This window comes from Anopheles cruzii, chromosome 2 (assembly GCF_943734635.1).
Source record: "Anopheles cruzii chromosome 2, idAnoCruzAS_RS32_06, whole genome shotgun sequence".
Taxonomy (NCBI): Eukaryota; Metazoa; Arthropoda; class Insecta; order Diptera; family Culicidae; genus Anopheles; species Anopheles cruzii.
The window spans coordinates 29,079,567-29,151,418 of NC_069144.1; the positions used below are offsets into that span (position 1 = coordinate 29,079,567).

At 50.1% G+C, this 71,852-nt stretch overlaps 3 protein-coding genes across 3 annotated transcripts; 1 reads left to right on the forward strand and 2 right to left on the reverse strand.

Moving 5' to 3' along the window:
- Nucleotides 1-7,631: 7,631 nt before the first annotated feature.
- Nucleotides 7,632-7,966, reverse strand: LOC128277525 (eclosion hormone-like). The gene is made up of 2 exons (XM_053015997.1): nt 7,876-7,966; nt 7,632-7,816 (listed from the first exon to the last, which is right to left on the reverse strand). The coding sequence occupies exons 1-2, from the start codon at nt 7,964-7,966 to the stop codon at nt 7,632-7,634; spliced, it is 276 nt and encodes a 91-aa protein (XP_052871957.1).
- Nucleotides 7,967-10,194: 2,228 nt separating this feature from the next.
- On the reverse strand, nt 10,195-10,557 carry LOC128278809 (eclosion hormone-like). Its single transcript, XM_053017537.1, has 2 exons — nt 10,476-10,557; nt 10,195-10,400 (listed from the first exon to the last, which is right to left on the reverse strand). Exons 1-2 carry the CDS (start codon nt 10,555-10,557, stop codon nt 10,195-10,197), a joined length of 288 nt encoding a protein of 95 aa, XP_052873497.1.
- Nucleotides 10,558-18,476: 7,919 nt separating this feature from the next.
- On the forward strand, nt 18,477-44,576 carry LOC128278215 (knirps-related protein-like). The gene is made up of 3 exons (XM_053016892.1): nt 18,477-18,652; nt 39,305-39,382; nt 42,927-44,576. Exons 2-3 carry the CDS (start codon nt 39,305-39,307, stop codon nt 44,574-44,576), a joined length of 1,728 nt encoding a protein of 575 aa, XP_052872852.1. The 5' UTR covers nt 18,477-18,652.
- The last annotated feature ends 27,276 nt before the right edge of the window (nt 44,577-71,852 follow it).

A 71,852-nucleotide genomic window follows, 5' to 3' on the forward strand; every position in this document is an offset into this window, starting at 1 on the left:
CTCATGTAACGGAACAAATACTAGTCAGAAAGAGCAACATCTGGTGAATAGCGCGGGGGGGTTAATAGTTCCCATCCGACATTTTCGAGATAGGTTTTGACCGGTTTTGCGATGTGGGATCGAGTTTTGCCTTTTGAAAAATCAGCTTATCATGTCTTTTATTCCATTTCCGTCGTTTCATGGCCAAAGCTTTACTTCAAATGGATTAATTGTGTTTTATGGGATTGTCCTTCAACAATTTAATAAGGTTTTAAAAGCTCAAAGTATACCACACCTTTCATATCCCACCATATGCACAGCATAACCTTTGCGCAAGGAATATTTTGCTTTAGTTGCGGTGGCCCTGGTTCACCAAGCTGTATGCAGGGTTTTTTGCGTTTAGGATTCTTGTAATAACTCCCCTTTTCATAACCAGTGACGATTCGGTACAAGAACCCCTTTTGCTGCCGTGCAAGCAGTAATGAAAAAGTACTCCCCGCAAAACTACTCTACAAGGAACAAAACTTGACATGTTCAAATGCTTATAAAAGGTGTTGTTTGCACTTTAGCAAAAAAACATATACTGCGTTAGATGCGTAATGACAGTAGCTGTCAAACACATATTTCATTTCAAAAATATTCGTTATACTTAGTGAGCAGTGCCATGTATTGTAAACCGCACGAATTAACACCTAGACCTAATACAATAAGGAAAATCACCAAATAATGAATAATACGACGGTGTTAGTTAATGTGGTACTCAAACATCGGACTTCTTTTTGAATCCAGCGTTGCTCAAATGGCTTAAAGCTATGTTATGGCCCATCTTAGGTTTCTGCGCGATGTTACGACTACCACCATGCCGATCAACTTCGAATATTTCTGTGATTTTATCGACATTTTCGATACCTGTACGAGGTGGATCTTTAACCTAATCTTTGACTTGTTGACTTCCATTGTTTACACCCTGTAACTCACAACTGAAAAAAAACATTGAAAGCCTTTTTTTGAATGTGAAGTGTAAGCTTGAAAATTTTAAAAGCAAACTGTATAATCGATACTTTACGAGATATCGAACGCTAAAGCTATCTACCGAGAAAATAAGGGATTTCTTGTAAGCCAACCTAATATTTCAAATTTATATCTCATTCTTACTACAATCCTGGGTAGTGATTCATGTACCAGACACTTCAAATGATCCAATTTTTATCAGACTATTTTCGTGGAATTTTGATTGGTTTAAATCTCTATTTAAGGTCTAGTAACCAACGAGATCATAGGATAAAACTATTGGATAACCTAGAAAGTGTTCAAGAAGCATTACTTTGCAGACGTTTGTTGCAAAATGCCAGTAAGTGAGCTCGTTCGATGAGCATTCGCGGTAGCGTCCAATAAACGACAAGCTTAGTTTCTTTCAAAAATAAGAAATAAACATGTCATGGTTGAACTGTCAATTGGGAAATGGGCTACACAAAGAAGGATATCAATCACTCAACACGATCAGTTGACCTTATGAAGAACACAATTCAATTCCTCGACTGCCCAGGTCGAACAAACTGCTCATAAATAGGAACCAAGATGACGGTGACGGTGATGCGCAAAACGGGTGCTGCGCGATGTGTGGTGGGCCATCTGAAGGATGATCCGACGTTGAGCAACTGCCGTTAAACCATCGATCTCCACCAAACATTTCTCAAACACCAAGCCAGGCCAGGCATGGCCGGGGGAGGACAAAACGAAATGTTTCGACCGGACAACCACACTTATTAGCATTTAAATAAAATACTCTTTTTGACACTTGGACGATAATTACATTATCGGAGGTTTTCGGAGGCTCTGAATGGTTCTTGCATACAGCATCTCTGTTTCTGGTCACACCGCCGCTGCCACCGTGTATGGACCGATGGTCGCTCACTCGGTCGCTCGGGATGGACTGTGTTCAATATTAACTGGATGCCTGCCGGCCGTTCGGTGGCCTTTCGGTGAACGGATATGTTCGAAAGTGGAAGGTCATTACGCGGTCCCGCGGTGCTTAAAGATTCCGTGTCGAAGGTGTGGATCCACCAGACCAGGAAAGAAGACGTGGGACTCGGATCGAACGCCCGGAATGGAAGGTGGATCGTGAGAAACACAAACAAAATCTGAGTTACTGATTCGTTAAAGTTGACACAGAAGTGACACGCATTCGTGCATTCTGTGTTGATACTGTATCGCCAGAGCGAATTTCATCAATTAACACATCGAAATTATAAATCGCTTGGGCGCCAATATAGTGATAATGATGGCTTCCAAGTCCATTTTTGGCGTAGCGCCAAAGGCCAGGCAATTGAATTTCAATAATCGACACGACATTCGGCTGTTTTTCAGTTCATATTCATATAAACACTGTGATCGTCGAACGGATTATCTAACTTTACTTTACAGATTTTTCTCTGCTCTTCGCTCGCTTGTCGCGCCATGAACCGCGTCGGCAGTAATTAATTGTACCGGAAAAAGACCAGACCAGCTAGACACCGTGTCTCCGCCTGAAGTGAGCGTCTAGTTTCGTTGGTCCGGTTTTCCTTCCCAGCGAAAGCAGCAGATTCCATCGCCTGGCAGGCGTTCCACGGACGCTTCAAAAGCCACCAGCCACGGACGACGTTCAATCTGGGGGCCTCGCAAACGCGCTAGAGGAACTAGTTACGGGCCAGATTTCTAGATGCGTATCGTACGGTACGAGACATCTCCATAGTAAACACATTTATTTAATAAATCCACTGAAAAGCTCATCCGCAGCATTTGCTCGAGATGAAAAATCTAACAGCTTGAAGTGCCTGGCCGTCCTTTCGTATCGGAACCCGGGCTTGCCGGGCCCAAGATCTTGATGGAATGATGCTGCCCGGCCGGACCAAGCCCTCGCTGTGCGGCGTGGCACATCCTCATTTTTCGATAAGGTTAATATAGCGCGATTAATTTGTGTTTTATCGTTCTCGAACGTGCTGGCGTTGGTGGAAAAATCATGTTTTCCATTATTTACCGATACAGACAAACCGCTTTCGACCGAGTGATGTGAAACCGGGTGCCCGGGCACAACCCACGAGGTTTTCGACCCGATTACGGCAACAAACCGACACGGCGATCTTGCCCCGGTAGGGGGATCGATCGACGCCTTGCACCAAGGCAACCCGAACGAGAAGAAGAATTAATTACACCTTCTAAGTGATTACGCGTGTGGGTGTCGCGTCGGGCTCTCGGGTTCGTTGGCTGTCTGGCAGCAGAAGGCAGAGTCTGGCGGATCCTGGGGCTGGAATTTTCGAACACTGATGCCCGAACGCCTGGGAAACCGCGACCACGCTACGAACGCCAGCCATCCGCCAGTGACAGTGCGGCCGCGCCGCATCCCGGCGGCCCAGTGATAGTGTAAAACTTCTGTACCACCCTCCTCGGGTGGCCTCTGGTTTCTTGATAGAGCAATTGATGCTTCGTCCTCGCGTCCTCAACTTTCTTCGGCTCCGCTCGGCTGCTATATGTTTCTATTTACCTCGTACCCTTCGCGTCCAAGCCCAGCTTTCCCCAGCGCTTGGCCGTCACCGGGACGTGTTTCGAATTTCCAAACAAGATTTAATCTGTCAGGCTAGTTTAATCGCTGGAATCGGTGGGAAAATCAGTGCTGTTGGCATGTGATAATTGTACGGTCGGCCGGTCGGTCGGCCGGTGTCTTAGCGGAAACGAAGCACGCCACTGGAAACGCTGATCGGGAGCCATCTTCTGTAATCCAATAAAGCCGTCGACTGATGGAGCTCTTCCGCTGCGCGAAAAGAACAGGGAAATACCACCGTTTATCAATCATCGATCGGAGTGGGCACTGGAGGAAGCACTGCGCCAGTCCTGGAACTTGAAGGGGGGCCAAAATGAAAAATTCCAATTTATTCAACCGATTTTTATTCTTGATTTACTTTCCCATAGGACATAGGCTGAAAAGTCGTGAGCCTAACACACGAATGGCGCTAGTCTTATTGCATTGCGAAGATGTTAAAATTACATGATACTCATAAGTTAGTGGAGTTATTATACTAAGAGTCACACCACTTTTGATATTTTCCGAACAATCGATCAAAAAAAAATTACGTGTTTTAATTTTACACCGTTTCTTGACGGGAAGAAATATCGTTCAAGGATAGTAATAACTGGGAAAAGTGTTATAACAAGAACAAGAAACTTCTTTCCGTCCGTTTGATCTGAGTCGCGGGATTTTCTCACCTTCTGTGGTGGTTTCTTTGCATCCATCATCTTGCATCCTTCCACTCTTTCACTCTGTTACACGTAATCTCTCCTCTCTATCGTAAACTTTTTAGTATTAAGATTCCGTGTCTAGCCTGACGGCGAACACTGGTTGTTAATAAATTAAATTAATGTACAGAACGTGTTAATGATTCTGAGCAGTGTTTGGCCATGTTTAAACGTAACAAATCAACATTTTTGCGTCGATATGTGACAATGGATGAAACATGGATTCATCACTTCACTACGGAATCAAAACGACCGCCATCTGAGTGGAGAGCAACTGGTAAAACTCGTCCAAAGCGGCCGAATGCTCATCAATCGGCTGGAAAGATTATAACCTCGTTATTTTGGGATGTGCGTAGTGAAATATTGATCGACTATCTTGAGAAGAAAAATACCATCAACACTTTCCAACAGTTACTGTTAGAAAGTGTTTACCCTTCAGGGCCACAATTACTTCAAGAGAAATAAATTTGTTTTTGATTTTTAGAAAATCTCAGTTTTCTAACAGGAACGTTCGACTTTGCCCCGAATAACACCGATCACTTCGAAATTGATGGTATGTCCGAGCCTTGCGGGACTAAAAATTTACTATATTCTCTCACCGGTTTCGGTCGCAAAAGCCCCGTATTCCGATCCTGCCGAGCTTTTAACTCCTCGAATTCACGTAAACATCGCCGACAGGTAAACATCGACCTGTCACTTCGGCACGTTACCTGTTGCGTTACGCGTATCTTACTCTAACTACCGAACGTTACGAACAACGTTTATTTCGTAACGGTTACCATATTCTCCAGCTATGGCTCCCAGTGACTACTAAATCTTCGCAGACCTAAAAAATATCCTCATCGGTAAGAAATTCGAATAAAGAGGTTGTCGCTGAAACTGAGGTATATTTTGAGGCAAACGATAAATTGTTCTACAAAAGGTTGTACTGAATTGTGTGGCTCTTGGTGAAGATTCGTTTTGATGGATAAAGCTAATTTTGAACAACAACTAAACCGCGTTTACATTCTTAGACTCGGGACTTTTCAGCCCATGTGGCACATCAGACTCAGGCCCATTTAAATTAAATCTATATGTTGATACACTTGGTTTGGAAAGAAACAACGATCAGTCCTTTGATCTCAACACGCTGAGCCGGTCGACCGGGATCACTTGACTCGCTTTCTGCCCAGCGCTTAACACCCTTTTTTCCAACACAAATATTGAACCGCGAGAGCTTCTGGGCACGGTCCAAACGTCCAGTGCGTGAGCAATTAAATCCGGTCCCTAAGCCGCCATGTTGACCCACACGGCCACGAACCCTCCGAACCTCAAACAGACCACAGGTTCCGCACCGCTTGCAAAGGCGTTCCGACACCGTTAATTAGAGTATGCGCGACGACCAAACGACGATTCTAATGAGAACGGGTAATTAGAATGTTCCGAAATGGTCAAGCCGTGGCCGTGGTGGATCCAGGCCCCGGTCTACGCCACGTTTTTTAACAAGCTCCCCCCCGAGTGATCCGAGGAACGGTGCCGTAAGGAACACTGGCTGGCTCTCAAGCTCTGGCTGGACACTCCACGACGCCGGGAAGTGTTTTCGGGATCGGGAGCGGCGAAATCTTTTACCGTAAAAAAAACCCTGGCCCACTCTGCCGCCGCCACCACCGCCCTACAACACTTTGCGTCAACGACCCATTAGTTGATGAATGATAATTTGAAAGCATACAAATTGGTTTACGAGAATACAAATGCGCTGCCCATTGAAACTTCAATATTGAACTTGTTTGGCTCCGTTCCCGCGCTCGCGCCCGGGGACTTGCCGGACGCCCAGGGCCGGCAGGGCCGTGTTGTGTTTGTTGACTCCCTTTTTCTTCAATTATTGCATTTGGAGGGCCCCCCGAAAAAGAGGAAATGATTAACACACTTCCCATTAATCACGTCCTACCCCGTCCGAAACCCGCGCGTTCGCGGGTGTGCGCGGGCGCGGGGCAAACCCCCGATACAGATCGATACCTTCGCGCCTTAAATACATCATCGTGTAAAAAGGGGCAGCGGGCAAAAAAAAAAGGAAAGGTGTAAATGGCAACAGAATCGGGAACAAATATTGATTTTCTTGGCCATGGCCATTCAGTGTGTGTCTCATTCAGTCCTCGACAATTGTACCCTTTTTTCCGCGCCGGGCTAATATGTATTAAAAATCGGGCACCGTTAGAGCTGCGATTTGCGTCACGGCCTCGGCGAACGTGGGAACATGAACCCGCGAGCGATCGGGCGATTATGTCGCGGTGAACTACCGAGGCTTAGTGGGTGAAATCTTCCTTTTCTCGAAGTCCTCGAATCGGGGCCCTTTTTCGGGGGTCTGAATTAGAGTGAAGTCAACAGGGGTGCCCATGACCTCTGGCCGGCCGCAAGACCGGCAGCAGTCGGTAGGCGAGCGCGTTCGTAGACCTGACCCTTGAGGTCCTGCGCAGCACAAACACGCCAGAGCGCGCCCTGAAGTACTCCAATTTCCATACAGTATATTTGACCACACAAACGGTGAAGTGGACCATATGCTCACCGGCGATCAAATCGCACTCGTCTGCCCGCGCTACGGCTACTACACATATATACATATCACCACCTAAAAGCTTATGAGGTTTTTCGGGGGGGGAGAACAAAAACCTCAACTCCACCGAAACCGTGTTTGTTGACTGACTGACTGACTTGAAAGCATAAAAACTCTACTTCAAACACCCGCGCGGAACTGCGGTGGCGGCGGCGGCGGCTGCGACGGCGGAACCTCACGGACCCCTGACGACTTGAGGCGAAACCTCGAGCCCTCGAGCAATCACAACAGACGCAAACACTTGATCCAGTGTGGAGGCAGAGCCAGAGCTACGCTGCCTGCTGTCTCTCGGCTCGGCGGGCCGAATCCATTCAGCGCCTTCCGGAGGATCACCCCACTCGATGTCAGACAATTGCAACGTAATGGTAGCACTTTATAGCGCGTTTTAAATCAAGCACCTCTCGCTGCCCGGGAACCTCTCTCGCTGGCAACACTGGTCCGCGGTAGGAATTGTTATGATTACACCCGATCGAGGGCTCGTAGAGCTGCTCTTTCAATTGCCTCGCGTAAACAGACAGAGTTTAGAAGACCGGACCCCGGCCGGTCCAGAATCATCATCCCGAGAGCTGGTTGCCATATGGTTCGGCCGCGCTACCGACGCCGCCTTCTGAGAGTTCTTTCGTTTTTCACACCCCCCAAAAACCGCTCCACATGGCGTTCGTCAAAGGGCAAGTTTATTTGGTATGCGCGCTGGAAGCTGCCGTGCGCTTCGCTTGTGGAAAACGGCTAAAGCTAAAGCTCCTCGTCATCGAACTCCCGTCATCGTTCGGTCGGGGACGTCGCTCCTAGCCGACTAGCGCATCTTGTTCAGAAACGGAGCGATCGAGCCGAGGTCCTCGCAGTCCGGTATGGTTTTGCCCTTGAACTGAACGCACGCTTCCGCGCAAAGGTGACCCTCGAAGAACGCTCCGTACATCTTCTTGCACTGGGCGCAGTTGGTGATGCATATGCCGATGATGTCATACCCTCCCATTAGCTCTGTAACGTGCGTTCAAGTGAGGCGAAAACAACGGGGAGACAGTGAAACGGACACTTACCGAGCTGCGGGTTCGCTTCGACGGTGGCTCTGCCGGTGAGCGACAGGAACACCACACAAACGCTGATGAAACAGAGCTTGGTCCAGAACATTCTCTCTATCGTCCGAGGGTCAATTGGCGCAGGCTGGCGATACTAGAGCTTGTGTCGCTAATGCAACTGGTGCTTTTCACTGTCTCCATTTCCCGGGCTGACCGCCGCTTTTATACCGAACGCTGGGAGCCCAGGCCGGATCTGAACATCCCTCAACATCCTGCGTCCGGTCGGGAACTGTCCGGTCGATGCGGAGATAATTCGATTGCTACAATTAGCCCTTCACTCCGACAAGAAGGTTCACATTGCGCACCATTGCGTGTGGCACCAAGACGTCTGATTGTCGCCCCCGGGAGCGGAAGGTTCCGGGTTGCTGGGTTGGCTGCTCGAAGAACTCGAAGAAGGAGCGAACCTCGCAATCGATACCGGACCCCGTCAATGTTTGGACATCATTTGAATAATGCGGGCTTTCGGTCCGGCGTCGGGTTTTCACGATTTTTGGAGCGCACCCGGCTGGTACTCGAGATAATCTTCATCACCAAAAACCACGCACGGGAAGTACGCGCCAGACAAACTGGCAGCATAAATATTTGGATGCGCACGCTAACAAAACAGAAGCGCAGGCGGGTTCCTCGAATCCGTACAAATTGTAACAGTCAACAGTAAAACGGCAGCGCGGCTCTGTCTTGGGCGCAAATAAGGTTGTCGTTTTGTCGAAAATCATCGGTCCCAAAGAGGTCCGCCCCGGTGAGCCACAAGATTGGGTGGCGGACTGGCGGTCGGTTGTCGTCGTCGTCCGAGTTGCGCGCGGTGGCAGAAATTCCAGTGGTTTCGGAATTTTGAGATGAATTATTAATGATCTCCAAACCGCCTACTGTTAGGGGATTTGTTTGCTTAAATTTTCGTTTCGTTCCGCAGCAGTCCGCGCCAGACACGCCGCTCGGGACAATGCGGCTGCTGTGTGCATGTTTTCTTCGGACGAAGGTGCCAGTTTTGGAGCTTTTATGGGGCCTCCCCTTCTTGGGGCCACAGAGAGCCAATAACGGTGTTTACGGTGTATGACAGTGAGCAAACGCAGTCGAGTGGTCCGGGGTGGTCCGGATGCCCGTTTTCGGTCTTACGGCGGTCGGCAGAAAAAAAACTGTGCCAGGATTGGAGAAGTGAGGCGAAATTTCCTAGACTTCGAAGACAATATCCATAGGCGCTGGTGGCCGTATCGAAAGTGCATGTACGAAGAGGGGATAACGAACGTATTGTAAGATTTGAGGTTCCATCAATCTGAGAATTGTCCGCTTTGTTCGAATTTACATCCGAGTTTCGAGTGAACACCTTCAATTATTAAGGCCTTGCAGGTAAACCACTCTTTGAGCAATCGGCCTCCATGGGCGACGTATGGGGAGATTTTTTCTAGAGCCTTAGGTGACTATGGGAAGTCCGGATTCTGCTCCACAAACATTTACGGCAAACAATCGAAAGACAGGATTAGCGTCAAAATGTTTGAGATAGGTTTCCCTTGAGTTAGATGCAACGCTAGGAACGTTTCTGTAACGGTGTACGTGGTCTGTTAAAAAAAAATCGCGACATTGGAATTTCCGCAGTCTACGTATATCCGGTTTCCGATGTTGCTACATGTTAGTGACTTATGGAGAAAAATTCGGCCTTTTTGAGTAATCGGTCAATTTTTGACAGCTGTTTTACTTGGACGTGTTTTGGCTCTTCGTCCATTTTTGTTTACTCCAAAAAATTGATGGCAAAGAATCTTTATCAAATTTTGTGTGAAAAACGAAATTAAGAGCTCGGATGCTCCTAAAACTCCAAAAACCACCTAAAACAAGCTCCGAAAACATAGGGAAACCGTTAAACAGATCGCTTCTGACAACAAATGATCAATTTGAACCGTGCATCGATCGAAATACGTCCGAATCCCGATTTTTTTGGAACATTTGAGATATTTAGAACAGTCAAAATCTGAAGAACACTCATTCCGAAGAAAAAATGTGAACGCTTCGAACAGATATTGAAAGCAATTGGATAGTTTAGATGTAATGGCCACAGGAAATTGGATCAGGCTTATTGAAAAGAACGAACGTAATCTTAATGCACGGTAACACGAAGCAATGCCAACATTTACTCCTACTTCTCTGAAAAGTACGCTTTAAGCGATCCCCCAAAATCGAACGAAATATGCTATTGTGAACTTGTAAATCCTTGCAGATAAAATAAATTTCATTTTTATGGTTGCATTTTGTTTCGATATTTTATTAAACTACATTCTCAACCCCACCGGCTCAAAACAATAAATTCTGCGCCTCGAGAGTGTTCAGAAACGGTGCTATGGAGGCTAGGTCCTCACAGTCCGGCACGTTGCTGCCGCGGTCCTTAATGCACGACTCGGCACAGCGCTGTCCCTCGAAGTACGCTCCGTACAGCTTCTTACACTGGGCGCAATTCTTCACGCAAATCCCAAACATCTCGTAGCCGCTGACGAGCATATCTGAAAAGACAAACCGGAAGCGACAAATTTGACAAGTTTTGTTTCACGCACGCACACACACACACTCTCGTGTACCCAGCTGAGGATTTGCTTCAACGAAGATGCCGCAAGGGATGCCGATCAGACAGGCGACCAAAGCAAAGTTGGCTGCGAACATGTTTCTCCCGTGTTGGCGTGAGCCTTTAGAGCCTTTGAGTGATGCCTTTCGGGCGGATGCATTCTTTTATACTATCGAAGAAGTTACAGAGCAGCTACATGGTCTACTTTCCTGTGGCTTACTCCCCGCAGACAGGTAATTGGCGGTCTTATTAGATTTGTCTGCGTTCCAGTTTCGATGGTCGGCGATGGTCAGTGTTGAAGCCGAGCTGCTTATCCGTGGGTCGTGCATGGTCACTTCGCTTTATTGACTGTCTCATCAATGACCTACCGTAGCACAAATTTGATGTCCTTACTGTCCTTAACACCAAAAGGAGCTGAGCTTACAATTTTCAGTATGTGACCCGAATTTAATTCTCATTAATAAGTGATTTGAACTGATCCTTTCTCTATGCTGTCTCATACAAATTGGCTTAATATTAATACCCACAAATGTAGTGTCCGAATGAACCCTTCCATGACTCGTAATCCCAATATCGAAACCGAATCAGTAGAGCAGAGCGCGGGCGTGCAATCAAATCAATTCCGGTCGGATCCGAATGGAACCGCCGTGCCGGCCCCCCTTTAAGTCACCCCTTTAAAGGGTTGAACCGCCCGCCGGTTCCGCCTCTCCTTTTCGCCGCCACGTAGAATCGAGTAGTAGAAAGTTTTTCCCGTACGCCTCCTCGCGTCATAGCACCAGGCCACCGCCTGCGCGATTCCCGCCGAGGTGGACGTGTTATGCTGTATGTGAGAGAGGTCAAAAGTTTAGCTATCGCGCGCGCGCGCGCGTCGCTGCGGAATGTTTGAAATGAATTTCCAATTCGATTTAGTTCTCCACCGGGCGGGGTATCCCACCACCCACCACCTCCACGAACAAACTGTTACCGGCCCAGAGTACCAACATGTAATAACCGTATATAATGTTCCTTGGTCTTCCTTGATCGCTCACACAGGCTCACAGTGGCCTATGACTCGGTTTTGTCCGCCCGCCGTGTTGATCGCTGCCCAGCTGCCATCGCCCAGCGCCAACGCTATCCAAATCCATCCCGAACCCGTTGCTGCTGCTCCAAACACATGGGCGTCGATGTAACACACCCTCTCCGCGGTCGCGCGGTCGTGATCACTTGTTCGCATGTTGCCAGCTTCTCCGTCTCCTGCACACACACACTCTGCTGGTGCTGCTCTGGAGCGAGTGGCTGAACTTGAACTTCGCGAGGCTTCACCCGCCCCGCCGGGGGTTGTGGAGGTCTCCCCGAGCATCATCAGAAGTTCAGCGTTCAGCCAGAAGGGAGCCGGGTTATAAATAATACGGTAAAGGGGGATTCTGTGTTTATGCTCCGAGTGCGCCCTTCGGACGTGTGACGCTCTCTGAATCGGACAGTCACACAGAGAGAGAGAGAGGGCAGGAATCGTAACAAATCTTTGTTGAATTTTGTGGGAACTGTCGGGCGGAAGATTAACTAGTGCGATGTTCCGGCCGGGGCCGGCCGGCCTTGCTGCGACCCCGAAAGCGAGAACCCCGGGACCTTCCCCCCGAGGGCCAGGCACGGCAGGCACTTACGGTGAACGAGATCTTCATGCCAAATCCACATATCCCCCCCCCATATCCCTCCCCCCTGCTCTCTTCATATCGTGCGCTTGGGTTCCATTACGATTACATTGGAGCCGCACACTTGGAGCATATGCATCAATATTTGTCAACTCCGGACCGGTCGAGGCCAATTTTGTCACCCGCAGATTAACAGATCGAAACACTTGATCGAATTTCAATTAATCTGCAAACACGGCCACCGGTCACGGTAAATATGTTTTTAATAACCAGGCTCTCGAGCCTTCGAGCTTCGTTCGTTGTTATTCTAGCACTCTACAGCGTCGTCGTCGTCGTCGTCGGATCGTCGACCAAACATTCCAAGCGCTGATCCGGGAGTTGGGTTGCGCTTCTTCGCAGCATCCAAAAAACGGATGACCTCTGGTGGTCCGTTCAGAGTGTTGCATGTCGAAATGTGTGGCGCACAGATAATGAATATTTGACAGAAAGAATACTTTAATTTAAAGGAGTTGTCGACTGACTAACTGCTTGGGCCCCAATACTTAGCCTAAGCGTGGTGACCTCGCCCGGCTACAGCATATTCCAGAAGCTACCTACGCGACCGATGCGATCTTCGAGTCATAGGACTCGCAGCAATACGCTCCGGTTCGGGGTTTGCCCGCCCAGAAAAAGGTAATACCATTTGCCGTGCTGTGTGAGTTGCTGTATTCTTGATTGGCAACATGTCTTTTTTTTATTTCCAACTCCATCCGTCGTCCGTAAAAAAGTTGTACCTTTTTTACGGCCGGCTGGCGACACTCGCCGCTTGGGTTGGGTTCGGATGAGGTTTCGTTCGTTTTCACCGCCATTTGCCGCCCGCTAGTTTTACGATTTGCAAATATTGGATCGAACTGTAACTGTTTTTATTTCCCATTTTTTTATGCGTCGCCGTCGGTTGGTTGTAAAAAACGGCTCTGTTTGGTTTGGTAAAAAATCGCGAGCACATGCGCACGGCGCATTTACAACCCTGCCCTGCCCTGCGTATATTGCCCATCTTTATACAACTCTGCCAAAAAAGAAAGATCCACCTAATGAATAACCCAATGAGCAAAAAACCGAACGATAAAACACACAGATAAATTGGTAAAACAATCCGAAAATCCCAGTGACACGCCTTCCCAGGTCGGCTTCAGCGCTCTCCTGGGGGTTACCTGTGCGATAGGATGCGACTGCTCAACTGATCTACTGCCTGTCTGCCCGGTTTTTGGCGAACGGAGAATGAAAACTGCGTCTACCCGGTTAAAGTGTACTTCGGTTCCTGTTTTCCTGCCGGGCGCGCTTAGAGAAAGGAGAATGAACTTCACCAACCAGGAGTGGTAGCTACCATACTTTTTACTCAATACCGTTCCGGGTCCGGGTAGTTCTACGCAGCCATATTCGTCCTTTCGGGTTCGGTCTTCGAAGGCATCGTGGAGGTATAACCATCCATCGGCAGCGCTGTCGGTGGCCCCGTTTTGTAGGAGGAGAAGAATTATGTTCTAATTATATGTCTTATTGTAATCCTGCTCCCGGTTGGGTAAGGGACCGCCTGCGGGAAAACACCAACGACGCGGAAACGTTCTGATGTGCCGCAGGATTATTCGAATTTTGCCTACACCACCGCATTTCATTAACTATCGGCTGTTTTCAACGCGCTTACAGCATATCAGCACGTGATTTGCATGATTTTTTACTTGCCTATAATTCAGTGCACATTAGGTCAGAGAAGTTTCGTAGAAAAGGAACTTATTTCTTATCTAGCAATTCTTCAATGGAAAAACATCTTGCTCGCTATCCTGTATATCGGTACGCTTATTAGGTATTTAATATTTGCAATCTCAATTCATTTTTCTGTTGCTGCTGAACGATAAAATAGATGGTAAATCAATAATACGCCGTAATATCCAAAACCTCTATTCTATTCTTATTATAAGTCAGGAGCAACAAAACAAAGCACCGTATTTTGTCCTGTATTAGTCACAACCTGATCAATTTTACCCTTTTCAAACTTCAAACCTATCCAGTAGCTCCTTTATTCATCATAGTAGCCATCAAACTCCTTTTCAAAATCAGTGGTATCGATAGGTAATGGATTACCGAAGGTTTCGCACACATCTTCAACGTGTGGATCATCACATCGTTTATAAATTGAGTCATCCTAAGTTCCATCTAGTTTATTCTAAATTCTTAGCTTTGCAAATGGCTTACCAATTGATACTGTCCCAAGCATGAAGGACTCATTCACACACTTGCCTTTCATTAGTCCGTTTGATTCGCCGAGTTAATGTCAAAAATGCATTGAGGCAGTCGTTATCCACTTACTCCATTCGAATTCTTCATTTGGAACTATCTATTTGAATGATTTGTTGACGCTCCAGTCCAGTTATTGAATTTGCGATTTAAGTGCTCCTTTAAGTGATGACTACTAAATGGGACTTCAAGTCTACCGCAACTTGCTTGATAGCGTTTATCAGGTGTCTAAATGGATTCTTTCTTGTAAGAGCCTCCTGGTCTTTTTGACCAAATAGCCCAATTTTAAAAAGGACAAGTTATCTTCTTGTTTCAGTGCCTATGTTGGAGAGTAAATCCTAAGAGCTATTCCACACCGAGTAGCTATCGCATCCACAGTACGTCTGGCACATCTTGACACTCGCTGGTCAAATATACAAATCGTCAACGCATCATCGCACCTAAATCCGTTTGATCACAACCAATGCCAACCGATGGACACGGTAATGATGAGAGCCATAAAGTAATAAAATGCAAACAAAAAAATGGTAGCCGATCGTAGTAATCGCTGCCCAGCAGCAGCTACTTGACCCGCCCGAGCCTCTCCGAGCCGTGCCGAGTCGAATCGCAACGAACCTTTGCCCATTGTTTCGGACCGCGGGCCCTTTCGCCGGTGATCTACTTCTGCAGCCGACGGCTGGCCGGGTGATGAGCCGGGAGCCCATAAATTATGCGGGCAGCCAGTTCTGGTGACCCGCTGGCGAACGATTCTAGTTCATACTTAACACCGTGTTTCGGCAGGCGTACTGCTGCTGCTGCTCCGTCCCCTGGCCCGGCCCTGCTGTGCTGCTCCGGGACCTCAACAGAAGCGCGGAGTTTGGCTTTGGAAATTTATGGTAACCCTTCCGCGCCAGGGGTTTTCTTTCCTGTTTTGCCGGCGAATGCTAGTGCTCACACACAGGCACACAGACAGCGATAGATCCTTCTCTCCGAAACCGAACCGAACCACTCGGTCCAATTCGTGACGCCGAGGTTCTCTCCAGACTCGGTGGCGGAGATGAAGGCAAAAAGGATTATCTGTTTATTGCCCGCTGTTTCTAAGTCACACTGCGGTCAGGGGACCTCACTACCGGAGGCAAGTACCGGGCAACCCTTTCAACCCTTTCCCCGGGTGCCGCCGTTTGGGTGCCGTCTTCGAGCTCGCGAAGGACGATCCCAAAGGACACGGCCGAGAAAAGAGTTAATCCATTATTACCGCATGCTGTTAAGACAAATACGAATAATGGGATACGGAAAAATTATAACAGCTATGAATTATGTATATTTGTTTAGAAGTCACCGGACGATTGCATACGGTTTCCGTTGGTCCCCCGGCCCCGGGTTTCGGTGGTGTGCCCGTTCTTTTTTTCCGGAAACCAGCCAGCCAGCCAGCAGCGAGGTAGAAGAAGTTCCTGCTGTGATGACCGTTTCTCCCGGGGTGCCCGGGAAGGATCCCGACCGATTAGAAGCTTTGCACCACTCGGCCTTCCTCGGCACAGATCTTTGTTCATTCCGCTTTGGTCTCGAGACACTTTTTACAGTTCTAACCGAAGGTTGTTGCGGTTTGGTCTGGAAACAACTCAATCTCAGAGCTGCAGCCGTAGCTCTGAAGTTGGAAATGAAGAATTGGGACTGGCAGCTCTTTGGAAGTGCCAGAGTTATCAGCGATATGAGGAACATTCCAAGCCGATCCCAACATCACGTAGCTCGCACTGGAGGCATATTTATTCTGTCCGCCCGATACTTTCACTCTTCGGAATCATTCTTCCCTCAAACGAGCCTCCAGCTTTCGTTGTTGGACTTGCGGCCTAACTAAACGTCCGGCCAACCGGCCGGACAAGTAGTTGGCAAATAGATATTAATTCGAAAGCATTTTTTCTGTTTTCTCTTCCGAAAACCGCTCCGACAGGTAACAGAAATTGGGTGCATCTTCCCTTTTTACCTTGTTGTGTTGAGCGTGTTCGCGTCTCGCAGCGTGTTTGTTTGCATTTCGGCCTTCCTGTCGCTCCGTAGGTGAATGATCGAAACAAAGAGGAAAGAGAAAAATCACTCAATGGCGGGGCACCATCGGTGTGTCCTCGAGCACGGCTGCCACATGGTGACACCGACTTCCTCGAAATGGGTTCGTCTGCATCCTGATGAGTGATGAGTCTCACCTAGTTCAGGGCGATCTGAAGAAATGTTTCAAAAATTACACTTTTTAGTACGCTAAAAAGCCCAAGCTAAAGGCTCGAAGGGGATACAACTCCAGGACGGGCAAGCGCATCCTTTCCCGGGCCCCTGGCCGACACACAGTGTTTTTTGGCGAGCATAAACCCCTGAACCCCCTGTAAAAGTCTAGTCCTTCCTTTGCGAATGTCTTCGCCGGCGAATCATAAACCGGTGAAAGGCTCAGGCTCAGCACTTTCCGTCACAATTGCAATCATTAGAGTTCGGGAAGGGAAACAAAAAGGCATGCAAAAATTTATGGAACAGCCTGAGATTCCGGGGCTTTTTGTGTGCCAAAAAACAGCGAGCATCCAGCGAGCTGGTCAATAAAAAACACCCGGACCACAGGACCCTAGCAAAAAAACACACCAAATTTTCGCACGACACCGAGTATCGGAGCCATCAATAAAACGCAGGGTAGCCAGCGAGTCGAGCCGAGCCTACCTTACCGTAAAGTGTCCTTGCGCGGCACGCCGTACAAGGACACGGTTTCGAGAGAACCGAAAAAAATGGCAACCTATTGGCTGGCGGATTTTTTTTTCCCCCGGCGTGTGTTGCTTCTTCGTGCACAGGTATCCCTGGAGGTGCTTAAAAAATGGAGGGCGTTCAATAAAATCATCGAGACCCAAAACAAACTATAAACTAATAACACCGAGTAACTGTCCTTTTTTTTTGCTTTCCCCGCGGTCGGTTCGGTTCGCTCGGGCCCGCTTTTCCCCCGGGCCCGGGAGAGTCAGGATGGGTAATGACATGCGCGCGCATTACGAGCTGCGTAAACATTGCCGCCTGCTGCCACAAAACGCCTGTCACCCTGTTTACCTGCACCCGCCGATCGCTCCTGCGTGTTGTTGCCAATATCGAGCCGCTCTGACGCCGCGGAAAACGCATCGAAAGTCTCTGCGCGTTGCGCACAACTCGCCGCCGCTGGCCATCGCGCGCACTCTCTGCCTGTGGGCCACGACGCAAACTCCTCCCCAAAACGGGCGCACACGTGTGTGCGCAACAGAGAACGGGCGCACAAGCGACACGTGCGCTGCGATTGGTGTGATCGATCTCGCCGTCGCACTCACTCGCACCCGAAGCCTCGGCTTCGGCTCTCTAGGGGTTGGTTCACTGTTTTCCCCGGGTGCTTCCGTGTGTCTGTATACGGCGGTGGCCGATCGCACCAACACACCGGGGCAGGCACCGACACGAAGGACCGGCCGTCGGGCTCCGTGGCTACCTTTGGCAGGGGTTCGCCGCTTGGCCGTCAGTCTCCGAAAGTGCGCGATCACGATCGCATCGCCTGCGCCGTCGTCGTGCGTTCCGCTCCTTTAGTGTCCCCGACCGACCGACAGTGTCAGTGCCGGGCGGACGCGTGGTCACGCGCTCAAAACCCCTTCCACGCGGCCGGAGAGGGGTTGCTGCAGTTGCTGCACCCGTGGTGCAGTGTTCCGGTGGTGCAGGTTGCATTCTTGGCGGGGTCGGTCAGTTGCAGTTCGGTTCTATGGCCGCGCGGTTATCGCGCGCTGAGTGCCCCGGATGTGCTCCCAACACGTGGCGTGGCTGTCGCAACTCCCGGAAGCACCGCGGAGTGTCCTGGTGAAGCGCGAACATCCAAACTCCGTTTCAACCAGCGGATCGGTTGTGTCGTGACGGGTGTCAATTGGATCATTTGAGACCGATCGAGCAGGGCGACCGCGACCGCCGATAATTGGTTCACCAAACAGAGTTCCGCCGAAAAATTCCGTCGGAACGGTCCCGGTGAACGGGCGTGAGAAACTATAACGAAACGGGCGTGAGAATTGCTTGTGACAACAGTGAAGAAACGACCGATTTTAGTGTGGCATTTGAACCGCTTTGTGACAAACTAATCAAGTGGAACCAATCGGCCCATCGTTACGGCGAACAACAAACAAGGCATTGTGTGGGAATTCGACCAATTCTTCGTGGGGTCATCTGTGCTCCAACCGTGTGTATTTGAACGTGTGTGTGTACCGAGGATTCTTGACGTCACCAGCAGCAGCAGCAGCAGAAAGCAGACATCTCGGCCCCGTGTCCAGTAGTAGCAGCAAGCGCAGCAGGAACAACGGTAAGTGTCTCCGTTTTTGATGTACTACGAAATCCACGAAATCCTCCAACAAGTGGCCCGTTGTCAAGTGATGTGTCAAAAAGCTCGTAAGCTTAAAAAACGATCCAATTCTTGGTGATAACCCAGCAGGAGTTCGTCGACTTAGCCCCTTCGGGCCTCGCCGAACCGTGAAATCCTCACGCGGTGCAATTAAAGTGCAAATGTGCATCCTCAAACGCAACGCCGCGATCGCGAACCGAGCCGAGAGTGGTGTGTTTGTAAATCACATTTTAATTCTCCTCAATAGACCGTGACATGTGGGGAGGACACCCGAAACTGGGCGCGCGCGTCACACTCCGAGCAAATCGTCCGGCTTTTGTTTTTTTGTATCATTAAGAAAGAAATTGGCCACGCCAAGGAACGGCGAACGCTGTTGGGCAAAGGAGTCGGGGTGAATAACAATCAGAACACGAGTCTGTCAGAAATGTCGGTCACGGGTCCGCGGACACGCGGATCATAATCCCGCGCTCGCCCGGTGGTGGAGAAAAAGAGGGAGCCATCCATTACGGGGGGCGCATCCTGCCGCAGTTTGCGCGCGCGCGCAGGATGCAATGCGCGCGGCGGCGCGACTAATGATATTGCAAAATTGCACCTCATTGTTCTCGCGGCCAGCCGCGGCCGATCACTCACACGCACCGCGCTCGACACACACACAAAGATGGGCGCGATCCCATCGGTCCGCTCGTAAACGCCACCTACTAAGTGGTTGTCTTTATTTTGCTGATTATTGCCATTATTAATTCATACGTGCGCCGTTCGGGGTTTGATGATAATGTTTCATGCTTACATCGTCCGGCTCGTGTCAGGTCGCCGGTCGCCGTGGAAAACTGCATTGTCGGACCGGAAGCTATTTGCCAAATAACTTGAACATTTTGACTGCCCATTTCATATTCACGTGTGCGCGGCACCGCAGAACGCCCGAATGCAAAGGTCTACCATAAATCCAACCAGACAGTGTTTGGGTGTCGGGTTTTTTTTGGGGTCGGTCGTATGCGCCACCAACCGAAGCGTGGAGACGCGGGTGTGATTGATGCACTTACCCCAAAAACCCGTCTATTGCGCACCTTCGGGCATTCCACGTAATCCGGATGCGGCGGATTATTTATGATCCGCGGCCCAGAATGAGGTGCTTGCAACAAAGGAAGGGCTTGTTGAACTTCTAATAATATATATTAGGAATCTTCTTATTAAGAAGCAGTGCTCGATCAAAACGCGATCGATGCGATTCGATTGAAAATGTCACTGGATACGACGATAACTCCTTCAAAAAAGGGGCAACCAACCCAGAGTGCCAGAGGAACCAATCTACGTTCTCGTCCCTCCAAGAGAGAGAGAGAGAGAGAGCGACTGGCGTAATCTTCTCGCGTATCTGGCGCGAACGGAACAAAAGAAAGCCACCGTCACTAGCCCGAAGCCGGAGGCGTTAAATAGGTTTATTTCCCACGGTTTTGCGCGGCGGCGCACGCTTTCCTCGTTGGCCCCCCCCCCTCGAAAGTGTCGTGGCAGGGTGGGGTAAGTGCCACCCCCCTCCCCCTGCATAGCTCGCTGTCTGTCCGTTAGGAGGAGCAGAACTATATGGGATTCACGCGCCAAGTGACAGCGGTGGGATTGAAATTATCGGAAACTGCAGGATTGCAGGACCTCTGCGAAACCCCGAAAAATCGGGAGTGTGAATTGTGAAACATCCGAAGGATCCACTCCGACTCGGACTCGGACTCACTCAAAAGCTCGCGAGACGTCCGCCTATCAGCCGCCGAGCCGTCCACTGATAAACCCCCGTAAGCTCGCGCTTGGGCAACATGAAATCATAAAAGGAAAAATTTATGGCCCCCGACCCAGCAGCAGCGAGCCAGTGGCCACTGAATGCCGTGGACGGCGCGAGTGGCCGCAAATGGAGAGAAATATGAAACAAATCAACATCATTAATCAAAATATTTGTTTTTATAGCGGGGAAATCAAGTGATTTCGATACGCTACTGCTGCTGGCGGCCGCCAGCTTCGTTTGGGCTTTCTATCGATTTCGGATTCCTGCATACGGAATCAGATGGCCGCGCTCCACTGGCCACTCGGTCTCGCCACCCACCTCCCGCAGAAGGTGCGAAGTTGCGCGGCAAAGGCCGCGCGCTAGAAATTGGACGCAGTTGTTGAAAGATCATCTAAATACGGGTACACACATTTTCTCACCCTTCACCCTGCGCGGCAGGACCGGGGGGGTGGACGCAGCCAGAGTGGCCACTTTTTTCACGGCTTAATTTTTATGACCAACTCAAGTGCGCATTGCGCTCGCGGCTCGCGCGATTCGCGGGCTGTCTGAAGGGTGGCGGTGGCCCGCGTGCGAAGGGTGGCACTCTCGATCTCGCGGTGGATGATGGAAAAATTTTACACTTTGCTGCGAGATGGTCCCGCGCACTTCAGGACGAGACCGTCCGTCCGTCCGTCCGTCGTCGGACGTGTTAATTGAACGAAAAGCCTAAGTGAAGCCCGAGAATGTCGTAAAACGTAATTGATTCGAGTCAAAACAAATGAGCTTTCGACCGAAGGGGGGGCCGACGACACACGCGGGCGGGCGGGAGCGAAAACCCCAGCCTTCGCTTGCGAAGACGCGCGATGCGTTGGATGTGGCCCAAGCCCGAACTCTCAGATGAAAGGATGCCGCCCGACCGTGAGTTGTCCAGACGAGCAGCAGCAACCGAACAACAACTTATATTTGGAGCAATAAAATCGAACGGCCGCCGTCGGGTCGGGTGAAGATGCGATCGCGGACCAGCCGCGGACCTTTGTCGGCACATCGGCGGCGGCGGCGGCGGACCCCGGATCCTGGAACCGATCACGTAATCCACATTGTGTCCGGTGTTCGATTTGTTGGCCCGCCCGGGGACCACATGAGCCGCGGCCCTCTTATTTTGAATAGTCATAAAACGTGGTGCCCGGGAACGGTGTGTGAAATCCCTTCGCGGCCGGCCAGGGTGGTAATGAAATTATTCTTCGGTTTTGCCAACTCCCTCCTGGCCTGGCTTTCCGGCCCGGGCCTTCCCCAGCTGCTGCTGCTGCTGCGAGATTCTGATGAATAATCGTCCGAAATGAAACGAAACAACCGAGCGCGCGCGGATTGCGTATCAATCGGGATCGGAAAACCGTGGAGCATGGTTAACGCCTCTCCCTTCTCGCTTCACCCCCCTCGCCCGGGTTTGTCAATGCTCGATCGATCGGAATCTTGATCGCCACTAATTGCCGGTTCCATTGCCGTTCCAACGCCGCCGCTGCCGCCGCCGACTTTCTGCTGACGGACTGCATGACTGCGCGCGGCGTATCGATTACTTTTGTGGCAACACCTCACACCCCTTCATCCAGTGCCCCACCGCACTAGGTGGTCGGACGAAGATGGACAACACTCCGAAAGGGGGCCCCCCAAAAATGTGTCGGGCTCGGGCTGCATCAGATCTCACAGTTTTCGGTCTACCGGAGTGCCATAATTTCTTCCCACCGGGCATAGGACCGGTCTATCGGACGCCTTTAAATGAAGTGCGCAATCGGTGGGAACGGATCGGTGCGGACGGACGATTTTACGGTCCGGCAAACGAATGATTTCTACGAATCCGAGAGGTTCGTCGCTTGCCCGGCTGTTGCTGTCACCGGTGCAAAAGTCCCCCAAAAGCCCCGTGATCTTGTGCTTGTGATTCCGGAAAACAGCACACGAAGCACGTTTTGCACCTTCGCGCTCGTGTGTGTGTGTGTGTGCTAATCACTAGATGCCGTCCCCGTGAGTGAGGGCCCTCGCGGAACGCTCGTTAAGGTGCTCGAGTGCTCGCTCCCATTAGGATCGTCCCGCTCGGATCGTGAGATCGACGCCGGTGTGGTGCGATTAATTAGAACAGCTTTATCTCGCTCCCCCCCCGCTCACTCTTCACTCCTGGTCTCGGTTGGCCTCGCCTCGCACCGACCAGAACCCCGGGCCGGGATCGGGTGATGTTTTATGCGCGACATTACATCGCGGACCAAGGTTTCCAGCCGGGGTTACGCAAGCAAACAAAGCGGGTCTGTGGTCCAGATAGTGTGTGCACCAAGAACCGGCACGCCGCACAACGGGGGCGCCCTCACGGTCACCGCCGGCCGGCCGGCCGTGATCGGAATGCGAGTGATGAGTGATGTGCCTTCCAAATTTTGGCTCCTCGCGACACGTACGGCACCGCACGGCCATAAAGTGCCCCCGTCGGTGCGGCCATTCGGAGCTTTGGACACCCAATTGTGGTGCTCACTGCACCGCTGCTCGATCATCTTATGCTGATCGCGCTCGCGTCTATGATCTGCCCGTGATTCATCGTATTATTGGACATAGTGAGTGAACAAAGTCCGCCCTTAACGTGCGCCGATGATGCGCTCGCTTCAATGAAAAACCTTCCGACGGAAAGACGGAACGCAGCTTGGGCGGCCAGGATCGGTGCGGTGTCATTTCGAGGAGCCCGATCCTGGAAGACCGACCCGATCGATCTGCTGCTGCTGCACATTCATAAAGAAAAACGAATTATCTTCGCCATCTTCGCCATCCGCGCCGTCTGCAGCGGATCGGAGCGGAGCAAATTGTGGAGCCTTCAGCGGATGACAAGCTGAAGAAGTATGGGCTCTCCCCGCTCTCGTGTGCCGCAAACGCATTACAATCGACGGCACAACTACCGTCGATCCCATCACCAGCAGCAGCTACGACCCTAACTCTGCGGCCATCTCCGGCTGTCAGTAGTGTCAAACCGGGACAGAAGGAATATCAGTCCGGGACGGACGGGCCACCCCGACAAACCGCGAAGCGCGGTGCGCGCTTCTGCCTCGGCGGTACTCAATGTATGCACGGGAATAAGATAATAACCAATAAATTATTGTCATACCGCACACGCTCTCGCTCGCGCGCGTGCGTACCCAGGAGTCCCCAGGACGAGTCGCTCCGACGGCCGGCTCCACTCGCACAAGTGCACATTGTTACTCGCCACACTTGGCTGCGGCTGCGATGGTCGCACGCAGGCACTCGGCACATTGTGAAGTGGATCGATCGATAAAATAAATAAATAAAATTATCCACCCACCGGGCGATCCTTCTGCACCGGGTTGCCAATTCGTGAGCCGCCGGGTGCCCACCCTAGCGCACGGATCGGTTCGGAGAAATTGAAAAACTAAGTTTATTGTTAGTCCGCTCGGGGGTTCGTCGCTTGATGTCGCTTGAGTCTTTCGTCTTGCGTTGCGCGTTAATTGATTCGAGCACGCAGATGAAGTGCATTTCGAGCACTTTCGACGTGTCGCAGGATTACAGCCTTTTTTTGGGCCAACTTGCTCGCCGTTCGGCACAGAGTATTCCACCGCAGCAAGATTGTAAAAATTTAATTAGCCACCACCAACGTGACCGAAGCCGCGTTCTTGGCACCTTCGCAGTAACGTGTCGCCGTGTCGAACGGTTCGGTTTCATGGTATTTCGGTTTAACGGCTGCCTCGTGCGCCTATTTTTACCCCTTCGAGAGACACCTCGATCGGGGGGAACTCAAGCTCATCTTCATGCCCGTAGCGCGCGCTCGCGCGCGATTTTTATTGCCATACTTTGTGAATTAATTTACGGCATGTGGCAGATATCAGTGCAACCGGACTTGCCGAGTGCCGGACTTGGCGAGTGGGTTAACGGACATCATCCGCAAGGTGCACAAGGAGCGAACACCGAAAGGTTACTGTGCGCGGCGAATACATCCATTAGCAGGGAGTCACCATTAATTAAGCACGTACGTCCACTGGACGCCTCTTTACTTGTATTGGGGGCCGTGTCGTAGCACCGGACACCGGGTGGATCAGCCCCCGATTCTGCGGCCGCACAATGGAACTGCGCACAGAGACAGAGTATGAAGAAGTACCGCTCGGCTGTCGCGGCTCGAGCTGAGCTGCAAATCGCCGAGCGATCGCCGATACTGTTTTCCTGAGATCACGCCACCCAGCCCCAATCGGACCCGCGAGTCGTCGGCATCTGGCCCAGCTGTGGCCAGGTTGCCCTTTTTGCAGCACGTGCAGCCTTTAATGCGGGCGGCCGAGTTGAAATCGTTTCGCCCTCAGACTCAGATCGTCGTCCTCGTCCGAGCGTCGAGCCGCCCGAAGAATTTGAATGATCCAGTTCCCACGGTGTGATTGTACCGGTTTTCGTACTCGGATCTGCCTGGCCAGACGACCAGATCGTGTACACCGCCGGCTGCTGCTGCTGCTGCTTGCGACGGCAGCGATAGTGGAAATGGGCCAGACATTCCTGGGCCCAGGGATACTCGGTGGGGACTTTATCGCCAAATGTCAGCCAGTCGGTGAGAGTTCGCGCGAAATATTTGCACACATCTGTTCTAATTTGGTCACGGTGTACTGTTATTAAATCTTCACGCACGGCAACTAATAGCGCCACAGGTTGACGGACGCTTGAAGTCATACAATCCTTCACCGTCCGATCCTCGGGCGGGGTCTCCGCCTGCGCAGCAGTATCGCTTTTGATTTATAACCTGCTCTTGAAGGCGGTGGGCAAAGCGCAAAAAAACGAAGAAAGCAATGCTGCACGCGCGGCCTCGAATATATCATTCGAGCAGGTCAGCAGCACTCGGGCTGCGCTGCGCTGCGCCTGGCTGGGCTCCCTTCCGGCAAGTCATCAATCTGGGAGCGATATAAATTGTAGCAACGTGAGTAGCTATCGCGCACCGGGCGCAAAGGGTGCCCTTCTCGGGCCGAGAAGATGAGGCCGAGACTGGTCGGCGCGGTGCACGTTGGTGATCGATGACCAGGCGGGCGAAACAACAGTTTTCGATCCACCCAGAGACCATTTGGCGAGAGAAGCCGAGCCTTCTAGGTTTCAGACTTCGTTTCTAACCTTCATCTAGTCATCTGCGGCTAGAGCGAACTGTTTCACTGAGGCTGACGACACAGAAAACTAGTTCCACTTGGGGCCTGCTAATGGCACCTGGCCGATCGATGCTACATCCGCGGTACTTCAATACCGCTAATTGCTGACAAACGGAGCCCCTCGAGCAGCCGCGAGCTCTTCTTGTTGATAACTCAATTATCTCCGGCGAGCTGAGCATTGTGAATGGCATCACTAACAACCGACGGTGGCCACACACTCGTGACGTGCGTAAATGAGATCTTGGTCAATGCGTCCATTTATCTTGCTTTATCCCGACGTCGCCGGTGCAAGATTGTAGCATGGACACGTCACGGACACGTTGGCCTAGCAGTCCTAGGGGAGAGTTTCTTGGGCATCTTCGGTGTCATGCGAATTCTCACGCGAAGCAGCGAAGTGCCGAAACAGGCTTCCAAAGAGAAAGACCCAGCCTGATTCGAGCAGTGATTTTCGTTATTAAAACGAACGCTTTACATTCCATCAAACACGCGGATGACGCATCCAGTCCAGATCGCAATCGGAGAGGTCGGCCCGGAAGTGGGTCCTCCGCTCGGGATGGGAACTGTATCTTCGGGCACAACATTCCACTGTTCGACCCCCGAGCTGGCCCGGGCTGAAGAGTAACGATTTAATAGTTTTCGTTGTAATTATCATGTTTTCCCCCGAAATGCCCGAGAACGCCCGAGAGCTGTGTTCGCCCACTGCAACAAGGCTTCCCAGGCTACATTGTTCGGTTCCCGGTGCCCCGTCTTCACGACCTCTCACCCGGCCCACCGATCAGCCCGACACTTGTTTGCTGTCCACACACAGACAGCCCGACGTTTGTTACACAAACGTTAAAATATAGTATGATTTCGTGTTACCCGCGTTCGGAACAATTTTCGGAACGAGCTCGTCCGTCCGCATGTCACCGCAGTCCGCTTTTTGGCTGTGTCATCGCTTCGCGCGGCGTCGTTTTGGTGTGAACGCAGCGCACTCGGCGTACGAAAGACTTGGGCGCTCGTTCGTAGCAAGCGACGAACCCTGTTGGGCGCCCTCGATCGATGTTTACGATGTTTTTCTTGACGTGACGATTTTCATTACATTACACCGCGTTGGGCCCGGCGTGATGTGTAGAAAAATCTGTCGCCGCCGTGTTTGACGCCACTTGCTGTTTGCTGTGTGTGTGTGTGCATATTCATATCGCTTCGCATTCGTTGCGGTCGCCAATTGGCTGGCTGGCGAAAAAATGGGGAGGCACACGGAGGGAGGTTCGCTACGGTACGGCTCTGTCAAGGTCGTTTGCATGCGCGCTGATTAAAACATCCCGCGGCTCGCCCGCTGTCGACACGGCCAGGTGACAATGTTGTCGATACGTTTGTCGTACCATTTCTACCGACCGACCGTTTGTTTTGTAGCCTTCATCTTGCTTTGTCACTCTTGAAAAGGGGGGGTCTCCTTTTGGGGGGTCCCCATGTTTTACTTTAAATAAGTCGTACAGCCGTTGCCCAATCGGCGACCGGGGGTAATTTTTCTGCTTGGTCCACTTTTAACTGTGTGTAATCCGTGTCCTCATCCGTCCGCAAAACGGTTGTCATACAAACCCCGATCGCATTCGATGCGGGAGCCGGAGCCTTCGATTTCAATTGCCCACCCGTTCCGTCCCGTCCCGTCCGGGTGAGACGGCATCGATTTGCCACCGGGTTGTGCAAATAATTTCATCGTTTCATTTTTCAATTACTTGTAAATCACAGTTTATTTGCGGTGGTGGTGGCGCAAACGGTGTCCGAGCCGAGCCCGATTCCAATCACCGCCGCCACCGGTGCGCAGCCTCGGATGGTGCAATCCCCACCGCGGGGCGGGCCCCCGGTTCGGCTCCGGCCCGGCCTGGCGACAACACGGGCCGCGACGATGACAACGGTTTCGTTCGCGAAGTGGCGCGCAATTTTCCATTGCGCACCAAAAACCGCAAAGATCATCTGCCGCTGCTACTACGTTGCGCAACGTGGGCACGCAACGGCACGAAATGACTTACGCGGCCACATTGTGCGGCGGTGCATCGTTTCGTCTCTGGATGATGTGGATCATCCTTTCTAGCTCCGATTGGTTCAGTGCGACAGAACCCTCCCGAAGCTCAGTGCGCTCACCCACTCTAATTAAAAACGCCAGCACCCGCCAGCAGCCAACACCGGGCGATGGTCACGTTCGCCCCGATAGTCCCCGATGACACGAGTTTTCGAACGAAACACGATACGCGGGACCTCGAACGGCACAAAATCGATCGGACACGGCACGGCACGGCCACACGGGCTTAAAAGATGGCGCACGGCAAGATAAGACTGATTTAGCACGGAGCACAAATGATTTGTGGTTCGCGGAACCCGCAACGGGGGGAGGGAGCTGGCGGATGTGGTGGGTCAGCTACACACACACGGTAGTAGCTTCGGAGTCGGAGTGAAACGGAGCGTTATTTTTAGGACTGAACAAATTGTTACTGAATCACCTTCCCAGAGTGAGTTCCAGGAGCAGAACAGGGAGTTCCAAAGGGAGAACGCTGACTTCATTCCAGACTCCCGTCCCGGTCCCGGTCCCGGTCACGACTCGCTCCCGGCTTGCTCCAAATGATGTCACCCGGTCGATAGCGTTTCCCCCAGCCGGTCGACGGGAATCATAATCTCGTTTAGCCCCGGCCGCCCGGTCGACCGGAGCGATTCCCACCAGCCTGGACCAGGAGCCGGGTGAACAAGTGATTCCGCTCCGTGGAATGCCAGCCACCAGGCTGAGGCTGAGGTTGAAATGTCACTGGAATTAATTTCGAAAGCAGCAGCGCCCGACCGCCTAGACGGCCAACCGTTTTGCTGGGGGTCCGCCTCGGAGATCCGGCAGCTTCTTCTTCTTCTTCAATAACCGATGAGGGCGTCCTCCTTCAGGAGGACGGGGAGGCACTGTGTGGGAAAATTAAACCAGGTAAATCACGACTAACCTGTTTGTGATGATTCTACTTTCTCTCTCGCCACTCTCGCCGTGGCGGAGCCCGGCAGGGCCACCGGGACCGCAGCACGAAGTTTTTCGGTTGCGGACTTCCAACTTTACTGGAACGTACTGGAAGTTCCAATAGGCAGTTCTAGAACCTGGGAGGTCCGTAGGCCCCCCGGGGTGGCATAGGAAGTGGAGTCCTGATGGTCGATCATAATCACATCGAATGTACGAGGGCTGTTAAAAAAGAATGTATAACTGATATCTATCATTTATCTAAGTAATCCTCATCAGACATTATTCACTTGTGTCAGTGTTTTTTCTAACCCTCGAAACACTTCAAAAAATCATTTTTTGTGATCTTATTCAGCTCCTTCGTCGATGCTGTCGTTATTTGCTTAATCGTAGCGTAACATCGGTTTTTCATGGGCCTCTTCAGTTTCTGGAACATGAAGTCACGAGGGGCTAGATCTGGGGAATACGCTGGCATCAACAAACAGATTGGTTTTGGTCAAAAATTCTACCATAACTTCCAGGTAACATTCCTTATTGACCATTCTACCCTGTGGCAAGAACTAATCAAGCTTCTGCAATCGAAGAAAACTGTAAGCAAAACCTTCACATTCGTCTTGGCTCTTCGTCTTTCACATTTTCTCAGCCCTCTGAGAACATTTTGAACCTCCGATAAACACCGATACAGGGTGAGATGCAACTGCAACCAACTTCAGACTGCTGTCATTTCTAAACCTCTCGTCCAACAGCTGTCAGATTTATTCCAGTGACAGCTCATTATATTCTTTACAAGCGTACACACGCATTTTGGTGGGAATTTTTCCAGAAAATATTATTTGTGATGGAATTCAAGCCTAACAGTGTGATTTCATTATATTTAGCTGGAAAACCACAAAACCATATCGTTAGAGCCCTCCTGCATTTAAATGTTAATAAATCTTTTGTGTCTTGTACCATCGCTCGTTACCGTGATACTGGTAGCATAGCCCGACGTCAAGGATGTGGACGGACAAAAAAAAGGGACATCACCAGAAATGGTTCGAAAAGTGAAGAAGCGTCTTCATCGAAATCCGTGTCCGAGCTGAACATATCGCAATATGCCATTCAGCAAATATTGAAAAATGAGCTCGGACTAAAGTCATTGAAGTTCCAAAAAGTGCAAGATCTTACCGATGCACAGAAAAAAGTTAGACTCGAAAGAGCCAATCCCTGCAGTTTTTGCGTCTCACTTTGTATTGGGTCAAAATAGCTTCACCATAAGCCACAGTGAACATTCCAAATGCGTCCGCTCTCTTAATTTTGTTTTTCACACAAAATTTGATACAGATTGTTTGCGATCCATATTTTGGAGCAGAGATAAATCGATGATGAGGCCAAATGGCCAAACTTACCGCTATAAGTGAGTGACATGAGTAGCAACAGCACGCCCCAAAAAAGTCCAAAATCGAATGTATGTAACCTGTGGAAATTCAAAATACCGATACTTTTTGAACCAACCTCGCATCCGCATCCTCAGCGCAACGTTGTTCGTTTAATGATCGGATCTCATCGTGTTCAATATTGGTCCAACACACACCGATCATCAATTCACCCGATTCCCGACCGACTGGCGGCGCCCGATATCGATTGATTAATTAGCGGGCCGACCCGGCAGCAACAGCAGCAACAGCAGCCAGATTGGTGCTCTAACATTGGTTAGAGCATCAGCATCCCACCTTTTAACGCCGCGCTGGTCAACATGGCGGAGGATGCACTTTAGGAAGCACTTTAGGGCGCGAGCCGCTTGGCTGACGTAACGGTACGGAGCCGCGCGATGCATTTAGCGTCCGCTTTGAGAGGGATGTTTGTCCGACGTGCGCGCATCTCTCAAAGCGATCGGCGCCGTGTCTAAGGCCGTCCTTTGTTTGCGGTCCATTATTACGGTCTTTCGCATCCATTCTAGATGGCTTAGAACGGCGTCGGATGGGGCGGCGAGCTAGAGTGAGCAAACAGTGGCTCCCGTGCCCTCCCCCGGGGGCCTCCTTTGACGCCTCCGGGTCCTTGGGGCACTGGCACTCAGTCTCAGGACCGACTCGGTGACGTTGTAGATCACCCCCCAGGGGAAAGCGGTGCTGGGAGGTAGGGTACTAGTGGCCGTGTGGACGTCCACCGGTGAAGATCCCGCCGGCAAATTGACCTGCCCACTGATTGCCCATTGATAGTCGGGTCGGTCCGTCCGAAAATTAGATTAACTTTCTCTGCTTAACACCCCATTTGCGTCGATCGGAGTTGCTGTGGGAACTTGACACACATGTGTGTGTGTGTGTGTGTTGGCAACATTATAGCGGTCCTCGGCTGAATGATGTGTTAAATTGAAGCCCCATCAGCAGCAGCCCATCATCTGAATCTGAATCGGGGGCCCTGATTGTAGCGTGAAGATCGGGCCACGGCTCGGCTCGACTTGAAATGGTTCGATTATTTAATTAGGCCCTCGATTGACTGCGCCATCCCCCCCCACCCTCCGGCTGGCACGCGATCGGTGACTCGCGATTTTCCCCCGCAACCCGCGAACCGCCCCGGCGGCCGCCGTTACAGAAGGAGTGGTCCGTCGGTCGGGTGTTTCACTTTCGTTGCGGGCGTTCTCGGGCCACGGGTTGCTTTGATTTACATTCAACAATAGCAGGTTAATTGCATAATTGCATAGAGGCGTCTCTAGGTGTACCAGGCTATCAACCATTTTGTTTACTTCCTTTTCTGCCCTCTCGATTGTGTGCCCATTGTGTGCGGACTGTGCCGTGCGCGAGTAAACACGCCATGGAGCCTAGATCTGCGCGAGCCGGAGCCAGCAAGTCTTCGACTTCGAGGGCGCGTTTCGGTGACACACCTGCGTCCCCCGTCACCCGGGGCGACCGGGTCCCAAAAGCTTCTAAGCAGTACTTGATGCAAATCAGGCGTAACGAATTACAGCCGAGTTTCTAAACACGGTTGCGGGCCTCGCCTTGTAGCTACCGATACCGACCGTGCCATTGCCATTTGCGCAATCGATCGAAATTCCCGGCACGTTCCAAGTCGATTTTGGTCACTCTCGCTCGCTCTAAAAGCGATCCCGCCTCGCTGGGGGATGCCCCCAAAAATGGGCCCATCAGATCAGACACTCGGGATGACACTCCGGCGATCTCCGATCACGTAAGCAGTGCTCTCTAATGATCTCCGGCTCTCGGCCGTCTTATTACGGAAGAGAAAAAACAAAACCCGCCAGGGGACGGCCCGGATGGACCTTGAGTATCCACCCTCCCGCCACGGGGGTGGTCGGAACTGTCAACCTGGGCTGTGTGTGGGGCTGTCATCAAGCCGCGTCGCAACAATACACGCCCGACACGCCGCTTCATCTAGATTAGTGTGGCGATATGAGAAAAATCATTGAAAAGTCTCAGAGTCGCAACCATTGTTTCGCCCCGGACCGGCCAGGCAGCTAATGGACACCTTTCGGCCGGAAGATTTGGAACAATGCCGGGGGCCCAGAAAGTTCAGAACGTTCTCAGTTCGGATCGCGCGGAGGGGTTCGTCGTTTGCGTTGAAGTCTCTAGGGCCCGCTAGGTCCGGGCTTCGAAAGATTGACCTTATCGCGATACGTCGCTGACAGCCGGTCACCGGGGGCGGGGGGACCTGCCTCGATTACATCCGCCCACTCTCAGCAGTAGCCGGAACATCGTTGCACACGCAGTTGCATCGTTCTCGTCGTTGTCGTCGTCGTTGTCGGTTGCTGGAGCCACTCATTTGCACCGATCACCACATCGTGCGATATGGAAAATTAAAACCAACACCACAATGACCGCTACGGACTCTAGTGCTCCGACGGTTCTAACTGACGTCCACAGCCACCGATTCCGATCCGATCCGATTCCGTGGGCAAACTTCCGCCTCGTTGCATCACAGCCAGTCTATGTGTGGGTGTCTTATGGCCCCAGTAATGGCTCCCGGTAATGAAGAAATAAACACGAGCTCGTAGCTAGTTGCTTCTCACGAAGAACTAGAACTCGACCTAGGGAGGGTGCGCCGATCGCCTAGAACCGATACCTGGGGCCACCGGCACACCGCATCACACAACGCTTGTCGCCTGTCGCTTGTGGTTTCAGCAGCAGCAGCAGCAGCAACACAAGAAACAATGATCACTACTGCTGGTGGTGGTGGTTCCAAATCGGAACACGATCGGAATTGGCTGCCACGACGCTGCCAATGGCCCTCCGTTTCGAATCAGCCAGGTCATCATCATGCGACGGGGCCCTTAAATGTGTGTGTGCAAAAACATTTAGAGGGCGAAGTGGGCCACAGTGGGTTCGCAGTTTTCGAACGCCCGAAACGGACGCCGGACTGAGGAACTGAGTCCAATAAATCAAACCCAGCGCAACGCAACGCAGCGCGGAAGGATGGATGGCCATAAAACTGCACTTCGCCCCAGTGGGGAAGATGGCGATTATGATGATCTCATTGGGTGTGTGTGTGCGTCACGGTGTTGATGCTGGGCCCGGTCTTCACCTTCGTTAGAATGATGCTTTTTTTTTGCGTTTGCTCTGCTCAGTGTTTCGTCTTGGGCTTTTTTGCCGTGTCGTCGCGGCGTCGGGTTCAATAGCCAGCCGCTGATGGCGATCGTAAAAGATCGGAAATTATTCACAAGTTATTAAGTGTATACGACGCAGTGCAGCGCAGCGTAGCCGACAATTAGCTTGAGCTCGAGCTCGAACGGCGAAGAACAACGGTGTGTGTCGTAAAGTTTTATATTTCTCCCTCAAAAAGGCTGAGCCGTCGGAGTGCCATACCACGGTGACAAATTGGACTCTTTTCCACAGCTTTTTCCCTCCCGATCATGAGTCAACCGTTTTCGGGCGATGCAACTGCAGTCCACCAAACCGTTTTTGGCCCGAAAACCGCGCGGGTCTAACGATTCGACAACAAAAGAGAAAGGGCTCGGTGTGCCAACAAGCGTGACGTGCGAATCTCCTAGCTGGCCGAAGGACCACCGAAATCCCCAACGGGATCATCTCAGCTCAGCTGTCGAACGATTTGTCATACGCCCAAAATTGGGTCCTGGCCGCTAACGAGCCGTGCGAACTAATTCCACCATTTGTTGCCACTTCGCGCTGACTCACGGCCATCGGCCATCAACTTCCGGGCCCTTTCTTTTCGTTCGGTTCGGTCGACAAATCGGTTCCATTTCGGCGCAAAAGCAGAAAGCTGCCGTGATGCGCAATCACTCCCAAGACCCACACGGTGTCACAATGTCACAATTGACGCGCTTTTCCACAATTCATTGCAACCCGGTCTGCTCGGGAGCTGCAGGCTGCTTCCAGAAACAGCGCAGTCATTGAGAGGAAATGATACAGTTCCTGCGGGTCGCCGAATGCTTCAATAGGACTCACGGGCTCGGGCTGGTGAACGGATATCAGTATTTTACAAATCATTTATTTAGTTCTGATTAAGTTAACGGATCAAGCGGGCTAGTTGACACACAACTTCAGCCTTCAATTTCGCCGAAGAACCAATCCGGCCAACACTCGTTCTGGGTGCATTGGCTTCTCTTGAACGACTTGTGGGGTTTCCGAGCCCCAAGCTCCAATTTCGTACAATTTGAGTCGAAGACTCACCACTTTGGATATTTTTTAATATTGGAATCGTATAACGTCATTTTTCGTAACACATCGTTCAATAACTCCCGGGACTAACTATGAAAATAACATTCTATCGGCAAAATTCTTTATTATCCATCAGCATAATCTGCTTCAAGTGTAATACAATCATTCCAACGCTTCTCTAACTTTTCAAGGCCTCATTTGGCCGACTCGAACGTTCCGCATCATTTGTGTCAGCACGACCGCGTTTGAAGTCAGCATACCACCGAAAAATGGTTGGTTTCGACGGAGTAGAGTCCGAATAACGTTTTTCAAGCAATTGCTGAGCTTGAACAGTGTTTTTTCCCCATTAGAAAACAATGTTTTATCAACACACGAAACTCGTTTTGGCCCATATTTTCACGATTGCAAAGCTAACGTCACTTTAACCACTATAGCTTTCTTGGTTATGTTTCGAATTATATCAAGTTTTGACACATCTTATCTGAAGGTTGGTACTTCTGAACCTTGGCATCTATAAGCGCCATCTCTATGCTAGTCCCGGGGCTTATTGAACGATGTGTTAAATGTCAAAGTTTTTACTAAATGATTACAATTTTCCGAATGAAGTTTGACGTTTTAAAAGTCAAGTACTTGGTATGTCAAAATCCAAACACTTGGTGATGGTTGGATGGTTAGATACGAAGAATTTACATTAACGACAGAACGACAAAGTCCAGGATATGGATAATCAACGTGTAAACAAATTTCACGTCAGAAAGAGAAGAAATCGAAGAGTTCCTCTCAAAGTTTCTTACAGACGAAGCGAGATTATATGCTCTGTGTGTATTGCATAGTGGGTCAAGACTAAAGGACGATTGACTAGAGTAGACTCAGGTGTGGACAAGCGAACATTGGCTAGTAAGAAGGGGCCATCAATTTGAGAAGTTATAAACTGTGAGACAGGGGCGGAATGCTGGAACCAACCCGACTTCGAGATGGTGACTCTAGTGAATCGTCTCTAAACAGCCTCAATCGCATCTTCCTAAACTGAGCCAAACCATACTCTAGCATGTTCAAGTACTGGGCGGACCAGAACACTACCGATTATCTTCACATAAACAATTCCTCAAGTCCGAACGTGGTGCTGTCACAATTGGAGCTCGTTTCTTAACCGGTAACCGCTAACCGCCACTCGCCATCGAATACATATTTTTGGCTAAAATTTTGATTCGCTTCGATTCTTGTCTCCGTCTGAACTTGCGTGGCGGCAATGTCTGCCCCGAACCCCCGAACGAACCATTTGCCTTTGCTCCAGTCCCGTACCGTTTCTGGTTACTGGCACTTTAATTTTCACTTTCGGCCCCGCTGGAGCGCTTATAAAACACGGCCGCCGCCGCCGCCGCCCTAACCTTGATACCGTTTAAAGTAGTTAGTTCCGCGCGCGATCCGCTTTACTCTTTCTTTCTTGGCCGGTGAAGTCGGCGAATTTTTATGCTTTGCCGCGCGCGCGCTGCGGGCCGTGGGCCGCGTTATGTATGCCGGCCGGGGACTGCCTCGTTCGCCCAGCCGTGCCTCACCTTACATTGTTCCACTCTACGACGGCGCACTTTCGTCACCGTACCGAGCTACACAACGGCGCAGCCCTGGGGGTAGGTCAGTGCGATCCCCCCCGGAATAGAGAGTAACTTGTCTCGTTAGTGTTCGAATTATGTCAATCTTATTCACTCCTACACGTATCCAGTGCGCGTGAAATCGGCATTGTTTCGGCTCTGGTGGCTGGTCCGCACTGTCCGGTGTCCGCCTCGTCCTCTTGCCCCGCTCGGTTGTCTTGGCGCGCGATGCGCCTCTATTCTGGGGCCCCGGGGCGGATTCTTGAAATCGACCTGGCCCGGCCAGCGAGCACGTGCTCGTTGCGCCGGTGAACGGCGAGCGCAAGACCCATCTGAAATAGAGCGTGGCGGTCTATGCTACCCCAGCCCTCCCAGCCTCGCCACCCCACACGATTGCGCGAATATTCAAATAGCGCCGCGAACCCCGGAACGTGGCCGGAATACGAAATTAAACGGTTCACGGCAGCACGGCCGGTGCTGCGTGGCCAAACCTGGTCGCTCTATTTCGTCAATTTTCTCGATCGGTGCACACACACACACACACACAGCACGCTAAAATCATTGTGCTTCGAAACGTTCATTCGTCCATTGCTTCACGACCGCGCCGCCTTTGAAGGAACCCATGATGGGGCCATCTGATCGGTGCATCCCACAACTTCTCACTGCGCGCATCGCATAAAACCTGCCTGTGACTTTCTGTGAGTCCGGTAATCCGGATTTGGGGACGCACACACCTTCGACTTGGGGAGGGCCAGGCCATAAACACGTGGCAATTAAAACGGCGTTCTGACAAAACTGTGCGCGCTTTAACGAGCGCACCACGGTCATTCGGGCTGGGCTTCGGTGGGGATTTGAAGATTCCGAATTCCTAATTTGCGAGCGCACGCTACTGTGGCCGAAAAATCACCAGAACTTCCGACAAAGTCTTCCGGTATGTCCTTCATTTCGATTCACATTGCGTCGATTTTTTTAATGTTTAAAATTGGTTCTTTATTAGACAAAAATGCTTGATTACATAAGAGTACAGAGATATTCCACATTGGGATTGCAGCTATTTGACAAGTCCAAGGTCTCAAAATGATGAAGTGAAAATGTTTCGATTTAAATCTATTTAAATTATATGTTATGCCACGTGGCATTGAGTCATTTTATGCTACTTAACAACATCTTACAACTAGTCAGCTTCAAAAGCTTCAGATAATTAGCTCTCGAATTGTTGGATGGACGGAATTATTGCATCTATTGGTTAGGGCTTCTTTTAGTTTGTTAATTTCGAACGATAGTCTTTGCACGCCAGTAAGTCCTAGATCAAGATTCGTTGGTGTTTTCTAGTATAAATGAAGGATCATTTTGAGAATTTTATTCACTCTGATTTGTATTGACTGGAAGTTAGTTTTGGAGCCATTGCGTCGAAAAGATTGCGAAATGATCACGAAAATGTGATGCAAAAATTTCAAGTCTTTGGACACTAATCGACATTTCACTTTTCGAAATGGTCCAAACTGTCACTCAAAAAGGATTCCAGTGATTAACAATTTTGGAGCACCAATTCTTGGATCAGTTGATGTTGATGGTCGTTCTGGCCATGCCTCGTTTTCAACGCTCTTCTGACCTTCTTTGAATATTTTGTACCAGTTATAAACTCTACTTTTCGATATAGTTTAGTCATCGAAGGCGTTTTGCCACATTTTCAACATTTTTGGCAGCAACAATTTAATGAAATTTAGTTGTTAAATAGTTTCTGACATTATGAAAAGCGCAGAATTCACTTTAAACTGTTTACAATAGGATCACAAACACTGATTAGTATTTTGACGAAGATCCTGGTGACAGTGTTAGAATCGGAAGTTCCACATCCAAATTCCCGTTCCGTTTCGGCCACAGTAGTGTAACAGCGTTGGGCCACCTTCGAGGTATTACCATATCGCCGAGTGCACCGTTGCACCCGAACTTCTACTTCCCAAAGCCCGAAGCCTTCCCACCGCTGCAAATCACACCGCGACTTTGCTGATGCCGATGCCGGGCATCGGGCTGGCGGATTGGCACCGCAAAAAAAAGGTCCGGCAAAACAGGAAACAGGGCCGCAGTGCAGCACGAAAATGAATTATTTCGGCTTCGGTTTATGACTTTTCCCACCCGTCCGCCGTTTATCACGCCCTGCCGGGGCAGGCCCGAGCTGTAATAAAAGTTCCGCCAGAGAGCGGTGGCCTAAGCGAGCGAGCGATTGGGGCTTGGTGTGTTCCATTTATGATAAATAGCATCTCGCGGGATTCCGCGAGTGTCTCGGGCGCTTCTTCAACACCGGCCCCGGCAGTCTGCGGCGAGTGGCATAAAATTTAAATGCATTATGATAATGTGCCAGAAGTGCAATAAAGCTCATCGCGCTCAGTTCATTAAAATTCAGGATTTTTTCGGCGGCGGCAGCACCAGCCAAGAGGGGAATAAATCCTAGCCAGCCAGCCAGCCAGCCAGCGTGTGGATTCACACTTCACGCCGCTCGTGATTGTCAATAAACAATGGTCGAGATTCGCGCAACAAGTAACGGTCGGGCCGAGTTCGAAGCATTCCCGCCATAGGTGCTATAAGGCTATGAGGCGTGTAAACGCGCGCAGTTTGCTAATTATTGCGCCATCGGGTCAGGATAACGCTCCGGAGCTCCGAGCCATCTGGCGGCGATCATCGGCGATCGACTCCGACACCTGACGGCTTGCGCAAACTTGCGCGGTCTGCTTGCGCAACGCTAACCATGCGCACGATACATGGACACTGGGACCGGGTCATCTGGCTAGCTATCGTGGGCTTTCGGATGGCGGGTCAAACCCCGGGTCGCAAGTCATAAAGCCTGTGCCCAGTGTCCGCAATCCGCAAAGTCCATAGCGCGCGGCCTCAGGTGAATGGCATTCTGGGGATGCGCAGCGAGACACTCGGACTTCAATTAAATCCAAAGTCGCGACGAGCAAAGTGAAGAATCTAAAGTTCCAACAAGTTGTTTTGGCCGCAGCCTGAAAACATTTTACAATGTTACAATGGGCTGGTAGTCGGAGCAGAAAACGCTCGAAATTGTTTTCCATCTCTCAGACACAGCAACAGACTCGGGTGAAAAAGTTTTACGATGACACACGGACCGGGCCGAGGGCACGCATCACAAGTGCTGCGTGACCGCACGGTGAGGCCCGTATATCTTCCCCGTGCACGCCACGCCCGCTACAGATCAATTAAATTCGGTCCATGTAAATGTGTTCCGGGTCGGCCACAAGCGTTTACCATCCTTGCCGGGGGGGGCGCGTTCTTGGGCCCCCACATTGTACGCAAAAAGGAGCAACAGAAGCAACAGAAAATTCTGAGCTCGTAAACAGTAAATCACCTGCATAATGCCCAGCTCGGAGCCGGAGCGCCTTTGCGGTAATGCAACAATGTTTCGTCCTGTTCGCGTTGGTTCGCGACGGCGGCCGCCATTTTACGCTCGGGTCGCAAAATTGGGTGCACCAAATAATAATTCTTCATCGCCTCATCTCATCTCTATTCCGTTTTTCCACCCCTCTCGTTCCAGATGAATCAGCAGTGCAAAGTTTGTGGCGAACCGGCCGCCGGATTCCACTTCGGAGCGTTCACTTGCGAAGGTTGCAAGGTAAGTTGCAAGGGACGCCGTGTTACGGTATAATTGTGGGAATGGGCGACCGCCGCCACGGTACCGGATGCGATGCGGTACTGCCACCCAAAGCTCGCACCGAATTGGTGGCGGAGAATGGCATCGCTAGAAATGTCGTCGATTTATTAAGGGCGCCGATGAATCAGCGCGGCACGCCACGGGATGCTGAAGTGACAGCAGCAGCTCAGTTCTCTGTTGTGTTGCTCAACTCCGCAAGCCGCTAGTCGGCCCGCTAGCGTCACCGCCGACAGACAACACGATCATCTCGCGCACACGACACCTACACGCGACACTGACTGGCTCGCCAAGCAGCAGGACCCGGCGGAGTTGCACAAACCCCGGGCGCGCGATGCAATCCCTTTCGCATCATCATCCGCCGGGGGGGCCCTTTTTTCTGCAACTTTAGACGCCGCCATCGCGTGAATATACACCGAATGGCATTGTAATATTTAATTACCCCGGGCTCGGGCTGGCTCGGGCTGGCCACCCCAGAAAGGAAGTTGGAACACATGCTCCTTCTGCACGAAGTGTCTGGCGTTGAGTTTTAATAAATCAAAATCCCGCTTCTCTGTCACATGGGCGAGTTGGAACGATTCTATGCCAGATCGACATTCGACATAGAGTCGATCTACAGGCTCCAGTTTCCTGGAATGAACTTTGGAGACAAAGTTCAGATAAATCAACGCCGGGCTGGGTCGGGGCAAAAATGACTTTTAAATTACTCTCACTAGCAACTGTGCGGTGAGCGGAACCGAGTCATCTTCGCGGAGTGTGCGCTGCCATCACGTAGAGCCTTCTTCGGTAGAAGGTTAGAAGGTATGCCTCACGGACATCGAAGTGGGCCATTTTCATAAACTTCCAGGCACCGCCAGACAACCAGAGCTGCCGACGGTGATTCTGCGTGGAGCAGCAGCGGAGTTACAGCTCCGAGGTGCCAATGGCAAGCCAATCCACCGAAGGAGCACCGAAGGAGAAGGAGGAGAAGGACACATTCAACACTTTATCTGTATATTACACCACTTTATAGGTATACTAAATTAGTCAGTTTTCGATATTTTAAAATACTGTTGCGCCCAAAGTTATGCAATTTGTATGACACCTGCTCTGACAACGATCTGCTCCGGGCAATAGCGAGATCGAGATGTACTTTACAAAGGCAAACCAAGCTTTTTGTTCTTGTGCTGTCTATAAACAATTGAACTAGGCAGTGTCGGATTACTGCAAGGGATCGCCCAAATGAAGGTATCTTCTGAATTATTCTCTCGAGAAGATATTCTTGCGCGTGGCACCCTATCTTACCTAAAACATATACGCTGCGCTGCAGAAGCTTCTTCTTCTAAACAACCTAAAAGTCTAGTGTTCTGTGGTATTATATCTCCAGTATGAGGATGATTTTTTATTTCCTTCTGACAGCTAATGGTTACCAAGACACTTCTAAGCCTTTCTATCAACTCTTTACCTACATTAAGACTGGTACTTTAGAGCTCCTTCCGGAAGTAATTCTCTTCAAATGCAGTGCCCTATGCAGCAGGCCTATAATTCCGATTGGTCATAGTTCAGATATCTACCTCAAGGAAATAGAACCCAAATCCTCAAACGTTGATGTCGACTGATGACCACCGTTTTCCTCATCAGGCAATCCCTTGCTGACCTCCTTTAAGCTCAAATCAACTGGTTGGTAATGTTTGTCGAAATTAGATAAAGCGATCTAAAATTAGCATTCACCGCCGCAGACCTTCATCAAGAACACTTACCAACCAACGCTTATCATTATCGAGGAACGGCGAATTTGTGCATCACATCGATGAAACAATAACAGCACGATCGCTTAGCCCGAGAAAACGCAATTGTGTCTCGCACGCACACCACGCGGAATTAGATGATCGGTTGTACATCTGCTTGCGGCCGGTCATGCATTACGGCTGCGATGAGCGGCAATTTGTTGGTATCATGTATGCTTCAATGTCGCTGGCATGTCGGGCCATGCGAACCAAGGTCGACTTAGATGTCGTGCGCCGGCGACGAGTCGATCGTGTTGTTTGCGAAAATGTGCCACGAGTACCACGACGACAAACGTCAAACGGATCCCCCCGAGATCGATCGATCGCGACTCGCTGCCGACGGAGAAGACCTTCGCCGTCCGGGGTGGTGGATTTGAATGTCGCGTCGCGTATGGGACGTTATTTATTATGACTCGAGCTGGGCCGGCTTGAACGCGATCGCCCTTTTTCAGAGCCATTTTTCACCGAGGCCGGGCGCATCGGTTGACTGTGCGGCTGACGAAACACAGTGTTTCACCGCCCGGCCATTACCAGCGGCCATGTCGTTCGCTTGGCGCGCCATTTGAGGGATGGACACATCACACAACTTAGCCAGCAGCAGCAGCACAGTAAAATGGTGATTCGATTTCTTTTCAAACCACGAATCGTAACAGTGTTTCGCTTCTCGAATCGATGTGATGGCTTCGGGATGGCATCGGTCGAGCAAGTGTTTGAGGACATAGGAGTTGATCCGACTAGAATTGACCTCAACTTGCAACTTATAAAACCGGAATTTACTAACCGATGGCTCTAGCTGTCAATTGAGCCCTCGTAATCATAATGCTTTATTGGCAACACTGTCTTGTTGTGACATATGGCAGTGGATTTCAACTCAAAACAAAACAAGTTTTGGTCTGCAAGTTACGTTTGAGGTTGCTTGAACATGTCGACTTCTGTGCCTGTAAAGTCCTACATTCCGACATCACCGACAGAATCGCATCGAATGCTTGTCGAAGTAAAAGCATCAGTTCATAAAGTGATTAAAAAATGTAACAATGGAGATTTTAGATTGAGGGATCTGACCTACGTGTGAAGGCCATTCGACGATCCAGAAGATCTGAAAGTAAAAGATCTCCTGAAGCTAAGCAAATCCCGAAGATCAACATCGAGTCACCGCCCAAAGCTCTATGGACGGAAAACAATATTCCAATGGATTGGTGGGATCGGAACGGTTCAATTTACGAAGAACTACTCAATCCTGGTACACACCCTGCGGGATTCGGATTTTCGGTGGAACTTTTGCGTATCGCCCGTGGCTCTGTCTATCACCGCAGAGTCTGCTAATTGAATTTTGTTTGTTGCCACCGATCCAACCCCCGCAAGTTAACATCCACCCACGGCAGCGACCGCACGACGGCCATTAGCCACGGCTGGTGGAAAGTGAAAAGTGGCGACCCGATGTCCCGGTCCCGGTCAATTATAGTATCGCGCTGCTTCCGTCGGTGAGGTGAGTGACGCGATTGTGCTGCGGAGTTCCACGCGGAACACCGTGAATTGGGCAGATTTGAGGGCAGATCTCGGTCCACGGTTGGGAAGTGGGAAATATCGAAGAGCCCAATAGAGGTGCGCGTGAAGCTGATAATTAATCGCGCCTGGCGTGACGTACGCCGCTATCATGGGAGGCTTCATCTGACGGGTTCCATCCGTTTTTGGGTCATTTCTAACTTTCGCTTTTTTCCTTTCTGATCTCCGATCCATTGCAGTCGTTCTTCGGCCGGTCGTACAACAACTTGTCGTCGATATCGGAGTGCAAAAACAATGGCGAGTGCATCATCAACAAGAAGAACCGGACCGCCTGTAAGGCGTGCCGGCTGCGGAAGTGCCTGATGGTGGGCATGTCGAAGAGCGGGTCCCGGTACGGACGGCGCTCGAATTGGTTCAAGATCCACTGCCTGCTGCAGGAGCAGCAGCAGGCGGCGCAGCAGCATCAGCAGCAACACCAGCAGCACCAAGGACAGGGTCCGCACCAGAAGCCACCGCCGCCGCCGGTCGGCATGCACCCGGGAATGTTCCACGGGGCGTCCCCGTACGGGCTGTATGCGCGGCCTCCGTGCACCAAGGAGGAGCTGATGCTGCTCGGGCTCGAGGAGTACACCAAGCACCCGGCGTCGGCCTCGCCGTCGGTCAGCTCGCCCGACAGCCACAACTCGGACAGCTCGAACGAGATCAACGACCGGCGGCACGCGCTGCTGCGGCAGGGCAAGTCGCTCCACCACGACTCCGGGCTCGGCAAGGACCTCTTCTTGCCGCTCCCGTTCGGTGGCCTACCGCTGATGCCACCACCGGGCTTCCTGCCCTCGTCGCACCTGATGTTCCCCGGGTTCCACCCGGCACTCTACTCGCACCCGCAGGCGGGTCTCCTGAAGCCGGCCGACGGACCCCACCTGACGCTGCCCAGCTCCCCGCTGGCCAACAACAACAACAGTCGCTTCACGCCAAATCACAACACCGAGCCCAACCCGCACCAGACATTGGCCGCGGGCGGTGGTGGTGCCGGTCCAGGCAGCGGTGGCGACGGCCGGGGTAGCGATAGTGGCAAATCGCCCGACTCCTACTCCAAGCGCTTCATCCTGGACCAGGTTCTGGAGTCACAGCGCTGCCCAAGCAACGGAACCGTCAGCAGCGACAAGGACGAACCGGAACCGGAAGAGGTCGGCCCCGCGACGATGACGCCACCGAGATCACCCGTCGTGTCGGTCGTGTCGCAGCCCCCCTCGGCCACCTCCGTACGGCAGCCAGGACACCACCAGCACCACCACCAAAACCACCACCACCACCACCACAATCACCAGCAGGACAATCCGATCGATCTGAGCATGAAGACGGGCAGTAGCTGCACCTCGGTCGACGACCGGCGGTCCTCCATCTCCGGGGCCGAGTCGAACGGGTCCGATGATGAAGCTGCCACCGTTACCGCCGTCGACAGCCGCACACCGCCCGGACTTGATGGGTACTCCAAGTATGCGCCCGCACCAGCCGTGGCCACCAAAACCGCACCGTCCAACAACAACAACAACAACATCGGCAACCACCAAGCGCCGCAGTCGCTGACGCCCTCGCCGACCAAGCAGCACCTGGAGTCACCACCAGTCCACCGGTCAGAGTCGCCGCAGCACGTCGTCCGCCAGCACCACCCGCCAGCACACCACCCGTACCACCCGCAGCACCTGGCACGGCGGCACCATCGCCACCAGGCTCTCGGTCACCTTAACCATCACCACCACCACCACCTGCAGCGCGGCAGTGGCAGCGAGTCCGACCTGGAGCCGGACCTGGAGACGGAGTACGACCGCGAGGTGAACCGCATGAAGCTGCAGGGCACCACCCCGTTGGACCTCACCACCAAGGTCTAGGAGCAGCAGCCGCGGTCCTGCTGCCAGCTCACCCACCCCAGCGGCCCAGCCCTTTTACCAAAGATCGGATGTGCTCCCCCCTCCGCCGGATATCGGATGTGTCGTGCAACTGCGACACTGTAAATATTTGACACCTATATTAGTTTGACAGTTGCGGGGTGACAAAAGCGAAGCGAAAGTTTGAAGCGTTTGGTGTAAACAGAGCGAGATCTGGGATCTTCCCGATCCAAGTGTCTTCCGCCGGATGCTGTCACTCTGTACGTCAAACTGACAGCTCCGTTGACAGCCATGTGCCAGTATTCCAATTCGCTGCGTGTGGAACAAGTGAACATAGTAGACATGGGTTGCCAGGACAACGCGGCCAGTAGTAAGAGTAACATAATATCGCCCCCTTTGCTTGGTGCTCCTGCTCCTGCCGAACCGAACCGAATTTAATTTATACGAATCCTCTCTGCGGCTGGGCAAAGCGGCGACGGCCATTACGCGAGCAGCAGCTAGGGAGTATGTAACGCCAAAGTACCCAAGCTCTTCCGGAATTCCTGTGCCACAAGTTACTCCTCGATTGATGATTGCTGACTTCCGTTCAGACTCCTCCCAACTCCCGCCCCACAACAGAACAATGTCGATGCCGACCGCCGCGTGTCTAGTTATAGCGAAAATCCGAAGCGGAAATCAAACTTGTTACTCTCACACACACACACACAATGCACACACAGACGCACGCATTCCATTCTGTTACTGAAACGTTCAACTTAATGGTAGCCTAATTGTAGTCCGGGGAGTTAGACCACCAACTATTAGATACAGCGCGTAGAGTTACGATGAGCTAGGCGTTAATGTTATGTCAAATCGCACGATCCAACCTGCGCGGCCATTCCGTGAACCGCAAACCGGAAGGTGCTGTGTGTAGTTTATGTTATGTACTAGCGAAGAGAAGTTGTAGAAAATAAATCTATTGTCACTGAGTAATGTACCATTTTAAAACCACGTGCCTTGTGCCCCAGTTTGCTGTGGGATTCTGGGTTTTTTCGAAAATATCCGAAACCGGTAGCCGTCCGAATGGGCGAGCCTCAGGTAAGTCAAGTAAGCCATGCGGTTTGAGCCAAAATAATGCGTATTTGAGCAAAACTTGCCAATGTTTTGAATCATATGACAGCTGTCAAAATAAGGCAGTGTTGCCAATAATGCATTATGGTTTTGAGAGCCAAATTGACAGATAGAGGTTATCTGGTGTCGACTCCCATAACTGACCTTAAGAGACCCTGACCATACCTTAAGATGTAACTAAAATTACTGTATTATAGGGTAATGGTGATAGATTTTTGGGGTGTGCAAGGTTCGTTATTGGAATTCCAAGAACTCGGAAGCATTTGTTTACATCCCGACGCAGTTCTTGGAAAACTGTTGATGTTAACGAACCTGGCTGACGCCAAAAATCTATAACCATTACCTGGCCATACACTAATCTTAGGTGCAACTTGTAACCTGTTTTGATTGACATTTAAGTCACCGCAGATTAAGACGCGAAAAGAGCCCTCCCGACCCAGAAAGAAACGTTTGTTTTGCGGCGTCTTAGCTGTCTCGGTCCGCCAACAGTCTGGTCCGTCGCGGAAATCAAAGCGAGGAGCTCAAAAACCGATTTAACGCCCCGCGATGTGTAACCCCGTGGACAGGTTTCCTTTTTCCGGCCGCCGGGCCGCGAACAACTTTCTTTCACTTCGCACGGAGAAGGTGCGCCTCACCCAGGCTGGCTGGGTGGCATAGGTCACACGAAATCCGAGGCTCCACTTATGGAGCAGGCGATCCGTGCGCGCGCGCGGCCCCGGCACGCCTTCCCGCGGGCCGTAAGCGCGAGGGCCGTAAAGTTGAAGACGATTCTCACGCACTTTCAACGTTTGATGACCCCGGAGCGGAGAAACAACACAGACGAAACTGCAGAGAAAACATGTCGTTTTCCTTCGCCCCCTGCACCGGACCGAACGGCACTTATCGGATAGGTTTGAAGCCGCGCTCTTTGGACTCATTAGTGATTTAATTTCCCCGTTCTTTTTTTTCATTATCGAAGGAAGCCACGAAACACTTTCGAGCGATTCGGGTGGCGCAAGTTCTCGCTGCAGCGGAAACGCATGGCCTTCGAGATGACGTTCGGTGTTGTGTTGGGTGGGAAATGGACAGATTTCCTCTTGTTTTAGGTGGTCCCGGGTCGGACAGATTCGTTTAAGTACCTCAGTTTGAAGCAGAAACGATGTCACTTCTCACGAAATACTTCGAAATCGGATGTCGGATAGCTTACGCTACTGTAACGGTGCTGTCAGTTCGTACGACAGGATATACGAAACCTCCATTGAACTCAAAAACCCTTCTAATAAACTGAACCCCCGAACGAATAGTTCGATCACATCCACCGATTGGTGGCATAGAGACGGACTGTTTACATCCTCCAACTCTCTTTGATTGCGACTTGAATGTTTTACACACCAACGGCCGGCCGGGCAACTAAAAACTGATTTCATAATGCGCCTCAGTCCTGCGAAGCTACGAAGATTGTGGGGCTTTCTCCTCCATCGCGCATCGCACCCCGGCAAGTGCTTCATCATTTTAATATATTTTTTTTATTAATCTTACGCAAATATGAAGATAAGCGTGCGAAAGTTGCGCGTCGACGGGCGAGCGCACGGCTAGTGGACTGTTTAAGGCAATATCGGTCAGCTAATGGTGCCCGACGGAGTGGGTCTTCCATCATTTGCAATCATGCGCTCTATCGCTTAACCCCCGGAATGCCCCGATACTTGCATTTGGTGGTTGCCCACTTATCGCCCCTCCCATACCGGGAAAATGACCACATGGCCTCGCGCGCCTATGCGTGGAGCCCTTTTCGCGTTTCGCTACTTTCGTATTAGTTTTGGTGCAAGAAATGCTATTTATTACCCGTGGGCCCGAGGGCCTTGCGCCAAAACGGTGTTCCGTGACAGGATCGGAAGAAAGTCCAGCCCCCTTAAAGGCACCACCGGGTGTTACGGTTCGTTTAAAGCGATGGTCCTTTAGTTCGAGTGCAGACAGCGCTTGGACTTTTTGTTGGATTTATGCTACCCAACTTCTAAAGTTTCTCATATAAGTTTGTTTCTCATATAAGGGATTGCCAGCTACTGTCTTTACGCATCTAACGCAGTATAATGAGTGCCATGGGAATGCTTAGAAAAATTTCTTATGGGTTCCACATGAATTAAAAGAAAGATACATCAGAAAACCATTTGCGAATTTCTGCTTGCAGAAAAAGGGGTTCTTGTACCGAATAGTCAATGGTGATGAAAAGGGAAGTTATTACAAGAATCCTAGGCGCCAAAAGGCAGCCTGGTGAACCAGGTCCATCGCAACCAAAGCAAAATATTCACTGTGCAAAGGTTGTTGGATTTGAATGGTGTGGTGTATCATGAGCCTTTAAGACCTAATAAAATTGATGCTGAGCTGAGCTGATTTTTCAAAATGACAACGCTCGACCACACATTCCAAAACCGGTCAAAACCTATCTCGAAAATATGGAATGGGAACTGTTTCCCCACCCACCATATTCACTAGACATTACTCCTTCGGACTACTACTTGTTCCGTTCCGCATGAGTAATGATTTGGCAGCACATCGGTTCACTTCTTATGAAAGTATTTAAAAATGGATCTGTGATTGGATTGCTTCTAAAGATGAGAAATTCTTTTATTAATGTGTTGTTTTTGTAGTTAGGCCACAATTATCGAATAAAAATCGTGTGAAATAATTCTAAGTTCGAATAGTATTCCAGAGAACTTAGAATGTTCACGTGTAGGCCATCTAAGAATCTAAGAGGGCAGCTGTAATGGCAATTTATAACCAAATCATTACCTTTTATAAGAACACTGCAATCTCTTTCTCTCTCTCTGTCGTTCTCTATTATTCTATTTTTATTATTACGAGAATAGATACGTGGCGTGGCATGAACATAAAAATACGTAACACCTGTAGGTGGATGGTAAGATCTCTAATCCCTTCGGTACCCCAAAAGGGATTGCGGCCTTACGGCTTAGCTTGCCTCCTCTTCAACACTGCGCTGGAGCGACCATTCGGGAACTCTGGAGCAGAGACCTCAGGAACCATCTACTCGTATCCTGGTATTCAGCCGTATCCTGGCCTAGCCAGAGCCAGGAGCCAGATTCTGACCAATGATATAGACAGAATCCTTCTCATACAGAACCTTCATAATCCCAGTATAATTCCCATACGCCCCCCATTGATAAAGCAGTCGATAACGCCCGTCGTTGTCACACAGCTGGCCCCGGGTTCGAATCCCGGCACTGGGCTGTATTGATATGCATTCCTTATATCGTTGCATTCGTCTGATTATAGAAGCATCATTCAATACAAGTTGATTAATAAAAAGCCAGGCAAACCCATCGTCCCCATATGGCCCACCGTGACGGGCACAGGCCGTGGTCCCGAAATTGGACCCAAGGTGGCGCAATGAATAAGTGTCTAATTTGTGTTCATTTGAGAGCACATTGAGAACTCGGCGCGCGGCATCCGCCCCGTGAGCTGGGCGATGAATCTGCCCTCTAATTGATTACGCCCGAAAACCCGCGCACGGCGCATCAGATGTCGGACAAAAGTCGGGCACTTCTGGGGGTCCCAATCTGGCCCCGTGACAGGTATGATGAAGGCAAAACGACAGCAGAAAAACACGCAAGAATAGCCTGATGAGCGTGCCTAATTTGTTGACGCCTTCCAGCGCGCGCGCGCGCGATTGGAGCAGGAATGCGGATTCAGCAACACTACGACGAGGACCACAACGACGACGACCACAAGAAAGAAAAAAACGCCAAGATTCACCTCGCACGAGTCGCGACCCAGCGTGGCGACCAAAGGTCAGAGGATGGATGGTGCTCGAATACGGTTTCCGCTGGGAGCCGCAAATCACTTTCTTTCGTGCGCGACCACCCGTCTCCGAATCAAAGCCCCAGCCCGAGAGACAGCACGTCTAACGGGGTGTCCGACCGATTCATCAAGCGCACCGGTTCGCGCAATATGGTCTAGCACCTAGCATCGCGGCCGGGCAAAATTATCAATTTGCTAAGGAACTTTCTTCGCCCGCGACTTCGTCGACGCCGCCGGTTCGCGGCTGCTGAAGAGGCCTCCCGATCACCACACACGTCTGTCGTCGTCGTCGTCCTCCTTGTCGGGTCGCACTTGTGTGCGGCTCGAAATTGCCATAAATTTATCACAAATGAAATGAAACATAAATTTTCCCGTGAAATATTGATCAGCACGTATCCATCCGCGGCGCGGTTTGGGGCCACTCGGCCCAAAGGCAGGACGATAGGCATGGCGGACGAACCCGGCCACCAACCCAGTACCAAATACAGAATCAGAACGGCGGAACCATGAAAATGGCTGCAGCGAGCGACCGAGTTTCGTGGGAGTGCATGCATCGACGGGGTGCACATGTGCCCCGCGTTCCGTGGTCCCGTTCCCCACCGCAGCGCCACAAACCACAAATCTCACGCGATGAGAGCTTGGAACCTGGAAAATTACATGGAAATCCACAGCACACACATAGCACATCCCTTTCGGGGACGGCCATCGGCCACGTTCACACACAGCGCTAAGCGCTCGCCTGACGAACCGAGGACGGGCTGGGAACCCAGCGGATCAACAGGGCCAGTGGCCGTCGCCAGGGACAGGGTAATTTCCACCCAGTGCCGGGCCGCGCCAATAGTAGAATCGAAGGCGCACCTAACGTCTATCATCTCACGCAGCAGAATTCAGATCACTGACGATGCGCCCAGGCGGGTCGTAACATATCAAAATCATAACCGGCGCGAAGAGAGCGAATTTGAAACATAATTCACCCTCATTTTATAATAAATTGCCCTCAATTGATCACGACAAACTGACCCGGCTCGGCACAGCTCTGCGCGCGCGCGCCCTAGATCGTGGGTTTCGCCTTCGCGGGGACGCTCGAGGACTCGGGGGCCGCGCCGGACGTGATTCTGTGTGATCGCCCTGTGTTCGCCATACATTATAGGTTATGAAAATGGAGCACTCGGGCGAGCGATGGCTTGATGGCTCAAGTTAGCTTGCAACCCCCCAAAATTGCTCTCTTAACGCTTCACCACGGGTAACGCTTCGCTGAAACGCTTTGCTAAAACGCTCCGACGCTGAAACGCTCACTGAAACGCTTAAACGCTACTAGCACTTCGAGTACAAGGGTTTTTAAAAACATTATTGCCGCTTTTGCTGTGGGCCTATAAATTTCCTTCAACGAGGTGTGCATTCGATGGAAGTTATTAACGAAGAACAAATTAGAATAATATGCTCAGCGCCGCCAGGAGCGTAAATGAACCGTTCCGGGAGCCAACATGTTTGCCAAAATTCCCAATTCCGCGCTCGGCGAAATCTCCCATTTCACCGGCCGGTCCCCGGCCTATCGGTCTCGCACTGGCATTCTAAATTTCTTACACTCATAAATTATATGCCATCAGCCGCGCGGCGGCCGAAATGACTTTCAATAATCCCTAAAAGCGATTTCAATTCTCGCGCACACAGCCGCGCCAGGAAGCGCCCGAAAATCCGTTTATTTTCTCTTCGCCAAAAACGAAAACGAAAGAAACGAGAAAAAAACCGAAGGAAAACGAACAAACCACGATCGGTCCAGTTAGATAATTTCCTGTGTAGCACTGCTCGAATCGGGTTTCCCATCGTTGCCCGGCCTCGGCCAGGCCGTTTCGATACAATAAATTATTGGACTCGACTCGCTCGCGTCGGGCGAACGCAAAAAAGTGGTTTAGTTATTAATTGATCCATTACGATTCGATTGCTGCGGTGGTTTCGATGATTTCCTTCCAAACAGTAGCCAACAACACCGCCGTCATGGCAGCCGCCGCAGTCGCCGACTTCTATGAATGAATCCTAAATTACGGGGTCCGTTTATCCGACCGCGCTGGCGCTGCGTCTGCCGAGGCCACTATCAGGTGCCCCCTTCTGGGCGGACCTAGAGCCTGCTGGAGACTTGAAAATCAGGTAGCAACGCTGCCCGTTCTGCTCTCCGCGAGGAAGCAGCAACAGTGGGCCCTCCGCGGGCTCGACTATCTATGGCTACGGCTAGAAACAATTTGGCTTTATTGATTTTTAATTCGTTGGGAACCAGCTAGCAAAATGTAAGAATTCACGGTTCAATTAGATAATCTATTGTTAAATATAGAGAATTAGTGCTCGCGTTTTCCTTCTCGCAGCTCGCACGAGAAGAAGCCGAGTCGGCCCAGGCCTTGCCCGTAGTATCATGAGCCGCTCTGCGCCCAGAATGAGGGCTGGTGGGTTTTTGGGAGCTCTGCGTGAGCAACATTCCCAGCAGCATAATCATTCCGACCGGAGGGGGCGAAGTAATCGAAAACACCGTTTTCGATACTGTAGCTCATCCGTTGCAGCAGACAGAGCGCAACCGGCGGCAGCTGGACTGATAAACGACCTCCTTTTCTGATACCTTCTGGTTGACTGTTCCGCCAAGTAAATTGCGATAAGGAAGGTGTTAATGGGCGGTAGCTATTGAGCTGCGAGCAACTAGCGAGGATCGATGTGAATTGCTGCGAAGTCGTCTGTCTCTTTGTCGTACGTATTACAATGTTTCATCACCTCTTGACTTTAATATGTACCTTAATCAATGTCGTGATAGTTTTTCTTAATGCCTTTATAGTAGTTATTTAGGTCTTTTTACTGTTTAATTAATGTACATATCTCTTAATGTTCCGGTCATCAACTTCTGCGTGCGTGATTAGTTGCGCTATTGATTCTAAGTTAGTCCTGTAAGTTTTCAATCAGGCCACGTTGCCCGTTGACAGTGTTCTTAAAAAAAATAAATAAATTAAACTATGACAAAGAAAATCAAATCAAAATACCGTTTATAAACACAACTTGCAACAATATTTGTGAAAAGAATGAGTGAATCGTATGACTTGCACAGCAAATGAATGAGAAGATGAGATGAGAGAAGAAAAGACGAAATTCGTAGAACTTTTAACACAATTTCTGTGTTGGAATACATAAGTAGAATAACGAAACCATAGCGTTAACATAAAATGTGCCGAGGCTAAAGTTTTACAAACACTTCAACAAGTAAACAGTTCGAAATAATGAAAATTATTCAATGATCATCAACAGTTTTGTGCCGTAAAATCCGAATCAAGATTAAATCCTTTTTCAATGCCCATCGGAGTTACTGGGGAAGTAGGAAACACATACTCAAAGCTGAATAAGATAAAAGGAAAGAGAATATTGCTCTCGTTTGAATGATTCGAATAGACTAGTAAATGAACTAGCAATTAGCAACAAGAGAATAAGAGTATGAACAGCATAAAATCTCATCACGGACCCACGTATCCAGTAGCCGCTAGTACACGTCATAATGGCATGGTCAAAAACGAGAACGAGCCTTAAGCTTCGCTAATGAAGTGAACTGGATTATTGAATTATTTTCACATCTGTTTCTCAGTAACGCAACACTAATTACTTGCGCTTCGGGCAAGGCTTCAGCGCAACCTTCCGCGTTTCATCGATCGCAAAGCTTCATTAATCGATTCCGTGTTATGGTCCGCGTGCAGCTGATGCAGCGTTCTGGTTGATTAATCTTCGGCTACCTCTGTACGCACGGCGCCTAATGAATTCTTTGGGCGCGTTAATTAGTCCCTTCCCAGGAGTTTCGGCCTTTTTTTTATTCAAAACGGTACGCCTGTCCGTTCTTATGAACGAACGTTTATTAGCGACGATTATAAGCGAAAGATTCTGTGTTTCTAAGTTTCGAGGAGTTTCGAATAAAGACGAAAGACTCACTCGTTCTTTGACGGTGCAGCATTTTCGACCTCTTCTCAACTACTTCATATACGCGACCGCAAGGGGGATAGGATTCGGCGTTTCGAGTGAACCATGTGCCCGGTAGCCGGGTCCGGGGTCCAGTTCGACTACCAGTGCTCGACATCCAGCCCCGTTTCCCCGGCAACAATTCGATACAATTAAAACTGTCCGAATCTACGGGGAGCGCGCGTCCGGGTTAATCGATTTCTGCTGACGAACAGGAATCCGTTCACCACGGCACCCGCCGGTGCCCCTCGATCCGACCACATAGGCTGAAGATTGCCCGAACCCGGGCCAACCCGAGCTTGGGCTGGCTAAGTGCTCGGATATCGGATCGGTCAGCGCCAGGGCGGCAAGGCAAGGCAGTGTTTACGTTTTTCCTGTAATTTAGATAAAGCCCTACGGTTCACACGGCTCGTGCTCACCCGTCGCGCTGAACCTCGTCGCTTGATGGTCCAGTTCTCCCGGTCCACCGGTCCGCCGCCCCATCACTCCCCCCACCCACCGCCCACTAGCAGCGTCTTCGGTGAAAGGGAAAACGGTTCGAGAACGGACAAAGAGAACGAAGCCGAGCGGCCATGCTCTTGATTTCGGTAATCAACCGCAATTCGTCTATAATTTCGGTTCTTCCTCTATCGTACATTAAATGTGTAATTATCGCCACCATCCATCCTGGGCCAGATCTGTCAGCCCGGGGCCCCCGGCGTGCCGTAAGTATTGCTTACCCACGCTGCCTAAAGACGCAAGACGCGAGAGAGTGTTGTTGTGGACGGGATGGGACGCGCCGAAAGCGTCGCGCAACAAGATCGCGCGTTCCGCGATCTCTGGGGGTGATGATGGCCCGTGACTAGCCGCGGAGCCCGTGCTGGCGGAGCAAAAATCATTTTAATTTGAAAGTTTATATTAATCGGAAGCCGCGAGTGAGTCAAACGAAACGGAAACGAGGTCGTGAGAATTTCGCTGGCTGGCGACTCACCGCTGACAACACCATTCCGGCACTTCCTGCTGGAAGAGCGTCTGAAAATGCTCGAAACCGCTCCTCGAATGTGTGTCAAGCTTTTATTGAAACAGATGTTTGTGAATGTTAAGTCAGATTTTATTGCGCACAAGTTTTGTTTGTCTCTACTCTACTCTACTCTATCTTTGGTTAGCGTTTATCATCGTAACATTTGGATAATTTTTCAAATTTTGCTTATGTCTTCTTTTGGAACCGCTCTTTTAAGATGTTGAATGTTAGTTAATCGCAACGGACATAAAAACTCATTGATTACTCTTTGTCGTATATGACCCTTAATCAATGTCCTAATGTTTTTGCTGCTTTTTTGTCACCAGTTGTGATTGTGTGTTTTAAAAGTAAAATAACAAGGGCATTACAAAAATATTCCACAAAATAGAGACGAGGCTCATGTTTTTCGTACTGAAGCTAGTGGACGTTAGAAGCCAACGGCAAAACGAATTAATAAACATTAGGCCAACATCTATGTCAAAAATCCCCTTTTATCCGCCAAAAAAACCAACAAACCCTTAAAAAAAACCGTTAAAGAATGTGACTTATTGGTCTATATTTCACCTTATAACAACAATAGTAATAATTTAAAGAACCGACCTCGTCAGTGATTGCATTAAGGTTTCAAACTATCCACCATGAAAAATAATGCCACCATTGACGACCCTTGGAGAACCTGAGAAGAACCAACGTAATTTACCAGAACTAGCTCAATCCGGTCAACATTAAAACAATCTGGTCAGCAATAATACCTGAGGACTATAGATAGGACCACAAGTGAAAAACACGCTGTTTGGCAGTATTGTCATGGGGAAATGTTATGCTTTGTGGATACTGGATCTTCATTTTGCGTCTGTGGAATTTAGGTTGTTCTAAATATGTATGGCTAAAATGTTTCCTTTGCATCATATTATTTACGCAACTGTTTCGTTATACGATCGTTTTATCGATCGTTTCGACTTTCGACGGAATAAGTAGAAGTTTTGCGATTATTTTCCCTTTTTCCAGTGTCAAATGATTTATAGTTTTTGGAACGAGAATTGTACATGTTAACAAAAGAAAAAAGATTATGTTATGTTAAACTTCCCGTTCGTGTTTTATTCTTTGTAGTCCTCTTTTATCCCACTTAATCTAACTTAACGAGATTAACTTAAGATAAATGTGGCATTTCCTCCATTACAGCCTGGTAAGATGTTGATGGTGTATTAAGTGTATCGGTTGACGTTGTATCATTGTTGTCGAGATGGGTTTGTTGTTTTGTTTTCTCTAGCCGATCGCTGTATGTGGATCTTTTTATTATCAACAGGTTACGTACCGTTTCTAATTGTGGATAATGTTCCTTATTTTTGTACTAAAAATAGTTTTATGGGCAGTCGACGTTACTGTTCTAAGCACATTAGGATAGTTGAGCTAAGAAACCGTTCATGCAACATTTCCACAACATAAGGTCAATTACTAAAGCGCCTGTGGCAAACCAGAGGTCTGTTTCGTCGTTCGTGGCCACGTTTAGTTCTAAAAGCAGCACCAAAAATCCAACATTTTATCTAACAAATTAATCTAATTGATTTTATTGCAAAGCCGACGCAAACGAAACAACAACCGGGCGACAGATTTGCAGCATTTCGCCTCCAGTTTCGCGCGCAACCAACTCCCACTGGCGCGCGATCCTGATGACGACGGAGGGTTTGTTTTTTTTTTTGCTTCTTCTACCACCTCACTCTGCAGACACTGACTGCACTGCACTTCCCATGACGTGATGTGCACATCATCATTGCGAACGAGAACAAACTTTAGCAGCAGTTGCTTGGCTGCTGGCAATTTTTGTGTTTCCTTTTTTCGTACTGGCTAACGCCACCGCCCGTTGTCTGGATGCAATGGTGCTGCAGGGCAAAGGATGCAATCATTAGGTGATTCATCGGTTTTGCGCGAGACATGACTCGCCCCCACCCCCCTTGGCCACTCGTTAGCTGCGCGCGCTCGCGCCCCCCAGTAAATGGAGCCCAAATTTGAATAATCACTGAGCGCGGTGCGCGGGTTGGCTGCAACCTGGAACCGATCGTCAACGAGGATAGCTGGGAGATGGATAACCTCCCCCGTTGGAAGCCTGCAAAGCAGATGTATGACACACACACACACACACGTACAAGTTTCACGCTAATGACATTTAGCGCAAAGTTGCTCTGTTCTGTTTAGCGCTGTTCCCGTAAGCCAGCGTTTTCTTAATTTCGAGGCAAATCGAGGCCTTCCTTCCAGACAACGTAGTGTAACGATTTTGCGGTGCGAAGAAGATTTTGTAACACCCGGCCCCGCGGGTCGGCCCCGTGCGTGCGTGCGTGGGTGGGTAGGAACCCCCCAACAACACCATAATTTGATGGCTGATGATGGTAAATTAGACTAGGCGGATGTAAACGGTTCGGCTCCGGCACCGGGTACGGGTGGGATCCACCGCGCGGTCCTCGATCCCAGCATCCCCCCCTCGGCCTGTCCGATGGGCGATGCGATGCTTGAAATGTATCAAAGAGACTGACACGCGCACCGCGTCTCGATCTGATGGACGGATGGCCCGGATGTCTTGACTGGCACCCGTCCCACAGGACCACGGGACGACCACGGGCGACGGTGATTCATATGGCGTGGCGTGGCGTGTCTGGGCCGTAGCGACAGCAGCGATCTACTACTGTGGCCAAAGGATGACGAGACGCAAGACGAAAAGTCTTCTTCCGGTTCATGGCGTTCTTCGTTTCGGCTTCCATCCCTTTGCGTCGAAATGATCACGAAAATGTGATACAAAAACATCACGTTGTTGGACACCAATCGACATTTAACTTTTCTGAGGCCCAAATGGACGCTCAAAATGGATTCCACTGATCCTTTCGATATTCCAACAAGGTCAGGAAGATCTCGAACAGTTAATCGTCGATTTTAAAGCACCAATTTGTGGATTTAATTGACGAGTAGCCCACCAGTTGAGGTCGATTGTTGTCCTTGCCGTCCCTTTGAAAATTTTGTACCACTTATAAAATCTTGTTGCAACATTTTCCTTTCTGCCTTTTTGGCAACATAAATTCTAAGTAAAACATTTAAGTGAACTGCGTTCTTGAGTAATTTCAGACATTATGAAAAACGAAGAGTTCACTTTCACTTGATTCAACGGAATCGCAAACATTGATTAATATTTTGACGTATAATTTAACGTTGGTGACAGTGTTGCCAGCTTAGAAATAAAAGCATTTGCTCCTATCGTATTCACAAGCAAAAGAAAACTCGAAATTCCCGTTTCGTTTTGGCCACAGTGTTATGTTGACGAACTGAATTCAGTCCAAACTCGGTCCGTCTGCCCACTCGCACTCACAGCCGGGAGGTTCTCTTCTCAAGTACCCCGCTTCAAAGGCACTTCTGCTCTTCGCCGGCCTGCGATCTGGAGGGCCTGAGTCGTCCGTCGGTTTTGGCGCGAATTACCGTGCGCGGGCGGCCAAAGATGATGACTGTTAATTCTATGCTCAACACACACACACACCGTAAGCAAACCGTGCGGCCAACTTATTAAATCAATCTGCACCCAAGAGGTCCTTTTCCGATTCCGATCGCCCCGGTTTGGATGCCCGGGGCGCGCTGGAGCTAACTAGGAGCCCCTTTTTGGGGGCTGATGGAAACATTAATTACACACTTTTGGCCCCGGTCGAACCCCAACCGACGACCCCCGGTTACGGCGCAGATTGAAGATGGCCCACTGTTTGCCTTTGCGTGCTTTCTTTGCGCATCGAAACGACCGAGGTAATTGCCGCTGTCAAGTGACGCTAACCAATCGCGGGACGCGACTGAAGTGCTCGGCAGGAGCAAAAGAAGCCAACTCCACCCGTGCGCAAGGACTGTGCCCAAAAAAAAAAAGGCTACCGGGATGGCCGCGGTCACGACGACACGGCGAAAGTTGGGAAATTTGGTCTCAAAAATTAAAATGTCCACAACAAGTGGACATGTAAATTTGGTTACTCAAGCCCGGGGCCGACCGCGGTGTGACATCGAACTTGAACGGCGGCGGCGATGCTACTTAAGCCCATGGGTCGTGGGCGCAGTCTGTGTAGTGCCGCGTGTAGCGGTGATCGAGCATAATTGGGCGCTGCTTCGGGGCGAGAGCGACCAAAGGACAGGCCAGCCATCGGCACGGAGGGTTTGATTGACGTCTTCATACGCGCGGCTCCAAGTGTGTCACTTGTTCCATCGAAGGGCCCATGCTGTCCGGACCCTGAGCCCCTCGTACCGAAAAGGTTCGGCTACTTGCGCGACTTTTCGAACAACTTGAAGCGCGCCCCAAAACAAACGCAGCGACTTTGACTGCGAAGAATCCTGGACCCAAGCACCACCGGGAGCGGGATATCTTGGGATTAGGTGCGATTTATGTTCGCTCTTTTCTCTCTCGCTAATTAATCGCCATCCAGGGCCGCCCCGAGGACACCACACCGCAGTTCAGGTCCGCCCTTTTGGTCGGAGGTTTGAGTTCGACTCCGGCCCCGACCCGATACCGATCGGCCCGACCGGGCGCTGTGGTGATGGTCGTTTTAATATAATTTATTTATCTTGATCTCCGGAGCGTTCCGGTGCACGTTCCTTTCCGAGGGAGGGCTGACAGAGTGAGGTTGGTCAGTGACACACACACCGGAGAGAGAGCCCCGGTTCGTCATGCTGCGCTAACGATCGCGCCCGTTTCTGCCTCGGAATAGAGTAATCATAGACCTAGAGAGTAATCTATGGCCGGCCGCTGGACGGCTCCGGTGCAACAAGATCCGCCGACCCATCATAACCAGCCCGGCAGGAAGGCAGGATCGCTTCATCGGATCGAGCGAGTCCGATCACCAGGTCGCCCGAATCGTTACGGTTAATTTAAACGATAACGTGGCGGGCCACGTGATGAGATGTTGGCCATGAAGATACAGAACATCAACCGTCAAGTCAAGGTGTCAGGCCGGGGGCATTCCCCCGGATTCGAAAAATCGGTTCAACCCCATCGTGTCACAGGATCGACGACGAAATCAAGACGTGAACGATACGATACGTCATACAGTCCAAAGGCACGATAACGCACCACCCTCTAGGCGGATGTGTGCAGAAAACTGACTTCGATCGGTTCGGGCCCCTCCCTGGGGGCCCCTCACGTAACCAGACACCGTGCCATAAAGTGAATCAATATTTTGAAATGTGACCTTATTGAGAACTCCAGCTTCAGCGACATCTTGATGTCCGGGCGCCCGGACGCCGAAGGAAATAGACATTTTACGGATGGGAACGATCGTCGTCGTCGTCGTCGGCGAGCATACGGCATTTTCGGTTTCCCGCCGCCCGAACCATGAGGCAGAACCGGAATCGGCCCCGGTGATCTGTTGCTGCTGATACAGAGCAGCGTCCGCGGGATGCGCTGGTCCGAAAACCGAACGGCGGAATGGTATCATATTTTTGGTTCCACGAGAGCACGAGAACGGTCCGATTGAATTTATTAAAAGTTATAAATTGTCGAAATTACGGAACATCGCGCCACGCCGGCCGGTGGCCGATAAAACAGATTATCTTCTCATGTCGATGGCGATCATAATGGTATCGTATGGTGGGCCACGGTGCGGGAAGCAAACATGTGGGAATTGGTGAAACGAATTCTCGAATACTTTGACAATTCCCAGCTTCCTATTCCTTCACACTGCAGGTCCCCGATGTTCTACGATCTGACGATCCGGATTCGATAGCCAAAGTAAACCATTTTGAGACTTGCGTGACAACAAGTGTTTGGTAAAAGTTGTTGTTGTAATAGTTGCTAACATTCGGAACCGATTGTAAAAAGTTCAAGGCACAGTGGCTGGCGAAAAGCAGTTTAGCAACTGACCATTTGAATTATATGAGCCAATGTGAGTATATCTTCTATTGGAATCGCTCTTTTATGATGTAGAATAATGTTGGTTTGAGGTTCTAAGAGCAAAATTATGACGATTACATAACATTTTGATTTCGTATGCTTGGGCAGTCATTGATTATTTTTAGAGCCATAGGTACAGGGTCAAAAAATAGAAAATGAGGCTGTTTAAACAGATGGCTCTAGCTGTCAATTTGGTCCTCCTCATCATGCTTTTTTTGACAACACTGCCTTGTTTTGACATCAGGTAAATTATTTCAGGTCGGAAAATAAAATTGGTTAGCAACTTATCTTTCTTTGAAGAGATGTCGATGTCGATTTTCGTGCCTAAAAATGGCGTTTCGCGGAGATTCTGCTACCTGTTGAAGAAAACTGCTACAGAATCGTTGTTTTTGGAAGATCGCAGTGATTTGAGGGGTTTAAATATTTTACACATGGTGATTTTGACTTAACAGCAGGCAAAGAGCGTCGGAGGACTCCAAAAAAGTTCGAGGACGCTGAACTACAAGAACTTTTGGACGAAAATGATAGGAAACAACCATTTTTGAGAATCCTTAAAATAAAACATCGTCGGTCAGCCCGGGAAGACCATCAACTTCGACTGGGGAACCAGATCAATTCGGTAAAAAAAAACAATGCTGTGTGTCTGGTGGGACCAGAAAGGTGAGGTGTACCAGGAGCTTCAAAAACGATGGTGAACTTCAATTCCTACGAGGAAGTGGAAATTGGATTGGAAAATTGGAAATTGGATGGCTATTTGGTTCAACAGATGAATAATTCTTTTGGGGGTGGCATCCACGATTTAGCAGAGAGATGGAATAATCGTATATCTAGCGACGGCACATACTAATTTGAATAAAATTGAGTTTTTCATTTTAATGCAATAAACATGTGATTTCTTAAAAAAAAGTCTCATTTTCTGCTTTTAGACCTGTTAAATTTGTTAGACTGTTAGACAGTTAGACGATTTGCTAGGTATTAAAGCAAGTAGAGTAAATTTAGTTATTAATTTATTTTTTTATATTTAAAATGCACCATTAAGAGTAAGAAAAGATGTTATGGACTGAAGAATTGTGGATTTGACTCAACTGTTGTTATGAGGTGAACACTTTTTTTGCTATAGGAGGTCTAAATCAACATTAGACAACAAATTACAACGGCATTATGATCCAATAATGAAATGTTTCGATAAAACTTACCAGTTAAAGGCATTTGCTGGTCGTGATGAGTCGAAAGCTGGCCTTGAACTTGAATCTGGTCCACAATAATACATGAAGAATGTAGGACGGACAGCATGATAATCTTTCGTTTTCCTGAACTCAACTCCTTTTCGCTAGCCTTTGTATAGATAGTCCAAATCAAAATAGACGTGTCAACAACATGGCGCGGCAATAGCAAAAGAGAAGAACACATCAAATCTGCGAGTAGCTAAATTGACACATAATAAACAAATTCCAATCGTTTAGTCAGGCATAAAAAGGATGAAAATAGCAAATATGTTTAGCAATGTAGCTTACGAATGAACTCTTTAACTTCCAAGCTTCCCTGCTGGATCGTAACACGCAATCGTTGGAGGCAAAATCTAATTAATAATAAGACTATTCGTAGGCATAAAAAGTCGGACAATCGATGCAAATGAGCGCCGCGTTCGCTGTTCGAAAATTTTAAAATATATCCATAAGTCATTGGAAATGAAGTCTTCACCCGCTGCCGACCCGACACTAATGTTCTCGCGTTAATATTTCGGACATTCACGGGGAATCGAGGTTGCACATATTATTATTTGCCAACCAGACACACGCGCACACCAACGTCGCGGCTTGACATTTGAAAATTGGGTGATACAGTCATTTTGGATGGACCCGTTTTTTGGGCCCCGTTCCAAACTGGAGCTTACACTCGGACGCAAACACAAAACGTTCGGGCCGCTGTTTGTGTTCCTTGTTCGGATACGTCAGGTCAGGTTCTCGGTTCGCTCTAAAATCGGGCAAGTCGATAAGACCGGGACCCGAGGGAAGTATCTTCCATAAATCACCCGGACGGAAATCATTAACGTTAATCGATGTTCCTACGGACTCCGATAGCCAGTCGTCAGTCGTTGTTGTGCCAGCCGGGCGTTTAGTTTAGGCCCAAGAGCCCGAAAGAAGTTGTGTCACTCACGCTCAGGCTATTTGCCAGCGACACCTCAGGCCGGGTGCAAGGGAAGATATGCGAGTTAATTTATGCGAGCTTTGCGTTAAAATTGGAAATTGCTTCGATTTGTTAGCGGCAGTGCCAGCCGTCGCGGTACACGCTTGATCTTGGGACTTCCAGAACCCGGCGGCGACCCGGCGACGGGCGCGATTATCGCCGAGCTCGCTATTAATTACCGGCGATCCGCTCTCCGCGGCGAACGTCTTCATTGGATCAGTGAGCGATTTAAATAATTGCTTACAAATTGATTTGTCTCGTTTTGCAAATAAAATATATAAACCGGAAGGCGACCCCCGGGCCAACGGGAGCCCAAAGGGATATCGCGTTTTACACGCGGGCACTCCAATAGCCCTCCGTGGTCCGTAACCGATAGCCGGTTGGGTATTGCTAGGTGCCATGTAACGACATGTTAACGAAAGACACACACCCGTTGGCCGAGCTATACATTCAGACACATTATCAATCCCATTTCTCACGGCCTGTGACAACGGAGCCCAACGCCAACGGGAAGCCAGTGCAACCCGACGCTGCCGTTGCTGCCGTGTCCGTGCTAATTTCTCGCTCGCCGCGCTCACCGGGCTCCCGAGGTGAGCCGATACTATCCCGCGATCGTCCCTTTTACACCGAGCCGCCCAGAACCCAGCGCCCTTTAATGCGCGGGACCGTACACCGCGGGACCGCAAACTGGTTGCACCAGAATGCAATTATCTCGTTTGAGGCGCGCAGCAGTCGCTGAAATGAGAGATCGCACTTCATTAGGACTCGACGATCCCGCGCCGAGGCGTACCGACCGGCGAACGAAAACGAGAGCGCCAGACATGCCAGAGTTTGTTTACTTTACTTTAATTTGAATATCCCGATCCGAGGCGCGAGCTGCATCCTCGGATCGGATAATTGTGGCCCAGCCGCGCCGCACCGCAAATTTATGTTCATCGATCGTTAAAACGATTTCATCGCCATCGTGCCGGGGCGGGCGGAGAAAAGGATTCGCATGTCCCGGTGTAATATTTAACGACATCGGAGCCCGCGTGTGAATGAGATGTTTTCCATTTCGATTATTAATATTACGCGAATGGGGGCCCGTTCATCAATTTTTCGCGTCGCGTTTCGCGTTACCGACGCTTTGCGACGGGGACGGCGCGTTCTAGAAACTGTGGCCGGCTAAATTATACGCCCGCTTAGCCACATTACCGGTATCACTTACCGTGGCGCGTTAATAGGCGGCCATCAGTCTGAAAGCGATAGTAGTACGCCGGGTCGTGGCCGAACTGAAAGCTCGAAACGAAAGCGATCGCATTGTAGCGTGAGCCATCTGACAAGTGGCCGCCAGTTATTCAGCTCTGATTAAGTTGACGGGACAAGAGGACTAGTTGACACTTAGAAAAAAATTACTAAAGCTACGAATACGAAGGGTTTACGGTAAAGGCAGAGACCAGAGTCCAGGATGAGGAAGAAAAACGAGAAAACAAAAGAGCACATCGGAAAGAGAATAAATAGCTAACGTTCTTGCACTGGGTAATGGACATGCCAAAGTTCCATCCAGAACCGAACCAGACCAGACGAAGCGTGATTATATGCTCTAGCTATGTTGCGCAAAGGGTCAACACAAAAGGACGATAGACTAAAGGCCTAGAGTAAGTATTTCAACTCAGACACAAAACGCCTTTGTATATAATCCGCTCAGGTGAGAACAATTGAATATTGGATACTAAAAAGGTGCGCAGTTGAAAAAACATGAAATAGGGACCTGAGGTACTAAGCGCCTATGTGACACTGGTCGAATTGCAAGCAAGAGACATGGCCGGTTGTTATGCTGGAACCAACCAGTCTTCGAGACGACGACTCTAGTGAATCGCATCTTCAAAACATTGAGTCAGCTACACCTGCATGTTCAAGAATTGGGCGGACCACAGCGCAGTAAAGAATTTTCAAACACATTTCGTCAGTGAACTCCTTAGCCATGCGAAAAACAAACCCTAACATTCTTAGAGCTCTGTTGACTTTCTCCGCATAATGATCCTGGAATGTAAGACTAGCATCTAACGCAACACCTAAGTCATAAACTGCATAACTTCAGAGATAATTGAAACTTGAACCTTAAAATAAAAAACTGGACATTTCCGACGCGAAAAGGATATCACGTTACAGTTATTAGCCTTGACAGATATAACATTGTAGTTACAAAATTTCAGGTCATCAGCTTACAGCCTAGCCTAGCTGACAGTCAGGGATCAGGGATGTACTGATATCATTAAGGAAAATAATGAAAAGAAATTGGCTAAGGTAGCCACACCAGAAAAATTGAGCAAGACATCAGACACAGGATCATCACACATTTAACATAAATCTCACATTTTAACAAGATCACATGGGATACCCGGTCCAGAGCGCCACTAGAGTCAGTGTACGTTGTTTCCCGTTGAAGAACCAAGAACCGAGCGCCTACGAGAGACAAACCCATGCCGGAGAATACTAATGTGCTGTTTGCAGGAGTGGGACAAGGATCCGCCAATAACATGGGAATCCTTGGCACCGCAAATTACAAGCGATTGACGCTCAAATTGAATTCCACACGAACACACGAATTCTTCACCAAGGATTAAGATGAGTAAGCACCGTTGAATGGGTTTTCTAAAATCCGTAGCCGTTGCGTAGCGCTTGTGCTCGGCCCTGCGCTCCGGCCACGCTGATTAATGGAACGGTACGAGGACCTACTATCTGGCACGGAAAACGACTACAAATCGAGTGTTTCCTCTCGTGGGACCCGGCGTAGCCCTTCGCCTTCGCGCTTTCACTAAGCCAGCGAGCCATAAAGACAAGAACATCTCGCCGACGACGACGCCGACACCGACACCGTCGCTGCTAAAAGCCTATTTTCCCACATTCCGATACCGGACATTAATACCGTTCGACTTATTGGAAAACTTACCGGTTGCTAAACCTCTAACTCGTTTGTAAACGCGTGGACGGACGGACGGACGGACGGGCGGGAGGGTTTGGAAGATAAAAGCTTCCTCGACAGCTACAATATGTCGAGGTTTCTTTGAAAACACATGAAAAATATTGATAAACACATTTTAACGCCGACCAGCGGCCGGCCTCGTGATCCTCCATTGCGGTGCCGAGTGTCGGACCCGGAACGGAACGGAACGGATCGGACACCGGGCACCGGGGAATCGCACATCCACACAACATCATATTTAACACTTGAAAAGCTTGACTAATTTGTTATAAACATGAATCACTTGTTTCCCTGGTTGGCCCCGGTGCGGTCCACTTCGGGCGCACCGGGTCGGCCGGAAAATCACCCGACCGGGACCTGGCCCCTGGACCCGGTGTTCGAAATATTTCATCATAAATAAGAAAAATAATTGCATTGCGCCGAGTGCCGAGTGCCGGGTCGCCCGCGAGCCCGCGAAGACGAGCCCCGAACAGAGACGGGCCCGCGCGCCAGAGACGAGACCTTTATCATGTAAATATGCAATCTCGGGCAAACCGATTACGCGCGCCCGGCGTTGAAGTCCGAGGTTGGCGCGTTGGAGCCCGAGGGCAGGGCTGCAACGGGGAGGGGGGGCGAGGACCCGAACGCGTACGCAATCCCGTACGGATGATGTAGTCCCAACAATTGGCAATGTTTATTCGCTAGCGAAGCGCTTACACGGGCGGCCATTTTTATGTTCCAATATATTCGTTTTAATTGACGTTCATTTGATGGTTGCATCTAATGCGCCACGTTTTCGCGCATTCAAGTCCGCGCCCGAGGCCCATCGGGCGCGTCATCGGGGTAATTAGGCAGGCGCCCGGCCCTGCCAGGCGACTCGACGCATATCGTTGACCTGGAAACGTGGTTCCGCGAGCCGCGACACTCGACACGTCACCGACGGACTTCGACGGAGGTCACTTCGGCACATCTCTGCGGAGCGGTACTGAGCGGTAATAAACATAATTAACAACCGAAACCACGGGCTCGGGGCCGAGCTATCGTATCCTCAGCCCTTTCTTTCCAATTGCCGACGAGTGCGTGGCTGGTGCTATAACTTTGCACTCGCTCGAATAATTTATCGCCCCCCCCCGCGTTGGGCTCTCTAGGGACTTTGGCCGGCCCGAGTGATTTATCTGGCGCTGGGTCTAAACGTAGCCTCAAACGACGCGTTCATCGACGATCATCGGAAGGTTAATCGGCAATTAGAAGGACCCACTTTCGGGCGGGAAGAAAGCTTGCATTTCAATGAGCACCGATGAAGGTAACGCGTACCGATCCGTGTGTCAACACACGGGGACACAAAACTTGGTTGGCACTTGCTGAAGACTGTCCGATGATGGTCGCAAGTCCGGATCCGGAATCGAAAGTAGGATGAGAGTACGTGCGAAATTTGGGAAAAGCCCAGAGTATCTACAATGGATGCAATTTAAAGTGGATGCCAAGAAGAATTGTTCCTCTTAAGAAGTTCTCTCTTATGTAGATCTATTTAAGCTAGATCGTTTAGTTTAGTTTGTCTAGCCGTGGTTGTTAGATTAACGTGGATTTGGTTCATGTTTCCTTAGCTATTTGGCTCGCTGTCTAGTTTGATTGTACAGGTTTAGCTGTCGCCAAGGGGTCGACTCCCTGACACCGACGCAACAAGCACAAACAGAAGGCCAACAACTATTGGCAACAAAAAGATTCACATTCAGTAATCCGGTACAGAAAACAAATCAAACCTGACAGCAAATATAATATAAATACGGTCCGTTCTTCTAAGATTAAAATAATAACAATAATACAACATCCACCGATACACCCTATGCATCGCCAACATCTTAAAGCACAGCTAGCCCAGGATAAGCTATTAAGTACATTTAATAATTTATTATTTTAATACATTAGTTAACTATTAAGCACATTTAATAAGTACGGCCCGGTCCGTTCTTCTACGAATGAAAGCGCTTTTTAGCAAGGGTGTGTCCAAGAATCCAAGTCTGGTGTGTAAGCTACGTATGCAGAAGGACTTTTCAACCGTTTCCATGACCGATGTTCCAATATGTGCTGAAGCGTTATCATTGAACAACATCACTGCGTGTTGCCTTCTGTGGTACTGCGGCTGTTTCTCGCCCAAAACTTCCTACAAATGGGCCAGCTGTTGGGCCAACGCTACAGTTCCACTTGGTTTTTGTAGCTCATAGTAGAACAAACCGTTCCGATCCCACCAAACACACAAAGCGTTGGCCGGCCACCCGATGTTGATCTGCTGGATTAGCCCAATATCTTTTAGGGCCAAAATGAATCCTCTTTTCATCGCCAGTCACAATCCGATGGATAACTGGCTTCCTCTTGTGCCTGATGAGCAGCATTTCACAAGTAATTTTTTGGGTTTTTCTGTGTTCTTCCGTTCAATTTATGCGGAACCCATATTATGATCTTCTGGATCTTCGCATGACCTCCAAACGTAGGGAATTGGCTAGCTCAAAAATCGAAACACTGCGATTGTCCACTCACCGTTAGCTTCGACAAGTATTCAACAAGTATTTCTTGAAACGTTAGCCAAAAACTTTACAGGAGCAAAAATCAACACGTTTAAGCGAAAGTTTCAGACACAAATCTTGGTTTATTTCGAATCCTTTGCAGATGTCAAAATAAGGCAGTGTTACCAGTAAAGCATTCTGATGAAGGCCTTCGGTTATCAAATTCCGGTCTCATCCTAACCGATCTAGTTGAAACGAGGTCATTACATTTCGCAAAGACATCACACATCTTTCAGTTGTGAAGAAGTATTCGAGTTCTAATTTCAATCCACATTATTTCTGCCACTCAGCTGAACTGACCTTACCCGTCCAGATCCACATGGCCGTGGGTGCCCCCAATAGCACCTACTAGCCGAGCATTCCCAGCGATTCGGTGGTTCGCTCACACTTAATCTCCCGAACGGACCGCCAAACTGCGCGTCGTCACCTGCGGCTGCGGCTCCATAAACACTCATTAAACGGTGCGCAGGAGTAGACTCCTTCGTGCGGGAGGAGTGAAATAAAAACCGCACACCCCCACAGCAAACGGATCACGAACCTGATCTCCGCTCGACATCCGATCCGCTCGTTTGATCGTGTGTGCCACACACCCCACACCCCACCCCGGCAGCAGCAGCAGCTGATTGGGTTGGTCCAGGCCCAGGCCCCTGGTGCCGGTTTTTTGTTTTGTTATAAATCACCCACGATCCGTCAAAAGTTCATTACCGATGGTACTGTACTCTCCTTTTTCTTTCATCTCCACGGCCTAAGTACATAACTCATAGTCCGCCCCTGGCGAGGGAGGCCCCCGCCAGCCCGCCCCGCCCCGCCCCGCCCCGTCTCGAGGTGAGGTTTCTCACGGTTTTCCCACCCGGCCCAGCGCCGGTGATTGCTTTCAGGGCAGGCAAATTTTTTAATTGCTACTTACGGATAATTTCCGTTAATTTCTTCTACACACGCTCTAGTGGCGCGCACATCGAGCGCAGCGCGCCAGGGAGGTACAGGGCCTCGCCGAGCCCTACGGTAGTCCCAGGCGCACGGACTCCCTCCCAGGGAGCAACCTGAGGGGCCTTTCATCTGGGCTTCTAATTAAATTTATAGCATTGCTTATCATTACCAACGATCGATTTCTTGCCGCCGCCGCCGCCGCCACCGTCGTCGCCTCCCATGCTGCAGATACCTTCCTTTTCTTTCTCATCCACACACGAGGATCCCTTGCCTTGCCCCGGTGCCTGGTCTTGGGGAGAGCGTCCCGAATGGGCTGGTCTGGACTGAAGTTTTGCACGGGGCGACATATTTCGTGAGCCGGTGCGCGCATCATGTTACCACCAAATAAGCCACCGGCTGGCTGTGTTGCTGCTTACCATCACCGTGAATCCTGCCGCTGTCCAGTCCGGGACGGCCCAGTCCGTGCCGGCCCAGACCGGGACGGCCCAGGTTTGATCCATGACTTCACAAATTAGAGAACCCCCGAATGCACCAATTAAATTGCATGTAAATCTTGTGTCTTACGCGCCAGCGGCCGGTTCGCACCGCACCCCGTCGCTGCGCGAATCGCTCGTTTTATGGTTGTCATCAATTTGTTCACCGCGCGCGCGCGCGCCCCCGTTCTCGCACCGGGACACCGCGCACCGGCGGTGGGAAGCATAAATTTCGCCAGCATCGCGGTTTGATATTTTGAAATCAGTTTATTAAAAATTGCAGGGGGTCAATATTTACACTGTTATTTATATTATTGTTCCGTGCCAGCGAGGCACTGCCTGGTGCCCCCCCGTTGCCTGCGCGGCTACCACGGCTCCAGCACGGCCGACCCGACCACGGAAGGCGTCCGCGCGGGTCAGCGCTTAAGATGGTTTACGATTCGGAGGGCTGTTAGAGGCCTCCGTTGCTGCTGCTGCTGCTGCTGCGAAGGCACACCAAAGCACACCTTCGTTCCCACACACACATACACAGGCGGAACCGATCGCATTTGCGCGTAAGAAGGCGCGCGCGCATTGGCTCGTGAAATATGAGAAATGGTGCCGTCCGCGCCGTCGAAACGCGAACAGACGCGCAGTCGCGAAGATGAAATATAGACGGGCACAAAGGTGCGGAACCCGGGGCAGAGCCGCTCCACCGCACGCGGCCGCCACAAAGTATCGGCCCCGCGAGAAACAGGAACCCTTTCGAAGTGTTCCGAGACTCCGAGGGCCAGTTCCGAGCGCGCGCTCTAACCGCGCTCGGATCGCTAACGGTCAGAGAAATTGAAAAATTTAGATTAAAACCTTTTGATAAGGTGCACGAGTTATTAATATACGCGATCGTATATTTGTTTTCGCGCAGTTTTGCGCACAGTTCCGCGTGTTTACTTTGCTCCCCCCCGGACGCCGCACCATTTTCGCATTTTCTCGGTGTGGACTCGGCTGGATCCAGTGCATTCGAGTGTGGCCGCCATTTCGCGGTGCCAGCGGTGCCCAGCTCATCAATGTCCCCGGGCGCGCACGATGGCAGTGACAGGCAGGCAGGCAGGCAGTGATCAAATTAACAGCCCGTCGAATGGCCAAAAACGCCAACACTACTGCCACAACCAGAGGTCTCTGCCCTTTATTCTGATCGCTTTTAGAGTTAAAAAAATGTTATAACTTTGATTGAAATAGCATTCGAATTGTCGTTGCCGTAACGAAAATGGTGGGTTGTTCTGCACTAGCTCTCATTATTCTCATCTTTATCCTATCCACTGCACTACCTCTCACTTATCATTATCTCATTATTATATGTGCATTAGCTCTCATTATCGCTGGGTTCGATTCTCGGGCATAGGAACATACTATCCAGAATACGGGGGAACACCTAGCTTTTCTCCTTTCATATAACGGCCGTTATCACTCTGCCTAGTAGGCTGCCCAAAGGCGTCGGATCCCCTCACGAGTAACGAGGTACCAGTATCTGGAAATCTGGAGTTCCTGTCGTAACTTGCACCTCTTATTGCCTTTGGTTGATAACGCCAAGCCACTATCAAGAACGGGAAATGAACGTCGGCTTTAAACTGACTGATACCAATCATTCTATTCGTACAGGGATGCCCACCACTATCTCATGAACGCGCCCGCATGTCTCCAATGTAGGACATTCTTTATGTTTTATTTCCAACTAATTTTAGTCCTATCATTTTCGCAATCGTAGCTTCTGACAAGATAAGCACAGTCTCGACATACATTGCCCGAGAAGATCAATAATTTGGAGGGACAACACATTTTACATCCGTTTGTTGGCGTGCGTTAAATGACCTACAGTTTGGTATGAACCTCTGCCTCACTGACAACCCCATCGTGGCGTATCTAAACATGATGGTAAATGAATTGTACCGGCCACAACCAAAAATGAGTCTCATAATCCTGTTTTGCGGCTTCTGCAGCCGTTGAAACTGTCTGTGCCTGTCAGGAAACAAAATTGGTGACAATCAATAATTGGTCGTTAGTTGAGTTCCCGGAGCCAATATTTTATATTTCAATCAACCATCTAAAGCCATCAAAGTGTTATTTTTTAGTGACATTAGTGATTGAGCTCAGTACCAACAATACCGAACCTTTGCGTAGTTTCAAGTAATAAAAAATTTGGATATTAAAACCCGGTTCAGATCCAAGAATATAACATTCAACGGAACAAGCTTTAGTGCGGCGCGTCTCATCGCCGAAGCATCGACTGAAGCCCTGCGATGCACCTTGATGCCAGATCTCTTTCTAAGCTTCAATTGCAGAAACCGTTCTTGAAACGTTATCATTACCAGATTGATTAAGTTATCAGATTGAATGATGAGAACCTTTTCTTGAATTGTTCTTACAGGCTGGGCCAT

What these genes read in the sequence shown, in the direction of transcription:
- LOC128277525 (XM_053015997.1), bottom strand. Translation starts at nt 7,966, where the DNA reads ATGTTCTGGACCAAGCTCTGTTTCATCAGCGTTTGTGTGGTGTTCCTG. An exon ending in CGAAGCGAACCCGCAGCTCG is followed by an intron (nt 7,817 to 7,875) that starts GTAAGTGTCCGT and finishes CGCACGTTACAG; the next exon opens with AGCTAATGGGAGGGTATGAC.
- LOC128278215 (XM_053016892.1), top strand. Translation starts at nt 39,305, where the DNA reads ATGAATCAGCAGTGCAAAGTTTGTGGCGAACCGGCCGCCGGATTCCAC. An exon ending in TCACTTGCGAAGGTTGCAAG is followed by an intron (nt 39,383 to 42,926) that starts GTAAGTTGCAAG and finishes GATCCATTGCAG; the next exon opens with TCGTTCTTCGGCCGGTCGTA.
- LOC128278809 (XM_053017537.1), bottom strand. Translation starts at nt 10,557, where the DNA reads ATGTTCGCAGCCAACTTTGCTTTGGTCGCCTGTCTGATCGGCATCCCT. An exon ending in TGAAGCAAATCCTCAGCTGG is followed by an intron (nt 10,401 to 10,475) that starts GTACACGAGAGT and finishes TTGTCTTTTCAG; the next exon opens with ATATGCTCGTCAGCGGCTAC.